The sequence below is a fragment of the Hibiscus syriacus genome, unplaced genomic scaffold, assembly GCF_006381635.1.
Source record: "Hibiscus syriacus cultivar Baekdansim isolate YM2019G1 unplaced genomic scaffold, ASM638163v2 tig00111659_pilon, whole genome shotgun sequence".
Lineage (NCBI taxonomy): Eukaryota > Viridiplantae > Streptophyta > Magnoliopsida > Malvales > Malvaceae > Hibiscus > Hibiscus syriacus.
The window spans coordinates 1,678,694-1,750,782 of NW_024063149.1; the positions used below are offsets into that span (position 1 = coordinate 1,678,694).

General features: G+C 33.4%; 5 protein-coding genes across 6 annotated transcripts in view; 2 read left to right on the forward strand and 3 right to left on the reverse strand.

Moving 5' to 3' along the window:
- Positions 1-8,251: 8,251 nt before the first annotated feature.
- LOC120166982 (UPF0426 protein At1g28150, chloroplastic-like) lies at positions 8,252-11,376 on the forward strand. Its single transcript, XM_039176130.1, has 3 exons — positions 8,252-8,314; positions 8,401-8,523; positions 11,155-11,376. The coding sequence occupies exons 1-3, from the start codon at positions 8,273-8,275 to the stop codon at positions 11,332-11,334; spliced, it is 345 nt and encodes a 114-aa protein (XP_039032061.1). The 5' UTR covers positions 8,252-8,272; the 3' UTR covers positions 11,335-11,376.
- A 27,387-nt stretch (positions 11,377-38,763) lies between these two features.
- LOC120167028 (probable alpha,alpha-trehalose-phosphate synthase [UDP-forming] 9) lies at positions 38,764-43,645 on the forward strand. The gene is made up of 4 exons (XM_039176159.1): positions 38,764-39,084; positions 40,734-42,777; positions 42,947-43,220; positions 43,304-43,645. Exons 2-4 carry the CDS (start codon positions 40,790-40,792, stop codon positions 43,643-43,645), a joined length of 2,604 nt encoding a protein of 867 aa, XP_039032090.1. The 5' UTR covers positions 38,764-39,084; positions 40,734-40,789.
- Positions 43,646-45,217: 1,572 nt separating this feature from the next.
- Positions 45,218-47,695, reverse strand: LOC120167034 (ubiquitin-conjugating enzyme E2 4-like). Its single transcript, XM_039176163.1, has 6 exons — positions 47,624-47,695; positions 46,798-46,877; positions 46,071-46,185; positions 45,831-45,883; positions 45,598-45,726; positions 45,218-45,457 (listed from the first exon to the last, which is right to left on the reverse strand). Exons 1-6 carry the CDS (start codon positions 47,665-47,667, stop codon positions 45,378-45,380), a joined length of 501 nt encoding a protein of 166 aa, XP_039032094.1. The 5' UTR covers positions 47,668-47,695; the 3' UTR covers positions 45,218-45,377.
- A 3,909-nt stretch (positions 47,696-51,604) lies between these two features.
- LOC120167029 (betaine aldehyde dehydrogenase 2, mitochondrial-like) lies at positions 51,605-52,370 on the reverse strand. Its single transcript, XM_039176160.1, has 4 exons — positions 52,277-52,370; positions 52,090-52,211; positions 51,886-51,992; positions 51,605-51,807 (listed from the first exon to the last, which is right to left on the reverse strand). Exons 1-4 carry the CDS (start codon positions 52,368-52,370, stop codon positions 51,717-51,719), a joined length of 414 nt encoding a protein of 137 aa, XP_039032091.1. The 3' UTR covers positions 51,605-51,716.
- A 13,357-nt stretch (positions 52,371-65,727) lies between these two features.
- LOC120166989 overlaps positions 65,728-72,089 on the reverse strand; it is a 17,126-nt gene continuing 10,764 nt past the window's right edge. The window contains exons 3-6 of one of the 2 annotated variants that reach the window (XM_039176135.1): positions 69,851-69,853; positions 67,734-67,907; positions 67,465-67,607; positions 65,728-66,069 (exon numbers count right to left, since the gene is read on the reverse strand). In XM_039176135.1, coding sequence (XP_039032066.1) covers positions 65,889-66,069; positions 67,465-67,607; positions 67,734-67,841 — 432 coding nt within the window. In that variant the 5' untranslated portion in view covers positions 67,842-67,907; positions 69,851-69,853 and the 3' untranslated portion in view covers positions 65,728-65,888. Of the gene's footprint in view, positions 66,070-66,146; positions 66,227-67,464; positions 67,608-67,733; positions 67,908-69,850; positions 69,854-72,089 lie in introns of those variants that run through there. The other variant, XR_005519993.1, reaches the window with a different exon arrangement.

The window sequence follows — 72,089 nt, forward strand, 5'->3', positions numbered from 1 at the left end:
TTCGCGAGCTACTCGAAAAAAAATGTTATATTATAATTTAGGATTTTTTTAAAATTACATTATTAAAAATAAATTATTGATAATTATAAAATTTTAAAAATATATTTTTAAATGTAATATAAGATTTTTGTAGGTTCAAATTCTAGTTTGAGTTCGAGCTTGAATTGAGCTCAAAAATCGAGATTCAATCGAGCTCGAGTCTCGAGCTTCAATCGAGCTGGAGTCTCGAGCCTCAATCGAGCTCTTGGATTTTTTTTGAGTTCGAGCATTTTCGAGTTCGAGTCGAGTTTCAATATTATATTTCGAGTTCGAGCTGAGCTTGATAATTTTTAACTTGCGAGTTTTCGAGTCGAGTCTAATTTTAAATTTTTCGAGTTCGAGTCGGCTCATTTACAGCCCTAGGCTCACTCCTAAATATACCTCTAACTCTTGAGTTGAATATTAATATACACGAGGTGTTTGGTTCACTAAATGTTAGATTATATTTGGGAATAACATTATTGAAATGTAACATTACTATGATAATATTGTATTATCTTATTTGATTTGTTTAGCAGAAATGTGAAATTATAGTATTTTATTGAAATAATATAAGATTATTTGAATGTATATTTTATCAAATTATCCCTGTACTATATGTTTTTTAAGTTAAACTTTAATAATTAAATTATAAATATTTGAATGAAAAATCATAGAAATATTTTTTATCGTTATACTATCTTACTTTTAAAAAACACATTTAAATATATAATTAGTATATTAAACTTATATTTTTAAATAATTTTCAAAAGTATTATATTTATATTAAATATAATACAATATGAAAAAAATAATATTATTATCTCGAGTAGACAAAGATATTATTTTCTAATGTATAGGATCTATGTTTTAATAATTTAAAGCTAGATATAATTTTAAATAATCACATTTTTACACTAATATTATTTTTCACCTCATAAAATTACAAATAATTAATATATTGAATATTAAAAATAAAAAATAATTTTAAATACTCATATTTGTTAATATTTTATTAAATTAAACTCTTTATATATTATTATTATGTTTATAATTTTCAATAAAGTACAAAAAATAAGAATCGAGACAGATCATTATAAAAATAAATCATTAGTCTACGGGTATTTGTAGCACTAAGTTTTGATATAACAATTAAGGCAAAATATATTTTTGGACTTGAATTGAATTCATTCAAAGATTTCAAAAATAATTCAAAGTCCATTTAAATTGGAATTGAGCACAAAATACAAAGAAGTATTGATACTGTTCTTTACAGTATCTATACCACATGAACGATACCGATATTGTTCTTATGGTATCAATACCATAGGCAAAGGTAGTTCTGATACCATCAAGGTAGTATCGATACTACCATGAAGGGTCAGATTCCAAAATACAAAAATGGTATCGATACCATGAAAGGGTATCGATACCATAATGCAAAGTAATACTGATGCCCTTAAGACATTATCAATACTACAAGGCTCCAACGGCTAGCAACGACTAGTTAATTTGAACTTAACAAAGGTAGTATTGATACCCCATAATGGAGTACTGATACTTGTAGTTTTGGACAACCTTATTTTGCATAAAATTAGTCCCCAACAGCTCCAAAACATCCCCAACGGATAGATACAACTTCAAACTCATTTCAAGCTATAAAAACAAGTTGAGGACACTTGAAGAAGTAAGAGAATGCCTATCCAAGCAATCAAACACAAGAGAAGAGTTTTTCAATCTTATTTCATATTTCTCTTGTAAATATTTTTGTTCTTTTAAGCATAATTCTTGTAAACACCTACCTTAGAGAGGTTTTCTTGTTTACATTTCCTTTCATTATAAAGAGGTTTCAGTTCTAGCTAAGCTTGCTAAAAGCTAGGGAAAGGTTCTAGTTTAGCCCGTGAAAAACTAGGGAGTTTGTAAAGGTTATCTCTTTGTCCTTGAAGAAAAAAGAACAAATTAGTGAATTTTTTAGAAAATCCTTAGTGAGGAGCTAAGGTAGTGGATGTAGACTTGGTTGAGAAGTCGAACCATTATAAATCACTGTGGAAAATTTCTATATTTCATTCTTCTTACTCCCTAAACACAAGAACCGACTCAACCCCTCTTGGTAAACATTTTCGGTTGTCGATTCGAGCTTCCGCAAATCCCAACAATTGGTATCAGATCTTGAGTCATTAGAAGGTTTAACAATCTTAAGACGACCCTTGAAGAAGCTCTGCTAATTCCCAACGCAACCGACAAATAGATGGCTTCAACCTCCGATGCCTATTACATTGAAGATTCACTCATTCAAGATTCACAATCGGTAAACAAGCCACCCTTCTTCAATGGAGCAAATTATGCTTATTGGAAGAAAAATATGTTGTTCTTTATTCAAGCCAACGATCTATGAGCTTGGAACTCAATCATGAAGGGTTACTCCACTCCACTCGATGAGTTCAATGATTGGAGTAATGAAGAGAAGAAAAAGTTCCAGCTTAATGTTAAGACTATGCATATTCTCTTTTGTGCTTTAGGCCCAGATGAATATGGAAGAATATCCTCGTGTTCCAATGCCAAGGAGATTTGGGATAAGCTCCAAGTTACTCATGAAGGAACTGACGAAGTGAGGGAAACAAAGATAAGTCTTTTCAACCATAGCTATGATAACTTCAAAATAGAACCCGATGAAGATATCAAAACTATGACGGATAGATTTTCTGTGATTGTCAATGGTCTCAGGGGATTTGGAGAAGTAATCCCTAATAAGAAGCTTGTTATGAACATGATGTATTCTCTTTAAAAGTCTTGGAAATCGAAGAAGACAACCATTATCGAAGCTAGAGACCTAAAGTCTCTCACTCTCGACGAGCAAATTGGTTCCCTTTTCACTCATGAGTTGATGGTGAAGGAAGATGAAGAATGTGAAGAAAAGAAAAACAAAAAAGAAGAATGAGGTAGGCATTGCCTTCAAATCCACCAATGAAAGCTATCAAGATTCAAGTGATGAGGTGGATGAAGACGCTGATGAAGAAGAAGAGATGGCCAAGCTCTTCAAAGAATTCAAGAGATTCATGTCTTCCAATAAAGTGAAGCATGAATCAACCAAAAAGAAGAGTCCCCAGGTATGCTTCAATTATCAAAGAACGGGGCATGTCAAGTATGATTGTCCCCTTCTAACTTAAATGAATTAAATTCATATTCTTTTGATGAGTTACAAGATACTTATAATGTGTTGTATTTGGGATTTAAGACCATGAATTCCAAATATAAGAAATTAATTTCAAAACTTAAAAATGAAAATAATTTGGTTTTGAATGCAAAAATTGATTTTGAAAAACAAAATGAAATTTTGCAAAATGATTTAGAGCTTTCAAAAGTCAAAATAAATGATTTAGAAAAAGAAAATTTTGATTTAAAAGTTAAGCTTGAAAGCTTAACGAAAGAAAAATAATTAATTTCTAAAAACAACTCATTATGTTTAAAAATGGCAAAATGCCCACATTGTCATTTTCATGGTCATTTGAAACATATTTGTCCTATAAAGAAAATAAAATCTTTTAAAATTAGACAAGTATGGGTTTCTAAGGGAACAAAGGACATTGAAACTAACGTCCAAGGATCCAAAGCAATTTGGATACCAATTGAAATAAATGTCTTTTGTAAGTATGTGGGAGTAATGATGATGATGATGAAAGTGAAGATATTAAAATGCTATAGCCACACGTTCAAAAAGAAATGGGTAACCTCTAAGCTTAATGCTTTTGATTTTGGTTAATTGGTTACTCATTTGGATTTATGCATGCATGAGTCTTTGGTTTTAAATGATTATGTTTTGTTTATCATCTTATGTATGTTAAAAAGATGTTATGATGAATATTTTAAAATTTTAATGATTTTTTTATAATTTTTAGTTCATCATAATGAATTTTGGTCAAAATTGATTAAATGCAAATGATATCTCTTTAACAATCGATATCAATTTTTCAAATGTTTTAATTTTATAACTTTTAAATTTTGACCTAGATTTGAATGTTTATGCATGTGGTTTAAATGAAAATGATATATCTGTAACATCCTCAATATTGAGTTAGTGACCAAAGTATGAATCTTTAAAATTCAATGACCAGATTAAAGAAATTGAAAAGTTAAGGAAGTAATTGAAAGATGGTGTAGGATAATTTAGCAAATGAAGGATAAAGGAAGGGGTAATTGGGTCATTGAACAAGTGGTGATGATTGAATAATTAAATAATAATTAAATGGGTATTATAATACCCATGTGGATAATGAGTAAGAAACAAATGTTTCCAGATAACTCTTATATCTTCTTTCTTCATCTTCTTCTTCTCCAACGTGAAGCATCCCAAGCCAAGGTAAGTTGATTTCTTTTGGTTAATCCTTAAGATTAAAGTATGGTTTTGGTTAAGGAATACTTAGGAAACATGATGGAGATGAAGAAGGTCATAAAAACTCAAAGATTTGTAAGTTATGATGGATTAAAAATAAGAAGTGGAAAAGTGAAAATTTGAATAAAAGGGTTTAAATGAATTTGGAGGTTGAATTTGACTTGTCATCTATGAGAATAAGAAGTTATAAGTGTTAGAAGTAAGTTTGGATAACATGAAAAATTTGGTATGATTCTTGGTTTTAAGAATTTGGATGAGTATGGGAGATAATAAGATGTTGAGATGATAGAAGTTAATTAAAATGGTTGTAGATGAGTTTAGTGGTATGAAAGGAGTTTTGTATGAGGAAATTTAGTGAATAGTTGATGAATTTTCGGGTGAAAAAGTTTGTTCTGTGTAGAGTGCATCGATACACTATGAATGGGTTCCGATGCACTAAGACAAATTTTGAAGATGTATCGATGCATTAAGGGGTGCATCGATGCATGGAAATTTCGAAGTTATTTTGGGTATCGATGCACCCATAATGCATCGGTACACTCCTAAAAGAAATTAGGAATATGAGTTTATTAAATTCGTTTAAGTTAATAGCATCGAAGTATAAGGTTTAGTCTTCTGATAATCATCTTGAAAATTATATTTATGTAGATATTGAGCCTAAACGAGTTCCGGAACAAGTGACAAGTAAGATTGATCGAGGGAAGGACAAAGAGATATAGGTGAGTGCATATTATAAGTATGGTACGATGGAATAAGACTTGTGATAAGTCTAATTCCTAGGTTGATTTTCATAGTACAATAGTTATGAACATGCATACATGATAATTATTATGATACATGCATAAGATATATATGTTCATATGAAATGATAAATGATATATGTATATAGCTTTCAAATGCACATGTGATATGATAAATGATATGAGCTATGTGATCACAAGAGAAAGGACATGAGTACATGAACATATGAAACATAAGAATAATGCCCATGGTATACGATATAAGAGCTGTAGGTATAGTTGGCATGCCAAGAGTCGAGGGTTCTACGTGGTCCTTCGGGATATATATGTATCCTTTAGAACATTTACAGGGTCTTTTGAGACAGATTTGATCCACTGGAATATGTATATGGTTCTTAAGGAGTGGTCTTTCGGGACAAATATAGTACATAGGTCCTTCGGGACAAAATTCATATGCCCCTAGTGGGACCCCATACAAGCTTTGGTGACAGCAATAGTGAACAACCTCAATGTACTCGAATACCTTGAGTTCTCAAAAATGTACATGGGCCTATAAAAGGTTATCAAAGGTAATTGCATTATTATAGTTATATGTTACCATATTGTTATTGTTTACATTGAATTACATATGACATGATTAAATGGATAGATTGCATGTTCATATTCATAAGGAATGTATTATTATTATATTTATATGTCTCACTAAGTCTATGAATTAGCGTGTAAGCGATTTACACGTAGGTACTGAGAAGCAGGATGATCAAAGCTAAGCTTAACAGAACAACATATCTCCACTTGAAGGTCAGATCAGAAGTAGATTAAGTAGTATGTCTTATTATGTGAAAATAGGTTGGCATGTAAACAAAGTCGATAAATTAAGTATTTATACTCTGATCGAGTTTTGTAATGTTTTAAACTTATTTATGTAAATGTAAATGCATAGTAATGAACGGTTAAATTTTTTTACGAGTTTTATGTACGATTTACGAAAGTTAGTGTAGCAGTGCATCGATACACAATTTATATTCAAAAATTTTCACTGTTCATACCGCATAGAATATTATTGTATTTTCTTAAAATGAGTTCAAATGTTTTGTTATCTTGTAAGAACATCGTTTTAAAAAGTCAATGTGACATATCAGACTCGTATTCGGGTCGAATACAGGTTGGGGTGTTACAATATCTCTAACAATTGATATCAATTTTTTTCAAATGAATAACATTTTTGGAAAACTCTATGCATATGTACTTAATTTCAACAATTGGTATTGCATAAAGCATTTTAGACTTGGATATATTGAATTTCTTGTGCTACTAACATGTTTGTTATTCTTTGTTGAAATTCAATTTTGTTTAAGTGTCAAACTTTTAAAGTCAAATTTTGTTTGAAATACACTTAATGAGGGGGAGCTTTGATTTTTCAAATGATTTTTTAAATGTCAAATTTATCACTTACTCTCCAATGTTATTTTAAAACTTTAAAGATTGAATTGTTTTTTATATAACAAAAAGAGGGAGAAGTATGATTTGAAAATTTTAATTTCTTAATGAAAAAGGAGGAGCTGAACATTTTTCATATATTTTCCAACAATTGGTATCTTTTTCATTAAACATTTTATTAAGGCGGAGTTTTGTCATAAACAATTTTTCAAATATTTTGTTATATCAAAAAGGGGGAGATTGTATAACTAAGTTTTGATATAACAATTAAGGCAAAATGTTTTTGGACTTGAATTGAATTTATTCAAAGTTTTTCAAAGATTTCAAAAATAATTCAAAGTCCGTTTAAATTGGAATTGAGCACAAAATACAAATAAGTACCGATACTGTTCTTTTCAATATCAATACCACATGAACAGTGCTGATATTGTTCTTATGGTATCGATATCATAGGCAAAGGTAGTACCAATACCATCAAGGTAGTATTGATACTACCATGAAGGTTCAAATTCCAGAATACAAAAATAATATCAATACCATGAAAGGGTATCGATACCATAATGCAAAGTTGTATTGATACCCTTAGGACAGTATCGATACTACACGACTCCAACGGCTAGCAACAGCTGGTTAATTTGAACTTAACAAGGAAGTACCGATACGCTATAGTGGAGTATCGATACTTCTAGTTCTGGACAACCTTATTTTGTAGAAAATTAATCCCCAACGGCTAGATACGACTTCAAACTTATTTCAAGCTATAAAAACAAGCTGAGGACACTTGAAGAAATAAGAGAACACCTATCCAAGCAATCAAACACAAGAGAAGAGTTTTTCAATCTTATTTCATCTTTCTCTTGTAAATATTTTTGTTCTTGTAGGCTTAATTCTTGTAAACACCTACCTTAGAGATGTTTTATTGTTTACATTCCCTTTCATTGTAAAGAGGTTTTGGTTCTAGCTTGGCCTGCTAAAAGCTAGGGAAAGGTTCTAATTTAGCACGTGAAAAAACTAGGGAGTTTGTAAAGGTTATCTTTTTGTCCTTAAAAAGAAAGAACAAACTAGTTAATTTTTTAAAAAATCCTTGGTGAGGAGCTAAGGTAGTGGATGTAGACTTAGTTGAGAAGTCGAACCACTATAAATCGATGTGCAAATTTTCTATCTTTCATTCTCCTTACTCCCTAAACACAAGAACCGACTCAACCCCTCTTAATAAACATTTTCGGTTGTCGATTCGAGCTTCCGCAAATCACTACAGTATTTTTTTCCAAAGTAGTGGAAATTGTCAAATGCTTAAAAAATTTGAAGATAATAACATTCTTACCATTTTAACAAAAAATATTATTATTGGGAAAATATTATTATCATGAAAATCTTTTCCATGAACCAAACGTGGAAATGCAATTATAGAAAAAATTATTCTATTTAGTGTGATATTTTTTGATACACCCCTTAAAATTGTCAAAATTTAAATAATGATTTAATTATAATAAAAATAGTTTATGAATAATTTTTTAATTTTATTTTTATTTTTATTTTTATTTTTATTTTTATTTTTAATTTTATTTTTAAGAAACACAATGTTTGTTTATAGAATTACATGTTGGATTTAGAATAATTAAGAAATCGAATATATATAATTGAAAAAACGCCAGAAGCACACAGAACATACGAGATAAAGAAAATGGGAGTGGTGTGTGTAGTCAACTATTGCTCGTCTGCCCTGGTACTCCAATTACCTCACATATACTTCCATTCTCATTTCCTTTCTCTTTCTGTATGCTATAATCATATATTTTGTTTTTTTGGCAGTGGACTTGGAAGAAACGTTCCTGCTTTTATTCGAATCGTAATGCAAATTTGCCCCAGCAGAGGGTTGTTAAAGCCTTCTTCTTCGATCCCAATCAAGTGCCCATCCTCAATCAAGCCGTTAAGGTCCGCTCAACATTCTTTTTTTTTTTTTGACGTTTTTGATTGCCCAATAATTTCTTTTGTTTAAGGTGCATCGGACTGGTGTGTTCTTGTCCTTTCTCCATGTTTGAATTTTGACCTGATCTTGGGTTCTACGTCTACACCAGGATATAATTATAATGGATTTTGAGGCTTTGAAACTCCTAAAGAACCAACTTAGTTTGCTGCTTTCCTTTCGTCGAGTTTAGGATGGATGGAGCGGTGCTGGGTGCGATGGCATCCTGAAAATTTCAAATTCTTATATAGTTTAAGAATTTTGTTTATATTTTTAATTGATTATCTAATTCCGCTCTCCTAAAATTTTGTAATTCCCTGAACCTTGATTTTTAATTTAACTTCCTAAGTTCGCACTTATGACATAAAATTGTGTCTTATCGTGGTCGAGTTAGATAATAAATTGGCTTTAGAGGGATATCCATCCTAGGATGCCAGTCTTTTAGAACAATTATTTGAGAACTAAAACATAGTTCTGTTTAGGTGGTTTTAAGGGTCAGGTTGTAGGAGCCAGAGGACCTAGTTCTGATTTAAAGTAGACTGTTCGATTATTTGCAGTTTGTTAGGCGTGTGAGTTTATCAGTCCATTGTAAAACCTCGTCTATAAATCTCAGCAGAGATCACATTTTCCTTCTACTTTGGTTCCCATTAATGAAGAATTGAAGTTCGTGCCGTGATCCTCCTATTTGCTTCCTACCAAACAAGAGAAAACTTGGCCTTTTTTCTTTGACATTTTCCTTATACCATTGTCTTTTACGAAATGAGTGTGAATCATGTTTAACTTTGAAAAGATGGTCAGCTTTTTATGGCAATTTAATCAAGGGTACTTAAGCTTCATTAAACAGAAGCCGACTTTCAAACTGTGTTTGGAACAGCCAAGATGCATTATGGTGATTTTGCTATGATCTCATTTACTTTTGTTGTGACTCATTATATTTGACTATGTAGTGTAGTTCATAATAAGTTTCAATTGTCTAACAAACGACCTGAATACATTTGTTCTGACTTTGAGGTGAAAAATAACAGGAAGCAACTATACCATGTAGGCTAGTACTCCTAGATATGGAGAGTATTAAAATCTGAAAATGAAAACTTATTGGGAAATTCTTAAATAATCCTTAGAAGGTTTCTTTAAAGGAGAAAGAGTTTTTGTTTACATTTAGGCTATAAAGAACAGTTTCATTGGAGTAGCTACTTGTGTCTGGCCCATGGATAAGGGATAGAGCATATTCCAATGGTAATAACCAACAGTCAGCTTTATGCTTTCTAGCCTTTATGTAGTAATGGATAACCTTGGTTGGCACAGGTTGGATATTGTAGCCTGGTATATGCTATTCCACTTGTTGATAATATATACAGGTGCATGAGAACAAAAGGGAGCTCAACACCTATTTTGTCTGTTTAAAACATTGTGGAATGTAACTGTGCTAAAAACCAGTATGAGAGAGTTAGTAAGACATTGTTAGTAATTTCAGTATCTTGGTGCAGTTAGCCAAAAGTTTATGGAAAGTTATCTAATTGTTTCCCACAGTATCCAAGTGTTGAAAATATGGTCCAACTATCACAAAGTTCAATTTTCAGACATAAACATGGGGGTATGACTAGGGGTGAGTATTCGATCAAGTCGAGTCAAAATATTTCAAGTTAGTCGAGTTGACTAGTCCTATTTAATAATTCGAACTTTATTTGAATTTTTTTCATGTTGAGCCGAGTTGTTCGAGTTTCTATTTAAATTTAATTGTAAATATTTATAATGTAGGGTACTATTTTATTCCAATTTAAACGGTTTTCTATAACCATATACGATATACATATATAATATATAGTTGAGGACTCGACTCAAACTTGAAAACCAATCTACTGATTACTAAAAGTTCTGAGTTATTTGAGTTCTATTTTATAACTTAAATTTGAAAAATTTCCGAGATGAGTTGAGTTTATAAAAGTACGAGTTGTGAGTAAATTCGAATCGAGTTTTTTAGTGTTGAGTCAAAAAATTCGGTTTTTTTTAGTTGAGTCGAGTTTTGTTCACCCCTAGGTACGACACTCTTCAAATGCATGGGAAACTTAAAAAAATTTTGGAGATACCCGTATTAGATACATGTGCTCATACAACACTTGCGTACAAATCTGAGTAAGATAGGTTAGCCAGGAGCAGGATGTAAGTAAGTTACAATCATGGCCTAAAAGATTTCTTAGAATAGTAATTGGTTGGTTTAAATATGCAATAATCTAGGTTTATGCTTTTCTGGCAAATCTGCAATAATCTGTGTAAGGGGTTTTGCAGATTTTTTTTTCTCAAGTAGGGTGATGAAGATGCACTTCCCCAAATAAGAAAGCTGGAAGATGTGTTTTCCGTACGTCTTTCGCTGAAGATGCCGGGTAGTCTAAGCATCTTCCCAAAACACTGTAGCATTCACCCTATTTTGAAGAACAAAATCTGCACCACTCCCAAAAAAGTGGGGGAATCATTTTTTTCCAATGCCCTATTCAAGAAAATTTGCTCTGCTTTGCTATTTCTGACATGTCTTTCAGTTGGAGATGCTAAATTGGGTGCATCTTTGAAACATACGGTGTTAATGACGTATTTTCGGTGTTTAGGAGCCAGTAGCCTTCATGGGAGGGATGTTTGCTGGGATTTTAAGGCTTGATTTGAATGAAGATCCATTGAAGGAATGGGTTGCTAGAACTGTGGAAGCCTCTAAGATCAGTGACGATGAGATTTCTTCTGAAGGATCCCTAGAGGAAGAAGACGCCCCACAACAAATCGAGATTGAATGAACCTAAATACCATGTTTCTTCTTTTATTGAAATTCTTGTAATATTTCTTGTTGATGGAACACTTTAAAGAACTCATGGGAAAGATGGGTGTGAAGCTTATTAGAAAACTGGTTACTTTTAGGTATACTTGGTTCATGGAATTTAAGATTACTTTTTGGAAATAAAATTATTAGAATGTGCTATTACTCTTAGAATGTTATATTATCTTGTTTCATTTATTTAGCTAGAATGAAATATTACAGTGTTTGGTTAAAGGAATATAAGATTACTTGGGGTTGTTTGATAAAATAAAATAATTAAGCGTTGAATGATTCAATGGTCTGAATGATTTAAAGGCTCTGTATGAATTGGCTCTGAATGTGAAATATTGTTTGATAATGGTTTTGAATGTACGATTTGAATTATGAATATTTTCATTTTTACCTTCATAATGATTTATTATATTATAAGATATGATTGTTTAATAAGACATGTGAAAAAATAGGTTTTATGGTAAAATATCGGGTGTTTAATGATTCAGAATGTACTTTAATGCCGAATCATTCAGCAGTGTTTTGTTATTTCATTCAGCATAGTCTTCATTCAGAGGTGAGAATCAAACACGCTGAATGTTGAACGGTTCAGCATTCAATACTGAATGGTTCCATTCAGTAGTAAACAAACGGCCCCTTAGATGTATATAATTTACCAAATTATTTATGTGATATATGTTTTTTTCCAACAAGTTAAAATTTTATATTAAATTATAAATATTTGAATCATAATCCATAGAAATATTTTAATTAATACATTATTTAGTTTTTGAGAAAAATATATTCAACATATAACTAATACAATTAGTTTATCAACTTAGATTTTTAAATAATTTTCATAAATATCATGTTTATTTATATAAAATATAATATAATAAAAAAAATAATATTGCAGCCTCGAGTGAACAAAGAAATTAATTTTTCAATATATAAGATCCATTTTTTAATAACTCAAAGATAGATGATATTCTAAATAATTATATTTTTACAATAATATCATTTTTACATCGTAAAATTATAGATGGTTAATATATTAAATATTAAAAATATAAATAATTTTAATTACTCAAAATAATTCTAATAAATATCATATTTATTTATATAAAATATAATATAATATAAAAATAATAGTGGGCTCGAAAAGACAAATATATTACTTTTCAATGCCTAAGATATATTTTTTAATTACTCAAAGATAGATATTATTTAAATAATTATATTTTTTACAATAATATCATTTTCTGCCTCATAAATTTATAAATGATTAATATATTAAATATTAAAAATATAAAATAATTTTAATTATTTAAATTTATTAACATTTTATTGTATCATATTTTTTATATATAATTACTACTATGTATAATTTTGAGTAAAGCATGGAGAATAAAAATTGAGAAAAATCCATATGAAATATTTTTTTTTGAAAATATCTATATGAAATAAATTCATTATTTCAGGGTATTCTTGTCTAATATGATGAAAATTGTATAATATCTAAGAATTTGAAGGTAAGGATATTCTTAATATTTTAACTAAAAAATGTTATTATTGATAATAAGTTATTACCTAATAATAATTTTTTTGTGTGAATTAAAAATGTTACTATTTATCATGATATTTTTATAAAGCAAATGCCCTCTTGAAGGTAGGATTTTTGGGGCTTACAATATTTTTATAATAGAGAAAATAACCTCAGTGACCAAAAATCGAAATGTTTTATCTTTTAACAAGTTCTTCTAAAATCTCAAATGTCAATGAATCCAAGAAATAAAACTATATTCATATAGAGACTTTAGATGACATAATAATTTTTATATAAATTATTTGCTCGTCGTAATCAAATGTATTGTCAATATGTTTAGATTACCAATTGGCTTAATTCAAAAATAAGTGCATAAACTTTACCTTGAAAAATGATTTGGTGTCTAAAGTTTCCTCAGTTATATTTTTAGGTGTCCAGCGTTATATTTTTATTTTTTTATTTTTTAATAATAAAAATATTATTTTTCAATGAAAAAAAAAACTTAATTTGTTTACAAAAGAACCCCCAAACTTTTAATGAAATTATAAAAAAAATTAAATATCTCATTTCAACCCCGTTACCATGGTGGAACACCAGAGGAGCACCGACAGAGCGACGAAGAGGATGGGTTTTGAGAGGAACTGGATGTGGTTCGAATGGTGGTGACGGCGTGGCATATGGACGTCGAGATCGGTCGAAATCGATGAAAAATAGCGACGGTGGCTTAAAATCTGACGAAACTCCGAACGTTTCTCCACGGCAAACGGCAATAGCTTACGACAAAAGGTCACCGAGGTTTTCATAGGAGGTCGACGCCGGTGGCGGTTATGGTCACTGCTGGCCGACCGACGACCTATTGCAAGGGGAAGGAGAAGGGGGCACTGTTCCTTTTTTTAATACAAAAAATATTTTTTATTTTAAATAAATTCTCAAAATTACCAGAACTTGAGATGTGTCACTTAACATCAATTAACAGTGATTTTTAACAGCGGGCACCTAAATATATAACTTTAAAAACATTAGGCACCTATTTTTAGTGAAAAATTCTTTGGGCACTAAAACATTTTTTAGGCAAAGTTCAAACACTTATTTTTGTATTAAGCCTTACCAATTATAAAAAAAGTTATCTTTTGAATATAAAACTCTTTTATATTTCGTCTTTCTTTCATATTTCAATATAGGCAAGTGATGTCTTAATATTAAAATTCGTTATTGATTTTCATATGAATAAAACTAAGTCAATATTTATGTTTGTTTTTGGAATGGTTGACTTGATCATCGGTTTTTTAATTAAGTGTACATGATTCTTTACGTTATTGGTTCGTTCGATTTAAGTCATTTAACCATTAACTCATTAACGAAATTCTGAGTTAGTAATTAAAAAATTAAAAAATCTAAAATCTCACATGTCTCTTCCTCCTCCACTTAAGCTTCAACCTCAAACCACCATCAGCTCAAACAAATCTTTCATAGAAGCTATGGTGCCCATGGTGACCAGCAATGTAATTTATCCATTCATTTAGATCCTAAAAGTCTTAGATAAAACTCTGACATTTGCTTTAAAAGCTTTTGTTAATCTGCTAGTTACTGTTACAATCAAGTTGTTGGTTGTGATTTTTCCAAAATTAAAATGTTTACACAATGAACACAACAAACATGTACATATCTTTCTTAAATCATCCCCTTCATGTTCTATCAGTAGAATATCACGTTCTTCACCTTCTCTTTCAAGGTCGGTAAAGGCTGAAGCGATTGTAACATCCTAAACTCGATTGGGCCTAAAGTGTCACATTGGGCTGCCAAGATAATCCATGATTTTCAAAACCTTTTTCATTTCATTTTGTTGTGATTTTGCGGATGATCGAATCAATAATCGAAAGGGTTCGCCAAGAGGGGTTGGATTGGTTTTTGTGTTTAGGGAGTAAGGAGATTGAAAGATAGAAAATTGCACTGCGATTTATAGTGGTTCGACTTCTCAACCAAGTTTACATCCACTACCTTAGCTCCTCACCAAGGATTTTCCAAAAAATTCACTAATTTGTTCTTTCTTTAAGAGATAACCTTTACAACTCCCTAGTTTTTACGGGATAAACTAGAACCTTTCCCATAGCTTTTACACGGGCTAAGCTAGAACCAAAACCCCTTTACAATGAAAGGAAAATGTAAACAAGAAAACCTCTCTAAGATGGGTGTTTACAAGATTGAGCTCACAAGAACAAATATTTACAAGAGAAAGATGAAATAAGAATGAAAAGCTCTTCTCTTTTGTTTGATTGCTTGGATAGTTGTTCTCCTACTTCTTCAAGTGTCCTCAGCTTGTATTTATAGCTTGGAATGAGTTTGAAGTCGTATATAGCCGTTGGGGATGTTTTGGAGCCGTTTGGGGATTATTTTTCTACAATAATAGGGTGCCCATAACAGGGTGAATTGGTACACTATCAAGGTGCATCGGTACCCCTTCATTAAATTCAAATAAACTAGTTGTTACTAGTCGTTGCAGCCAAGGTGCATAGATGCACTGCATGGTGCATCGGTACACTAATTGCATTCGGTTTTGAGCAGTCACAGGTGCATGGATGCACTATTTGATGCATCGATGCACAGTGTATGGATACACTGCAGAGTGCATGGATACAACACATTAAGCACTCACCCTTTAATTTTTGAATTATTTTTGAATCCTTTTTAAAACTTTGAATAAATTCAATTTCCAAAAACATTTTTTTGTTATATCGAAAAAATTCAACAATCTGATATAACAAAACATTTGAAAAATTATTTTTGGAAAAACTCCCCCTGTATAATGAAAAAGATATCAATTGTTAACAAAATGATATTAATTGTTAAAAAGATATCAATTGTTACCAATTGTTAAGCTTTCCCCTTTTCATTAAGAAATTGAATTTTTTAAACAAAAACTTCTCCCTCTTTTTGTTATATAAAAAATAATTCAACCTTTAAAGTTCAAAATAACTTTGAAGAGTAAGTGATAAATTTGACATTTAAAATTTATTTGAAAAATCAAAAGCTCCCCCTCAATAAGTGCATTCCAAACAAAATTTAGCTTTAAGAACTCGACACTCAAACAAAATTGAATTTCAACAAAGAATAACAAACATGTTAGTAGTACATGAAATTCAATATATCCAAGTCTAAAATACTTTATGCAATATCAATAGTTGAAATTAAGTACATATGCATAAAGTTTTATAAAAATGTTATGCATTTGAAAAAAAAATTGATATCAATTGTTAGAGAGATATCATTTTCATTTAAACCACATGCATAAACATTTTAATTTAGGTCAAAATTTATAAAATCAAAGTATTTGAAAAGTTGATATCAATTATTAGAGAGATATCATTTGCATTTCAAACCAATTTTGACCAAAAATTTATTATGATGAACCAAAAATTTTGAAAAATCATTAAAACTTTAAAATTTTCATCATAAAACATTTTTAACATACATGAGATTAAAACAATAATGTATAATCATTTAAAAACAAAACTCATGCATGCTTAAAATCAAATGAGCAACCAAATAACTAAAATTAAAAACATTAACCTTAGAGGTTACCCATTCCTTTTCATGTGTGGCTAGAGCATCTTGAATATCATCACTATCATCACCATTGCTCCCACATACCTACAAGAGACATTTAAGTAGATTTTGGTATCCAAATTGCTTTGGATCCTTGAACGTTAGTTTAAATGCCCCTTGTTCCTTTCGGAACCCATACTTGTGTAATTTTAAAATGTTTTCCTTTCTTTAAAGGACAAGTATGTTCCTTATGACCATGAAAAAGACAATGTGAGCATTTTGTCATTTTTAAACATAATAAGTTATTTTTAGAAATTAATTCTTTTTCTTTTGTTAAACTTTCAAGCTTAACTTCTAACTCAAAATATTTCTTTTCTAAATCATTTATTTTGATTTTTGAAAGCTCTAAATCATTTTTCAAAATTTCATTTTGATTTTCAAAATCAACTCTAGCTTTCAAAATTGATTTATTTTCAATTTTGAGTTTTGAAATTAATTTCGTATATTTGGAATTCATGGTCTCAAATCTCAAATACAACTTATTGGTTCTTCTTTCTTGTTTCCATGGATTTCCTCGAGCTTATTCCAAAGCTCCTTGACACTTGAACACGAAGAAACTCCTTCATAGATTTCAGGACCAAATGCACAAAACACCATGTGTATGGCCTTGGTATTTTGTTGAGTTTTCTTCCGTTCTTGGTCACTCCACTTCTTCTCCTTCTTCTTTGGAGAAGAGTATCCGCTCTCGATCATCTCCCATGCATCAAGATCATTGTCTTGGATAAATAACTTCATTAATTTCTTCCAATGACAATAGTTGGCTCCATTGAAGTATGGAGGCTTGTCGATTGGTAGGGAGGCTTGTTGGTTGGTAGGGAGGCTTGTCGGTTGAAACGAGCCTGAGGTGGAAATCATCTTCTCGGTTATGTCGGGAATTGGTAGAGTGTCTTCTAGGATCGTCTCAAGGTTGTTAAACCTTCTAACGAGTTAGGCTATGATACCAATTGTTGGGATTTTACGGACGCTCGAATCAACAACCGAAAATGTTCGCCAAGAGAGGTTGGATCGGTTTTTTTGTTTAGTGAGTAAGGAGATTAAAAGATAGAAAATTGCACTGTGATTTATAGTGGTTCGACTTCTCAACCAAGTCTACATCCACTACCTTAGCTCCTCACCAAGGATTTTCCAACAAATTCACTAATTTGTTCTTTCTTTTTACAGGACAAAGAGATAACCTTTACAATTCCCTAGTTTTTACGGGATAAACTAGAACATTTCCCCTAGCTTTTACACAGGCTAAGCTAGAACCAAAATTCCTATATAATGAAAGGAAAATGTAAACAAGAAAACCTCTCTAAGGTGGGTGTTTACAAGATTGAGCTCACAAGAACAAATATTTACAAGAGAAAGATGAAATAAGAATGAAAAGCTTTTCTCTTGTGTTTGATTGCTTGGATAGTTGTTATCCTACTTCTTCAAGTGTCCTCAGCTTGTATTTATAGCTTAGAATGAGTTTGAAGTCGTATATAGCCGTTGGAGATGTTTTGGAGCCGTTTGGGGATTCTTTTTCAACAATAATAGGCTTCTCATAACATGGTGAATTGGTACACTATCAAGGTGCATCGGTACCCCTTCATGTATTCAAATAAACTAGTCGTTACTAGTCGTTGTAGCCAGGGTGCATGGATGCACTACATGGTGCATGGATGCACTGTGCATCGATACACTTGTGGTGCATCGGTACACTAATTGTATTCGGTGTTTGAGCAGTCACATGTGCATGGATGCATTATTTGATGCATCGATGCACAGTGTATAGATATACTGTAGAGTGCAGGGATACACTACAGGGTGTATGGATACACTTTGACACCCTTTAGCATTTTTTCTCAAATCCGAATTTAATGGACTTTGAATTGTTTTTGAAACCTTTTTAAAACTTTGAATAAATTTAATTTAAGTCTAAAAACATTTTGCCTTTAAATTTGTTATATCGAAACATAATTCAACACATTTCAAAACATACTATTTGGTACCAAAATAACATATAAAATAGTTATAAAAACACTTTTATAAAATTGGACCTCCGTGGCACATTGTTTAAAAGCCAAAATAATAATAATAATAATAATGGTCTTATGAATACATGTGTCCACTAAAGCTACAATGCAGTACTCTAGAAGAGGTGTTGGAAGTCTTGAGGACGATGCTCCATAAACGGCTCAAGCTACTGACCTACAAACAAAAAACATCCGAAAGTTGAGCTTACAAAGCCCAGTAGTATAATCGCTAATCTAGAGCAGCATTATGAGTTTCATAAACACAAGCACGCTAAACACATGGTACTAAGCAGTAGGTACATGTATGATTTTAATCAAGTGATACATACTTAAGGGTTAACTGTTCTACTACTGAAGTAGGAGTCTCATGCTTCCCTTATCCTCTACAAAGGGGCTCGCCATGAGTACACCTTTATTGGGTCTCTAGCCACACTAACTGTAACTACTGTACATCCTCTAAATGTGTCATTGACTTTGTTGTACATTATCTAAATGCAACATTGACTAGTACTTAGTCTCACATAGCCATCAAATACTAGTTAACTGAGGGAACCCGATGCCACATAGCATTGATGATATTCCCATTAAACTACTGAATGATCTCCTGGTCTCACATAGCCATCAGATAGATCATGGAGGGGGAACCCGGTGTCACATAGCATCAGTATAATTCTCACTCAACTGAAGCATTGGCTCGGTCTCATATAGTCGTCAAGCCAAGCTTGGTGGACCTCTGTTATACTGGACTGATGCAACTACACATGCATATCTAAGGGCCTAAAGGCCATACAACACTGACATTGTTAATCCACTCCTCATGAGTGCTCGGGCCTCGCGCCTTAGTTAGTCACTAAAGTGCCTCGTGCACTGACTTAAACATATCCAACTATTCTATACAAATAAGATGATTGTCATATACACACAAATACATAAGGGTTCCCATAGGCCAAACATCTAAATTAATGTCCTATAATGGCAGTCAAGGTAGCTCAGCTACTCAGTAACATAAGTTATCACAATCAAGTGAGACCAACCCTCACTAGCTACTATCTCGTTCATTATCTCATCTAGAACATTATGCAAATGTTCATTAGTCTTGTATTGTTGTTTGTTATAAACTGCTTTATTCTAGTCGTTTGTTACTTAAGTGCATTTTAATCATTTATGTATCTAGAAAAGTATCTATGTGTTCTGTAATTTTACGATGATTACTGTGTTTGCTGATCACTTCCTGTAACACTAGCCTGATACTTGACTCGGGTTCATTAATGAGTAACAACACTCTAATCACTCTTATCATACTTCTCCCCAATACCCTTTAAAGTGGAGGGATGACCTATAAATTCTCGGTTCACTGGTGTTCTCGAAGCACACATTTTTTCTATTATTAAATCTAACTTACTTATCGTACTGCTTGCTGGTACATCTTATGCAATGATCCTTATTCGCAACTATTCGATATGTGTTCGATTGAAGATACTTTGACATATTATATTTAGTATGTTTACGTCAATTGTAACTCATTCCTACGAGTTTTTTAGGCTCTCTAGGTCCCTTGTGTCCCTCACTGACTAAGTTCCCTTATTATGGATCATCCTTAGCTCTTACAGGCCTTAAAAATGTCAAATCTAATTATCCAAAATGAGTAGTATCGATACTCTACTTACAGTATCGATACCCTAGGGTCAAGTATTGATACCCCTGTGAGTATTGGTACCAAAAAAATGCTTATGTTGTTGAACATTTAGCCCATTATCGATACTATATACCCCGAGTATCGATACTATAGGGGCAATATCGATACTCTCCTCAACAATATCGACACTCCTAGCTATTTTCCTAAAATTTGTCCTAATTCATCTAGCATTGATATTGTTCATCCAGTATCGATACTTAAACCCAAAAATATCTTATTTAAGTTGAGAAAACACTCAAAAAACATTTTAAAGGTCTTGATTTAGTTCATAATCATGTGCTAAATCTTTAGGGAGTTACTTAGGGTCTTAAAGTTAATTAAAAAGACATCATTTACATCTAAAATGTCATTTAATCATGAACTCAAGTATAAACTTTAAAATGATCAGATACACAAATCTTAGCAATTCTTCATATTTATTAAAGCCTTAACACTCCAAAAGATTAGAAATACACTACCTTTATGATAGAAACACGACATGAAGCTCTTTGCTTAGCTATACCCCATTTCTCTGAGTCTTAGATGAAAACCCCACTTTCTCTTAGTTATAAAGAACCTAATGCTTTGAGACATCAAAACAAGTTTGTTGGAAAGATTGAAATTGAATTGAAGCTTAAAAGAAACATGAAAAGTCTCAGTAAACTTATCCTTAGCTATTGCATTTAGTGTTTCTCATATTTTTCAAATGGGTAAAATTGTACACTTAGTCCCCTATCATCTTCTACTATGCAAAAATTCCCCTTTTATGGCTAATTGGGCCCAACTCTAACCCAATGAAGTATAACTTGGACCTACTACTTAAATTATGAACTCTACGAGATATACATATCTCTCGGATAAACTCAAAACCACTAACCCAAAATTTAGGGTGTTACAACTCTCCCCTCCTTGAAAGAAATTTCGCCCTCAAAATTTACTTGGATCGAATAACAACCTATCATTTAGTCACACACTTAGGAGCTTTGAAGTACCTAAACTCACAAATCAATCTATGTCTCTTTTTCCTATATGGTGTTATCTGCGTTGAACCATAAGAGAAGACCTTCAAGAGGAACGAAGCCAAGGAATCACATTCTTACTGAATGATATTGTATGCTCGAAATGTTTCACAAGGAAAAGGCTACTCCACTATTCAACTGTCATCGTTAAATCCTTTATTATTTAGATTTACTCAATCGAGTTAACATATTGTATCATCTTATAAATCTCCTTTACTTACTAAGCTTAGGTAACTCGTCATTCTACATGTCAAGATCTTATAACACTCATAAAAAAGGTCTCGACGTTGACTATCAAATATATGATGATAATTTTTGATTTCATAATGTCGATCTCTATGTTATGTTGCGTAACTATGATTCAATACTCATCCATGCAACTTGATTATTTCTCATTTTTCTTATGGTTTACGTACGCTCTACTCATCAGATCGTGCATCCAAGGTACTCACAATTGAAAATTAGCCACTTGTCTAACGAAACTAGTAACATATGGATTTCCTGGGGAGCACACCTCACAAAGCGAAAATATCATGCAACCACACTCTGGCTTAAGGATCATGAGACTCTATGTCTTGCACTCACTATCGGTTACCACCATTAAGCTATCCGATGACGACTAACACTAGTCAAACAACACTTAATGTACTTTGTTTTCTTTAATCTAATACATTAAAATCCACAATACTACACAATGTTGCATATTGTTGTATTGTATAGAGCTTGCGCTCATATATCAATACGAAGACATCAAGGATGAGGCTTGACTCACCTAGCTAAATCATTTACTGTACCACGAGACTTGTAACTCATTATCTTACCATTATTATCGTTCAGGTAGTGCGTTTGGTTCGCGAAATGTAATATCACCTTTGGAAATAAGATTACTAGAATATAATATTACTCTGAAAATGTTGCATTACCTTATTTGGTTTGTTTAACATGAATGTAAGATTATTGTGTTTGGTTAGAGGAATATAAGATTATTTGGATGCATGTTTTACCAAATTATCCTTGTGATATATGTTCTTTTAAAAGTTAAACTTTGATATTAAATTATAAATATTTGAATAAAAATTTATAAAAATATTTTCATTGTTACACTATCCAAGTTTAAAGAAAAAAAATTACATTTAACATATAGTTAATATAATTAGTATATCAAATTTATATTTTTTTAATAATTTTTATAAGTATCATATTTAATTATATAAAATATAATATAATATAAAAAATAATATTATGGTATCAAATAAATAAATATATTGTTTTCGATGTATAAGATATATTTTTAATAACTTAAAATTAAACATTATTTTAAATAATTATATTTTTTTACAATAATAGCATTTTCACATTGTAAAATTATAAAATGATTAATATAAAAATATTTGAAATAATTTTAACTACTCAAATTTATTGTTATTTTACTAAATCAAACTATATGTATATTATTATTAAGATTATAGTTTTGAGTAAAACATAAAAAATAAGAACTGAGAAGGGTCCATATGAAAAGAATTCATTAGTTTAGGGGTTTTCCTGTCCAAAGTGGTGGGAATTGTTTGATACATAAGAATTTGGAGGTAATGACATTCCTACAATTTTAACCAAAAAATGCTACTATTGGTAATAAGTTATTACCTGATAATGATTTTTTTTCGCAAACTAAATGTAAGAGTACAATTCCGGACAAGATTATTCCCATTGGTAATAATATTTTCTGTGAACCAAACGTCCCTTAGTACTTATGGTGGAATTCCGGAATTGCTGCATCGGAACACACACCTTGCTAACTTACTCCTTACGAGTACTTGAGGCATCTGTGCCCAGTTAGTAACTGAAGTGCCTTGGCACTAGCTTACACATATCCTGATATTTCTGGCAAACAAGGTGCTCTCTATACTGGCAAAAGTAACTTGGGTATGCTTAACACTCTTCTTATCTCCAATACTGAACTTGAGATTGCTAAATTTCTGAGAGTTGGTCACACGAACCCTCTACTGGCAATATAAATATATCATTAAAGTCTCATACCTAAGTTTGAATATCCACATGAAAATTCTCCTAGGGAACACACAAGGGTGGAAGATTCTGCGGCTCAACATTTTCTTAGAGTTGACCTTCAACTAAACAAAGAACAATCACATATTCTCTCATCTCTGGGCCCATAATCCTGAGGTCAAAGCAACACTTATGCTAACAACTTCCTTTAGGTTGATTACCAAGCCTGACCCAAGGTCTCAAAGAATAGCTAAAGTAACCTTATATATTCCATTAATACCCACAGACTAGGCACTTGTATACTCCTGCTCGGATCTTCTACACGGATACTTCTCCTATCTATTCCACTTGACACCACAAAAGAATGCACGCACTTACGCCTACTGAAGCAACATGAAAAACCGAGATAGCTGAAAACATACCTAACATGAGGTTGTTTGTTATAGATTGGATTTAATCTGTTGCGAAGTTATTCTTATCCCAGAGAACATGATAATAAGCGGGATAACTTGTCTCTTATCGATTTTCAATTTTGATTTAAAAACATATTAAGACACGAAGTGCTGGTAGACTTGAAGTAGTATGCCAACCAAAATCCATAAACCTTATGTTGATGTACCAATCTCTAATTCGAAACAATTAAAGCACAAAATCTAATATTGGATTCCACACTTGGATTCCGGTATGGCTACACATATAGTAGTCTAACTCTGTCGAATGAGAGATCTTGGAATCCACTACAGTAAAAGAAGAATAAGAAGAGTTGGGAGAAGAAGGATGAAGAAGAAGGATGAAGAAGAAGAGTTTGAAGAAGAAGGATAAAAAGGCGGATGAGGAGGAAGAAGAAGAGTTTGCATTGGTATTTTTTAAAAAAAAAACCTTAATTGCCACATAACACTTTCATTAAGGGTTAATGAGAATTAACGGTTGATGGACTTAAACCGAACGAACAGATAACGTAAAGGACCAAGCACATTTAATTAAAAAATCAATGACCAAAGTCGGTCAGACAAAAAACAAAAAGGACTATTGACATAGTTCACCTGTTATTTTAGTTTATATTTATTTTCAAACATTATAACTTTCAATGTTCTATTTTGAGATTAAAATAACTTTTTTGAACTGAAAATTAGTAATTAGTTAATGACTCCAATATTAAATTGGCATGCCATGTGTAAGTTATGGTGTGATATAATATCATGTGTCATTATTTGATTGATTTAAAATTGAAAAATATGCACGAATTAAACTATTTTAATGGTTAAAAGGATGGTTGTTATTCCTAGTGATCTCATGCTCGAGCACAAAAAATTACAAGGATGATGAGCTTTCATTTTCAAATAATTAAAAATCTTTAGAATATACATTACCTTCTAATCAATCATAAATTAATAAAAAATTTAAAAATTATAATTTTGGAAAGATTTTTTACCATATCTAAACGGTTATATGTTTGACAACAAAATCAATTTACAAACTTAAAAGATGATATTATCATTTGTAAAATAGTAGAACAATTTAGACAATATTATTTATGATAATAAAATATTATTAATTTAATTACATCAGTGTGAGTTCTTTTGTCTTCAAATTTACATGTTCTCTCTATATTTGTTTAAAAGAAAATACTTACTTATAGTGGTGTAAGTTAATACAACGCACAATAAAAAAGGACACATCTACTACATTCAACTTAAATCTGAAGGGGATAGTGTTGCACGCCTTGCGAGAATGTACATCTACTCAGGAATCGCTTGTATTGGTTGGCTTTCAAGGTACGATCCTATCTAGTCAAACCACAACTCTTTTACTCTGGTTGGAAGTTGCGATATCTGCACTTGATATGGAAGGTTTTGCAGGGTTCATAAATCTACTTTAGAGTATTTGTAACGGTCGTGATACAAAGATCCATGACGACAAAGTACAACTGTCTTGGATCTTAGTTCTTAATGCTCTGACATTGCACCAGGAGTTCTTAGCAGCCAGGAAGCAAGCTATAGGGCAGACGTTTCGCGTGTCTCCCAGTCTGGTGCGCTTGATGCAAGGATTGGTTAATCAATGGTTTTCCCCCACTTCAGGTTATGTCAAAATTAACGTTGATGGGGCGTTCAACCCTCAGTGAAGGTTGGCGGCCATTGGCGCTATAGAATGAGACTCCACTGAGTTACAACCTGACCCGATTTTTTAAAATAAAATTCGAATTTGATTCGATTCGATTCGATCCGACCCGAAATAATAATAAAATATTATTTTTTTTAATAAAATAGTGATTTAATTGAATAAATTAATATATAGAGGGGTATTATATAATTATTTTTAAATATATAAGGTAAAATTATATTTTTTAGGTTGAGTCGAGTAGGGTATTTTTTACCCTAAACCCGAATCTGACCCGACCCGATCATCATCCTTAAAAAACTCGATCTGAACCCATTTTTTTAAAAAAAAAATTCTGACTTGACTGATCGGGTCGGGTCAGATCGAAATCCGTCGGGTTCGAGTCTCATGCTCATCCCTAGGCATAACCTCGAGATGAGGAGGACTTTGGGGACGAATGATGGGCACTTATTAAATTAGGGGTGAAATTCGACTTAGTTAAAAAGAATCGAATCGAGTTATTTGAATTTATATTTAAATTTAATTTTAAACATTTTTTATACTATGGTATTAATTAATTAATTCTAATTTAAACAACTTTTATAATTATATATATATATATAAGAAACTCGATTCTCGATTTGAACTTAAAAGTTAATCTATTATTTATTAAAAATTTGAGTTATCCGAATCTTATTTTATAGGATTTAATTTCTCTATTAAGTGACACATGTCATATTCTTGGTAATTTTAGTAATTTTATTTTAAAAAACTTAAAAATATTGTTTTAGAAACGCCAAAATTTTAAAAGCTTAAAAAAACCCACAAAAAATTAAAATTTTAATTCCAATCCTTAAAGCAGTGCTAACTGCTACAGTCTTGACCCACCCATTGTCGATGAAACCCATTATTTACCACCCATCCCCTCACTAGTACGAGACCACCAGCCGCCATCATCCATTAGGGATGTCTAAAGAAAGACAACCTAAGATAAGGCTAAGGAAAGACACAACTGAAAATACTAATTTTGTTTTAACATTTTCGGTTGAGCGCTACCTAAAATGTTAATCTTTTTAATGTTTCTGATTGTAACCATAAATGTTATGGAGAAAGTAACATTGTCGGTTGCAACTGGAAACGTTAAAATATTAACATATTAGATAATAAAATTAACATTTTAGGCAGCGTTCTACCGAAAATATTAAAAAAAATATTAGCATCACCATTATCGGTCACCAGCCTTTGAAACTACTCCATCGTTGCATCCTCTCACCACTACCAAATCCTAATATTTGAAGGAGATAGTGTTGCACGCCTTGCGAGAATGTCCATCTACTCAGGAATCGCTTGTATTGGTTGGCTTTCAAGGTACGATCCTATCTAGTCAAACCACTACTCTTTTACTTTGGTTGGAAATTACGATATCTGCATTTGATATAGAAGGTTTTGCAGGGTTCATAGTTTTGCTTTGGAATATTTGTAACGATCGTAATACAAAGATCCATGATGACAAAAGTACAACTATCTTGGATCTTAGTTCTTAATGCTCGGACGTTGCACCAAGAGTTCTTAGCTGTAAGAAAGCAAGCTATAGGGCGGACGTTTCGCGTGTCTCCCAGCCCAGTGCGCTTGATGCAAGGATTGGTTCAACCCTCAGTGAAGGTTGACGGCCATTGGTGCTATAGCACGGGACTCCGTTGGGTTACCACTGGGCAGTATGACTTTATCGTCATCCATTTGCACTGAAGTTGGTCTTGTAGAGATCTATGCCATGATTGTCGGTTTACAGTTTGCTCAAGAGAACAATTGGTACCAAGTTGTATTTGAAACTAATTCAGCAATAGTGGCTAATAAACTGTCTTCTGATGTGGCATATTTGCCCATCCTAGGGTTTCATCTTGGTGAAGCTCGATCCATCTTGCAAAACAACATATCTTTCTCAGTTGTTTTTATTTCACGTATTTGTAACTAGGTGGCCCATGAGTTAGCCTCCTGGGCACTTAGATCAAGAATGTATTGTTCTTCGATTCGGTTTGTTCCGAGGTTATTGTTTTTGTTGTAACACATGACATTGATCCCGCTAATATATTTCGTGGGCGTTAGTTTCCTCTTGTTGGCTCTAGAAGGGATTTTTAATGAAGCATTTAAAAAAAAAAAACTTAAATCCGAAGAAAAACAGATAAAAAAAAACTTAAAATCCGAAGATATTGAAAGTAAAGGTTATATCAACATTCAGTCAATAGGTAAAACTTGTTTACATTGAATTATATTTATTCACATAAAATCTTGAGATTTAGAGTAAAATTGGGAAAAATCGAAGGAAAAAAAATCAGAAACACCTATTATTTGTGTTGGGATTGAAGGAGAAAAAAAAATTACAAAAGATACAGAGAATAGATGAAGAATGGATTTTGTGTCCATTTCAATTCTCAAATAAATAGTTTTTCTTGCAAATAAAATAATTATATAAAAATCAAACAAAACTAATTACAATTAAATAGAAAGAGATGTATGATTATGCAAAGAGAAAAATGATGAATTTCGGCTCAAAGTGAATTATTAAAGGCAAAGTAATTAAAAACAAATAAAATATAAATGTTTATTCTTATAAACGTTAAAGACAAATTTATGAAAGATAGCTCTCAAATGATCTCAGATTAATCTATCATAATTTATTTAATTTTCATATTCTTTAGACCTACTTAATATTTTTGTCTACTAAAAATAGTTTATAAATGATTTCGTGTTAATCTAATATTTTATTCAGTTTTATAGATTATATTTACAATAATTTCATATTTTTACAAAAAAAAAATGTGCTCGTGATGACATGAAAAGAAAAACATATCATATCACATCATCTAAAATATTGACCATCGATTGACCGTCTAAAAATGCATTCTTTGAATAAAATTGAAACATTAAAACATAGACCGTAAGGACTCAATTGAATGAAAAGCCAATTGCTGAGGACGTTTTTGTCATTATGCTAAGTTGAATTATAAGGCTCCTGGTATTGGTGTGAAACGTTGAACAATGATGTAGACTCAGAAAAGGTTAGACTGCATTAAATATCATTGTCCCCCTTCATTTTATCCACATCGGACTCCGTGACTAACGAAAAACCCCCTTTTTCGTCCAAATTACATCTCTGCCACTGTTGTTTTAAATAAAAATAAAATAATCAAGATTATTTTAAACAAAAATGAAAGGATAAACTACAATGGAGATCCCATTTGTTTTCAGTTCGTCTTATTTTTCCATCAATTTTCAAAAAGTTATATTTTAGTCACTTTTGTTTTCGATCGGTCTTTTTTTTTATCTTTATAACGTTAACTCTATTGGGGGAAATGGATTTTTAGAAATTTTGAGATATTTTCCAATGGGTAAAAGAGAAATTTCTAATCATAAAATTATAGTTTTATATTTTACTCTATCAAATATTTACAAGTATATATCATATGCTCAAAATAATCAAGTGATGAATGAAAAAATTGATGTTCAAAATAAGCTACTTGTGAACTTTGCTAAGAAAACTAAAAAGCCTCACATTTGAAGGATACTAAATATGAAAAGTGTTTATATATATATCAATCGATTTAGTGTTGAAAAATGTACAAGATAAAATTATGCCTTGCATGCAGGAATAATTAGGGATGGGCATGGGTCGGGTTTCGGCCCCGACCTGATCTGAAAATTTTATATCCTTCATCCAATCTGACCCTACCTGAAAATATATACTGTCCACCTGACCCGATTTTTTTAGATAAAATCTGAACTCGATCCGACTCGACCCGAAATAATAAAAAATATTATTTTTATTCAATAAAAATAATATTTAATTGAAAAAAAATAATATATAGAGGGGTATTATTGTAATTATTCTTAAATATATAGTGTAAAAATTATATTTTTTGGGTTAGATCGGGTCGAGTATTTTTCACCCTAAACCCAAATCCAACCCAACCCGAATATCATCTTTAGAAAACCTGACTCGATCGATCGGATTGGGTCGAAACTCGTCGGATTCAAGTCTCATGCCCATCTCTAGGCATAACCTCAAGATGAGGAGGACTTTGGGGATGAATGATGGGCACTTATTAAATTAGGGGTGAAAATTCGGCTTAGTTAAAAAGAATCGAATCGAGTTGTTTGACTTTATATTTAAATTTAATTTTAAACATTTATAATACTATGATATTAATTCATTCTAATTTAAACAACTTTTATATATAGAGAGATATGATAAACTCGATTTGAACTTAAAAGTTAATCTATTATTTATTAAAAAATTTGGGTTATCCAAATCTTATTTTATAGGATTAAATTTCTTCATTAAGTGACACGTGTCATATTCTTTGTAATTTTAGAAACTTTATTTTAAAAAAACTTAAAAATATTGTTTTAGAAACGCCAAAATTTTAAAAGCTTAAAAAAACCCACAAAAAATTAAAATTTTAATTCCAATCCTTAAAGCAGTGCTAACTGCTGCAGTCTTGACCCACCCATTGTCGATGAAACCCATTATTTACCACCCATCCACTCACTAGTACGAGACCACCAGCCGCCATCATCCATTAGGGATGTCTAAAGAAAGACAACCTAAGATAAGGCTAAGGAAAGGCACAACTGAAAATATTAATTTTGTTTTAACATTTTCGGTTGAGCGCTACCTAAAATGTTAATCTTTTTAATGTTTCTGATTGTAACCATAAATGTTATGGAGAAAGTAACATTGTCGGTTGTAACTGGAAACGTTAAAATATTAACATATTAGATAATAAAATTAACATTTTAGGCAGCGTTCTACCGAAAATATTAAAAAAAATATTAGCATCACCATTATCGGTCACGAGCCTTTGAAACTACTCCATCGTTGCATCCTCTCACCACTACCAAATCCTAATATTTGAAGGAGATAGTGTTGCACGCCTTGCGAGAATGTCCATCTACTCAGGAATCGCTTGTATTGGTTGGCTTTCAAGGTACGATCCTATCTAGTCAAACCACTACTCTTTTACTTTGGTTGGAAATTACGATATCTGCATTGATATAGAAGGTTTTGCAGGGTTCATAGTTTTGCTTTGGAATATTGTAACGATCGTAATACAAAGATCCATGATGACAAAAGTACAACTATCTTGGATCTTAGTTCTTAATGCTCGGACGTTGCACCAAGAGTTCTTAGCTGCAAGAAAGCAAGCTATAGGGCGGACGTTTCGCGTGTCTCCCAGCCCAGTGCGCTTGATGCAAGGATTGGTTCAACCCTCAGTGAAGGTTGACGGCCATTGGTGCTATAGCACGGGACTCCGTTGGGTTACCACTGGGCAGTATGACTTTATCGTCATCCATTTGCACTGAAGTTGGTCTTGTAGAGATCTATGCCATGATTGTCGGTTTACAGTTTGCTCAAGAGAACAATTGGTACCAAGTTGTATTTGAAACTAATTCAGCAATAGTGGCTAATAAACTGTCTTCTGATGTGGCAGATTTGCCCATCCTAGGGTTTCATCTTGGTGAAGCTCGATCCATCTTGCAAAACAACATATCTTTCTCAGTTGTTTTTATTTCACGTATTTGTAACTAGGTGGCCCATGAGTTAGCCTCCTGGGCACTTAGATCAGGAATGTATTGTTCTTCGATTCTGTTTGTTCCGAGGTTATTGTTTTTGTTGTAACACATGACATTGATCCCGCTAATATATTTCGTGGGCATTAGTTTTCTCTTGTTAGTTCTATAAGGGGTTTTTAATGAAGCCTTTTTTTTAAAAAAAAAAAACTTAAATCCAAAGAAAAACAGATGAAAAAAAACTTAAAATCCGAAGATATTGAAAGTAAAGGTTATATCAACATTCAGTCAATAGGTAAAACTTGTTTACATTGAATTATATTTTTTCACATAAAATCTTGAGATTTAGAGTAAAATTGGGAAAAATCGAAGGAAAAAAATCAGAAACACCTATTATTTGTGTTGGGATTGAAGGAGAAAAATAAAAAAAAATTACAAAAGATACAGAGAATAGATGAAGAATGGATTTTGTGTCCATTTCAATTCTCAAATAAATAGTTTTTCTTGCAAATAAAATAATTATATAAAAATCAAACAAAACTAATTACAATTAAATAGAAAGAGATGTATGATTATGCAAAGCGAAAAATGATGAATTTCGGCTCAAAGTGAATTATTAAAGGCAAAGTAATTAAAAACAAATAAAATATAAATGTTTATTCTTATAAACGTTAAAGACAAATTTATGAAAGATAGCTCTCAAATGATCTCAGATTAATCTATCATAATTTATTTAATTTTCATATTCTTTAGACCTACTTAACATTTTTGTCTACTAAAATAGTTTATAAATGATTTCGTGTTAATCTAATATTTTATTCAGTTTTATATTATATTTACAATAATTTCATATTTTTACAAAAAAAAATGTGTTCGTGATGACATGAAAAGAAAAACATATCATATCACATCATCTAAAATATTGACCATCGATTGACAGTCTAAAAATGCATTCTTTGAATAAAATTGAAACATTAAAACATAGACCGTAAGGACTCAATTGAATGAAAAGCCAATTGCTGAGGAAGTTTTTGTCATTATGCTAAGTTGAATTATAAAGCTCCTGGTATTGGTGTGAAACGTTGAACAATGATGTAGACTCAGAAAAGGTGAGACTGCATTAAATATCATTGTCCCCCTTCATTTTATCCACATCGGACTCCGTGACTAACGAAAAACCCCCTTTTTCGTCCAAATTACATCTCTGCCACTGTTGTTTTAAATAAAAATAAAATAATCAAGATTATTTTAAACAAAAATGAAAGGATAAACTACAATGGAGATCCCATTTGTTTTCAGTCCGTCTTATTTTTCCATCAATTTTCAAAAAGTTATATTTTAGTCACTTTTGTTTTCGATCGGTCTTTTTTTTTTATCTTTATAATGTTAACTCTATTGGGGGAAATTTTTAGAAATTTTGAGATATTTTCCAATGGGTAAAAGAGAAATTTCTAATCTTAAAATTATAGTTTTATATTTTACTCTATCAAATATTTACAAGTATATATCATATGCTCAAAATGATCAAGTGATGAATGAAAAAATTGATGTTCAAAATAAGCTACTTGTGAACTATGCTAAGAAAAATAAAAAGCCTCACATTTGAAGGATACTAAATATGAAAAGTGTTTATATATATCAATCGATTTAGTGTTGAAAAATGTACAAGATAAAATTATGCCTTGCATGCAGGAATAACTAGGGATGGGCATGGGTCGGGTTTTGGCCCCGACCTGATCCGAAAATTTTATATCCTTCATCCAACCCGACCCAACCCGAAAATATATACTGTCCACCTGACCCGATTTTTTTAGATAGAATCTGAACTCGATCCGACTCGACCCGAAATAATAAAAAATATTATTTTTATTCAATAAAAATAGTGATTTAATTGAAAAAAATAATATATAGAGGGGTATTATTGTAATTATTCTTAAATATATAGGGTAAAAATTATATTTTTTGGGTCAGATCGGGTCGAGTATTTTTCACCCTAAACTCAAATCCAACCCAACCCCCGAATATCATCTTTAGAAAACCTGACTCGATCGATCGGGTTAGATCGAAACTCGTCGGGTTCAAGTCCCATGCCCATCCCTAGGCATAACCTCGAGATGAGGAGGACTTTGGGGATGAATGATGGGCACTTATTAAATTAGGGGTGAAAATCCGGCTTATTTAAAAAGAATCGAATGGAGTTGTTTGAATTTATATTTAAATTTAATTTTAAACATTTATAATACTATGATATTAATTAATTTTAATTTAAACAGCTTTTATATATATAGAGAGATATGATAAACTCGATTTGAACTTAAAAATTAATCTATTATTTTTTTAAAAATTTGGGTTATCCAAATCTTATTTTATAGGATTAAATTTTTTCATTAAGTGACACATGTCATATTCTTTGTAATTTTAGAAAATTTATTTTTTTAAAAAAAAAACTTAAAAATATTGTTTTAGAAACGCCAAAATTTTTAAAATCTTAAAAAATCGTCAAAAATTAAAATTTTAATTTCAATCCTTAAACCAATGCTGACTGCTACCGTTTGTCATCGTTGGTGAACACCCACCCATTGTGGGTGAAACCCATTATTGACCACCCATCCCCTCATTAGTATGAGACCACCAGCCGCCATCACCCATTGGAGATTTCTAAGGAAAGACAGTATAATATAAGGCTAAGGAAAGACGCAACCGGAAATGTTAATTTTATTTTAACATTTATGGTAAAACGCTACCTAAAATGTTAATTTCGTTTACCTAAAATGTTAATCTTTTTAATGGAAAAAGTAACATTTCCGGTTACAACCGAAAACGTTAAAAGATTAACATATTAGGTAACGGAATTAATATTTTAGATAACGCTTTATCAAAAATATTAAAAAATTATTAATATCACCGTTATTGGTCACCAGCCTTTGAAACTATTCCATCGTCGCATCCTCTCACCACTACCAAATCCTAATATTGAGATGCGTAAAATCTCAAGGAAAAAATCCACACTTTTGCATAACCTTGCAAGTTCAAATTGGCAAGGTAATTTTTTAGCTTTTTATTACAAATTTTTAGTTTCTTTTTACTGCTTTTATTTTTTTATGTTCTGAAAGTTTTTTAAGCTCGGAGAAAGTAAAAAAAAAAATTATTTGAAGCAAACTTTATTTTTTACTTCATTATTTACTTAAATGGGACAAAAATGTTGCAAAATTGAATCAAATATTTCAAGAATCATTTTTTTAAATCGAATCCAGTTTTGTTAAGTTGTACGTGTAAGGGAACCAAAAACTAACTTTTTACTTGAATCGTATATTTAAGGCATAGGAAAATTCTATAGTGAATATTGCCCACCGAAACATATCACTAAAGCTACACACCTAAACACATCATTAACTAAATTAAAATAGGATAAATTACAATGATCACCAAACTATGATAAAAATATTTTTTTTCCGTCATTCAACTTTTTAAAAGTGATAAGATAAACATTGAACTTTAGATTTTATTTAAAATATAAGCAATGATCATTAACTATCATTAAGGGATGATATGTCATTTTAAATTAATAAAAAAAAATCTTTTTTGTCCCTCAATTGTGACTAAAAGTTTCTTTTAATATATATTTTCAATATTTTAAGTAAGAATCTCAAAAAAATATTTTTTCAAAAAAATATATTGAATTTTAAAATTGATTTTTGAAATTATAAATACAATATTAAATTATATTTAAACTTATTAAAAAAATAGCTAAATGATTGAATCATATTGCTGAACAAAAAATAATATCGCTTTCTAAATTTTACAAATGTAATCATAACTAAATAAAAATTATTTATAAAATAATTTTATGAATTAAAAGAATTATAAATTTATAATTTTAATTTTTTTTTGAATTTTATATTTTTTTAAAAAAATTTAGAATTATACATAGAAATGTTGAAAATTTTATAAAAATGAAACTTTATTTATAATTGAGGAGACAAATGAGGTTATTTATTAATTTAATATGTCACTTCACCTCTTTAATGACAGTTAAAATTTTCGTATCTATTTTATAAAAAATTTAAAATTTAGTATCAATTATATAACTTTTGAAAGATTAATAACTAAATGATTATTTTAATATAGTTTAGTGATTATTTACAAATTTTATCTTACAAAATTAGTGGATTAATTATAGAGCTATCATTGAATCTTTTTTAGTTTCTATTTAATAAAAATAATTTAATTAATAATATATTTTAATATATTATATTAAAGGTGTATTTTGATATGCGACATGAACGGAAAATTTATCGTAAGACATAATACGAGTTGAATGCAAATTTTGACATAAGGGTAGAACGGTAAAAGAAAGGAAAATACTGGGCGTCGCGTCTTATCCAAAAACAGAAATAGAGAAGAAATGGAGGCCAGCGGAAATGGGAATAGCGTGGTCGAGCAGCCGCGTGGCTTGTCGGTTCACGCGCCCCATTCCTACCTGCTTAATCATGTTATAACTTACCTTTACCTATGCTATGGCTCCTATTTGTAATAAGTTTGACGTCATTGTGTTTCATAATAATTAGAGTTAATTTCACGTGAGGTTCCTAAATCATGACCATTATTCTAATTTGGTCCTTCAACTCTAAAAATATTCTACACCAGTTCTCAAATTATGATCACATTTTAAATTGATCCCTAAACTTTAAAGCATTCTATATCAATCCTCAAATTACTAGTCTCATTCCAAGTTGATCCTTGTATTAACTTGTCGTTAAAAAATTAATGATGATATTAGCGTGACATTCTTTTATTATTTTTCAATGCTAATGAAGCATTACCTTATAGTGACGCATCGTTATCACTGTTAACTTTTTAATAATAGGTGATCAAAATAGAACCAATACATTAATTATCAATTTAGGTATGATTTAAAAAAATAATTTAGTGACCAAAATAAAAATTAAGTAATAAATGAGGGATTAAATAGATAATTTACCTTGAATTTTATACAAAAGTACAAACTTCAAAATAAACTCACTTAAAATTTATCTTTATAGCTAATTAAGATCTTGAAATATAATTTATTTTTGACTGATAAAATTAACCCTCAATCATTATATAAATGGTCACTTTGATTTTTATTTTTTCTTTATAACATTTTAACTCCTAGCGTTTCAACTTTTCTATCATAAACCTTAGTTGGATGAAGATACTTAGTTGATTAAAGATCAATGTATGTTATTGACGATTTATTTTTACATGTGTTTAATTATTGATGTGGCATGTCATCAAAGTGATGACATGAATGTGCCGTGTCATCAATTAAATATATGTAAAAATATCACGTCAATAATATATATTGATCATTAATTAATTAATTGTTTCCATCCAACATGAGCTATTATGACTAATTTTATCCGTATGCTTATTTTTTTAGTGATATTATTTAGGATTAAGATGATTCAAGATTAATATTTGGACTATTGAGTTTATCAATGTTAGAATCTGAGACAAAAGTTAAGATCAAACATCCATGGATTAAATTGTTTTATATATTAAAAGAACAGTATTTTTTTAATATTTAAATCTAAAAATTAAGAGAGAATTTTTTAATTAATATTTAAATTAAAAAAACACACATAAAATACTATTATATTAAAAATTTTATGAAGGACAAAAGTAATTGTTGACCATAATTCATTGCGGTGACATTTAGTTGAAATTTATTGTTGAAAAAGAAAAACGCAAATAATGCCGCGTTTATATTATTTTTATGGATAAAATATTTTAAATTTTATATATTAATAATTGATTTTAAGTAGATTTTAAAATAATTAGATATTCATATTATTTTGTTGATTTTTTATGTCACATCTCAATTATTTTATAATTTTTTATAGTGACCGAATTAATTTTAACTCAAAATTTATAAATTTAAATAACCTATTTATCAACAAGTAATATTCCAAAAACATTAATATATTTTATTAACTTTATTATGTTTTTATAAATTTGAGGTGAATAAACGATAATATATGTTCAAAGATTCTCGGTCATTAATGTATCTAACATATGTGATGTTCGAATATAAAACTTTAAGAAATTACAATAAATTTAAACATGATTTATAAAATTAATTTTTTTCAACAATAATATTATAGCCCAAAATATATACAACACAAAGAAAAGAAAAATGATTGTTATTACTTATTACTATTATAGGTAATGGGTTCGAACGTAAGTGCTATAACAATGTATTTAAGCAGTCATTATCAAATGATTAAATTTTTTTAGAACATATATTATCACTTGTAATTATTTTATATTAATAAAAAATGGCAAAATTGTAATAAAAGTAGAAGAAAAGGGGTATAAGAAGGAAGAGGAACCGGAAGGACTATAACGTAAGACCAAACCAGACTTATAATCTAACTGTATATGCTTTCTTTCTAAATCTTTGTTTTTCTTTTGACTTGTGTACATTTTTTCAGCTTCCATTGTTGAATGGAACCATCACCAAACCGAAACCCTTCAAATCAATTATTCCTTCTATTTTCTTGTTGGGGTTTCACTCGATTTTCAACTCTTCAAAATTCTTTCACAGATCTCACCAGTTTTGAGCCTAATTCTCCTTCAAAACTCTTTCATGTGTTATCAACTTCTTTTATTATGTAAGTTTTATCTGATCTATCCACATTGTTGTCGAGATGGGTTCTTTTCTCTTCTTTCCTTTTTACTGTCTTCCCTTTCTTTTCATTGCATTGTGTTTGGTTGCTTGGAAAGTTTCAAGGGAAGCAATGGGAAAATGGGGTTCTGAGATTTTTTTTAGTTTTGCATGGTTTAGAATATTTCCTTTAGTTTTCCCTCATAGAAAAAAGGATTCGTCTTTATTGCAGGGGAAGTGCTCTACATTGCCACTGAAGAGTTTGATAAAATCACTGTTAATCAGGGCTGGACATTCTGCAAGGGTAACATTCATTATCACTCTGCCTTTTTTCCCATCTTTTTGTACAGTCATATGTGTATTGAGTAAAATGTGTTTTAGTAGTATCTTTCTATCTTTATGTATACATTGGAACTCTAAGATCTTGATGGTAAGGAGCAAACTTTTAACTTTCTTGTGTATTTGAGTTTTCTTTCGTTTCTATTTTAGTGGAGCCATTATCTGCACTGATGAACATGTTTCCATATGTTCAGGGAGGTTAGTTGGATGCTAGGCAAATTTCATTCCTTCTGTTTCTGCTTGTTTCTCTAGTATAAGTTTTGAGCTATTTATGATCGATCCCATAGCTATTGTCTTCGGTTCTTAATTTAATAAACCATTGATGATCACTAGAAAAAAATTCCATAAGTTTAGGGAGCTTAGTTGGATGTTTGGCAGTTTTCATTCCTTCTGTTTCTGCTTGTTTCTCTAGTATAAGTTTTGAGTTATTTATAATCGAGTCCATAGTTATCGTTTTTGCCTTCGATTCTCAATTTGATAAATCATTGATGATCACTAGAAAGAATTTCCTTATAGGCAATTGTGTTAGTCTTTTTGATTAAATCCAGTTTTTAATACAATTAAAGAAAATCAATGAAGATAAGTTTACTAATAAGTAAAATATCATGAAAACCAAGAACAGTTTTCATTGCAGTTAATTTCTTGAGGAACAAGATAAAGTGAGGTGACCCCATGAATAGTCATATATGCTCTTCTTTTCTACTGTCTTTTGCCTTCTGTCTATGATAATTTGATAGATCAGCTGATGAATAGGAGTCAATGCTTTCCTGGCAATGTCATGAAACTTGTATTAGAAGGAAAATACTTTTCCCCCCAAAAACTGTCTTCTTTCATTTTTCATTATTGTGTTTTTTTTTCTAAGAAGGTTTTAGTTTCTTTGCAGAAGATATCATAATATTTGATAAAGATGAAGTGAATGATATGGTAAAGTTTGGAGAGTTTAGTTCATTTATCATTTAATCATCTTGTCCATACTCGGAAAACGGCTAAGTGGCTTAATGATCTTGCGGGAATCAAACAAGTTAAACGGACACGTTTTTAGTACTTTACTCAAAAGGAAATTAATTTGATTCCCCAATGGGTTAAAAGAAGATTTGTCACATTAAATTTCCTTAATAGAGTCTATCTGGACAATTAATTTGAACAAATCAAGGCGAATGCTACTTGCATATAAAAGGCTATGTAGGGTATACATCAATGGGCAGGTTTTGTTGAAAGCGTGGCGGCGAACAAAACTAGGTATGTCGATTTTTTTTAGTGTGCATTTTCCCTCTTACGTTCAATATGTTCCATGTCTGTTTTTTACTTCTCTTTTTAGGTATCCTTTTCCTCTTCTTTCATGAGTATATCATAGCATGAATGCATGTATTTCTTCTTGTATGAGTAAGATGTCCCGTTTATTGGTTCAAACTAAAACCGGTTGTCTAAGTTGGAACTGGTGGTCGAATTTTTGAGGGGATAGTTTCATTCTGTTTGAGTGATGATTAGCCATTAGATATTTTTGAAATCTCTTTGTATTATTTTCCTATGGTTAATTTCCTTCAACATGATGTAAATCACTATTTTCTCTGTCCTGTTTTGTTTCCCCGCAACTTAATTGACATTAGGAAATGCATATCCTGATTATTTTAGTGAAATAATGGTGTAATTTTTATTTGGATGAGTTTAGTTTGTTTTCTTTTCATTCTCAGACTTTTCAGTTTTTCACTTATAGATACATGTTAAGACATCCAACCTCAAATCAATTGGTAAAGATGAAAGGGCTCAACTTAATATAAAACCATAGGAAACCTAGTCCTTAACTGATGTGAGATAACATCACTCGACACTCTCCCTCAAATGTAACTAACAGGGCCTATATGTAGATAACTTCCTTGAGGGTCGCCAACCTCATATATAGATAGGTAGAAGAACAAAGTAACATATTTTGGGCTCTATACCATTTATGCAACTGTGGTCTTATATTAAACTTGAGTTCCTCCGCCTATAACAATTTGTTTTAAGTTTCAATGATTTAAAATGATATTATAGTCACAGGTTATCTTTTTTTTTTTTTTATAAGAATAGTCACAGGTTATCTTATGTTGTTGTTCTTACCTAACCCCAAGTGAGGTTGACGACTCCCAATGAGGTTGTCCATGTGTGAGCCTTGTGAGCTACACTTGATATGGAATACTAAGTTGTGTTATCTCACATTTTTTTTATCAGGTTTCCTTTAGGAAACAACATAAAACAGTTTGGGCTCTAATACCATGGTAAAGCATCATGAAAGTGCTCATAAGAATCCAATACTTAATAGATTTAGGATAAAACCACCTAATGGTACCTTTTTTTCTTCCTCTTTTGAAGTAGTTTGACATATGTGCAATGTTAAATATATACTTTTTCGAGATAAAAGAATGAATTTTGATATTTATAGTTGACTTGCAGTTAGTGATAATGCCAATAATCATCCAAAAAAAGAAAAGAAAAAGAACTTTGAGGGTTTCCATACATGAAGTAATCCCCATTTTCTGAGAATCTATGGTCTTTCTCCCTTATTTTGATTTCATTTTCAACTAGTTTGATCATAGGTCTTCTTGGTATTAGGATGTTAGGCAGGGAAAATGCTCTGATGACATAAAAGGATGTGCAACAACTAGAACCACATGAGTTAATAGCACACTTTAAAATTTTGTATAACATCTTAATCATATGTTTTACAAACTTTTATATTTGATTTTTGACTAAGATTTGAATGGCATCTTCGATACTTCTGTGGACTTTCGTAGTTTCTTTTTTTTAATAGGCAATCTTATATTCAACAAAGTGATGGATGTTCTTTTCCAATTTCTAGCAGGTATTTGGTTCCTTATAATTCAACATCCTTCTCAAAATCTCTTCCGTAGGAAGGATTTCAGTTCATTAGTCATCAACAGCGAGAAATAAGAGTGTTGAGGGAGATATGGTATCAAGATCTTGCAAAAGCTTGTTGGACTTGGCAACTGGCGACATGTTTAATTCGGCGCAATCTCCTAGAAGAATACCTCGGGTTATGACTGTTCCTGGAACTGTCTCTGAGATAGGGGGTGGCAAAATAAATGATGGAGATTTTGATGCTCTCTCTTTTGAATGCCGTGAAAAGAAAATTATTGTGGCAAATTTTCTTCCTTTACAAGCTCAAAAAGATATGAGATCTGGTCGATGGTCGTTCAGCTTTGATGAGGATTCTCTTCTCTTACAAATGAAGGATGGCTTCTTGTCTGATACTGATGTTGTCTACGTGGGGTCCTTGAAGGTTGATGTAGATTCAAGTGAACAAGATGAAGTTTCTGGGAGATTGTTAGAGGAGTTTAATTGTGTGCCCACATTTCTTCCTCCTGACCTTCAGAAAAAGTTCTACCATGGGTTTTGTAAGCACTATTTGTGGTCCCTTTTCCATTATATGCTACCCATGTGCCCAGACTATGGTAACCGTTTTGACAGGTTGCTTTGGCAAGCTTATCTTTCTGCTAATAAGATATTTGTACAAAAGATCATGGAGGTAATCAATCCAGAAGTGGATTATGTATGGGTACATGATTATCACCTTATGGTTCTTCCAACATTTTTGAGGAAACGTCTCCCTCGAGTTAAGCTTGGATTTTTCCTTCACAGCCCATTCCCTTCCTCAGAAATATACCAGTCACTGCCAGTCAGGGATGAAATTTTAAAAGCACTGCTTAATGCAGACTTGATCGGTTTTCAAACATTTGATTATGCTCGCCACTTTCTTTCTTGCTGCTGCAGATTGCTTGGTCTTGACTATGAATCCAAGAGAGGACACATTGGACTTGAGTATTTTGGTCGCACAGTCTATATAAAAATTTTGCCTGTTGGGATTCACATGGGGCAACTCCAATCTGCACTGAATCACCCATCTTCTTCTACCAGGGTCAAAGAAATTTTTCAGCAGTTTGAGGGGAAAAAGCTTATCGTTGGTGTTGATGACATGGATATATTTAAAGGCATTAACCTAAAGGTATTAGCTATGGAACAGCTCTTACAACAGCATACAGGGTTGCGAGGCAAAGTAGTCCTGGTTCAAATTTTAAATCCTGCAAGAAGCACTGGGAAAGATGTTCAAGAAGCAAAAAGGGAAATATACAAGAGTACTCAAAGGACAAATGATGCTTTTGGTTTCCCCGGATATGAACCAGTGGTTCTGATTGATCGCCATGTCCCTTTCTATGAGAAAACCGCTTATTATGCTTTCGCAGAATGTTGTATTGTAAATGCAGTGAGGGATGGAATGAACCTAGTTCCATACAAGTACATTGTCTGTAGACAGGGGACATCCATAATGGATGCAGCTTTGCAAATTGCCACTGGATCTCCTCGTATGAGCACGCTTGTTGTATCAGAGTTTATAGGTTGTTCACCATCCTTAAGTGGGGCAATCAGGGTTAATCCTTGGGATATTGATGCTGTAGCTGATGCATTAAACATGGCCATCACCATGCCTGATGTTGAGAAACAACAGCGGCATGAGAAGCACTATCGCTATGTTAGTTCTCATGATGTTGCTTATTGGGCCCGGAGTTTTATGCAAGATTTGGAGGGGGCATGCAGAGAGCATTACAGCAAAAATTGCTGGGGTATTGGTTTTGGACTGAGTTTCAGGATATTGTCCCTTTCTCCAAGTTTTAGACAGCTTTCCATAGAACACATCGTCTCTGCTCATGGAAGGACATGCAGAAGAGCCATATTTTTGGATTATGATGGGACAGTGGTGCCCCATTCTTCAATTACTAAAACCCCCAGTCCTGAAGTTATATTGGTCCTGAACAATCTATGCTGTGACCCCAAGAACACTGTCTTTATAGTTAGTGGTAGGGGGCAAAACTCCCTGAGTGACTGGTTTGCTCAATGTGAGAATATAGGTATGGCAGCTGAGCATGGATACTTCATAAGGTACATTTCAGTTATACATTTGAAATCGAGCTTTGATAGTTGGATGGATTGTTGCATTAGTGGATCAGCAGGCAGAGATCTAAATGACAGTGTATCCTCTATGAAAGATTCTGTTGTATGATACATTATGGTGCAGGCTTTTTCTTGATGTTTTTTTAACCCCTTGTAGGTGGAGTAGGACGTCCGAGTGGGAAACCATTCCTGTTGCTGTGGACTTCGGTTGGAAAAGAATTGCTGAACCAGTAATGAAATCGTATACAGAGGCAACTGATGGCTCATATATAGAATCCAAGGAGAGTGCCTTAGTATGGCACCATCAGGATGCTGACCCTGATTTTGGATCTTGTCAAGCGAAGGAACTACTGGATCATCTTGAAAGTGTCCTTGCCAATGAGCCTGTAGCGGTTAAAAGGGGCCGTCAAATAGTTGAAGTGAAGCCACAGGTATACATACATTTTAAGTGCTTTGTTATTGACCCTAATTTTCTTTCATGCCTAGGCTTAACATTAACCGTTTGATGTGCCAGGGAGTTACTAAAGGCTTTGTTACAGAGAAAATTCTTTCCACCATGACAAGTAACGGGAAACCTCCGGATTTTATCTTGTGCATCGGTGATGATAGATCGGACGAAGACATGTTTGAAAGTATATCAATATCATCTCTCCCTGTTCCTACGGAAATTTTTGCTTGCACTGTTGGTCAGAAACCAAGCAAAGCTAGTTATTATCTCGATGATACTATTGATGTATTGAGGTTACTTAAAAGTTTGGCTGCTGCTTCAAGCTCAACAACACCAACAAACGACACAGTTATATCATCTCAACCTGTTCCTCCAGAAATTGAAGTTTCATTCGAAAGTTTTGCTTGAAAAATGATGTATTTGGTTATGCTTTGGATTAGACTGGTTTGGGTTAAAGAATAGAATCATGGGGGCTTATGGCCGTGCACAGTTATAATACAGAAATGGAAACACAATGAACTTGTAGGTGACCAGTTCAGTTTGATAGGTGGGAGGTGTTGGTTGATTTAAATAGTTTCGGATGCTGACTCGATACTTATCAGGATAAATGCATTGTCATAGGTAGTCTTACTGACATAAGGGCATCATTTACTTCTGATTTAGTTTAGCATTGTTTCTGAAAAGTGCGGTGGAAAAGTGCTTTTGTTTGTGGACAAACATCTACAGGTTTTAATCAACGCAGAAAATGATTTGCAATTGCCGTTTCTTGCAAATTTCCCTTTTTTCGTTTGATTTTCTTATTGTGGCATTAAGAAACCTGAGCAAGGCAGAGGACAGCCGTTAAATATCTTCGGAACAACTCAACAAACTCGTATGCCTTGTAGTTGTATTCTCGAGAGGGGAGAGCATAAGTTGGTTAAAACTGAGTACCCCCCTCGAGCCGAATCGATCCCATTAGCTTGGATCGGCTTCCCCGTTAAAAGTTTCAGCAGAATCACCCCAGAACCGTAGATGTCAGCTTTGAAGCTCCCATAGGCACCATTGCTGAAATTGTTGGATTGAAGATCGAATGATGGTTCTTGAGTTTGGCACCCTAAACCTACCCGGACAACCAGAAATTCCAGAGATATCAGGAATCTCTCCAGACAAGTTATTGTCGGTTATATCGAATCTTTTTAAGTTAGTCAACTGTTTCAGAGACTCAGGAAGGTGACCAGATATTTGGTTACCACTTAAATAAAGGTGTCAAATGCTTGCAATTGCCCATCTCTTCCTATATCGATACAACAACTGTTCTGGTTTAGGACAAGCACGGAAAGGGAACTTGCCCTGCAGGCAGAACCAATATGAAGAACACCAGGGAGATTGAACTCATCAAGAACAACTTTCTTGAAGGATTTTGACTGCGATTCACAGGATACACCGATCCATTTGTCTTTGCAGGGGTTTCAACTCATGTTCCAACCCCAACTTTGATCTCTCTACATTTCCATCTGCAAGTTTGTCCATGAATGCCACAAGTGATGGCTTCACTTGCAAATCTTCCGAACTCGGGACATGGAAGAAGAAAAAGAACAAAACTGGTAGTATAGAGATCGAAACATGGTTTATTCTTGATGAACAAGGAAAGGGTAAATGAGCAGGGTAATCTGGTTCTGCTTGTTTAGGAAGAATAGAAAAAAGTGGTATACTTTATCACACATTGATGGTAGGACAAACAGAAAAGAACAAGGTGGGAACTGTTGCATTGCCCAAATTTCAAAAGAGAATTTCTCATATCTTCTAGTACATGATCTACTGGGAAATACAATACAAACTATGCAGAACATCAAATAACTAAAGTTGACATCATCCTTTAACCCCCACTCCATCAAGAGACTTAGTGTGGCACCCCATCCCAAATTATCAAAAAGGAAAAAAAGAAAAATATTATGTTGAATAAATAGAAGTGTTGTAATGCATCAATGGCAGGCCCTGGTATTATGAGAATTCATTTATCACTTCTAATTTTCTATGCTGAGGAGAGCGATGAATGGCTTTCATCCAGACTTTAATTCATAGAAACCATGACCTCCAAAGGTATTTTATGGATCAGCATGCCCAGCAATTTCATCATCACTGGACCCGGTTTCTTCATCTGTTACATTTTCATCATCATCGGTCTCCTCATCAGCTGTTGCTTTAGTGATATTTCTTTCTTTGCAAAACGCTCACAGAATTCTGTTAAAAGATAACATCGCTCAGCCCAGAGAAATGAATATTCGTTGTGCAACCGCCCTATCTTTCTTACCCAGAACAAAAGTCTCATGCTAAGCATAACCATAAAGTTACCACCTATCACGAAGTTTTAAAATCTTTACCTTTAACTTTTTGATCATATTGTTTTCGATCCTTCATCATCAATGATGCTGCGTCCCCATTTAGGGGGTCTGAAGGGTTTGGATAAAGCAAGAGCTGCGGAAGAAAAACTTCGAAAATGTTTAAAAGATCTGCGACAGGATGAAAACCGCACACAAGGGGATTCATCAATCAAGAAGATGAATAATGCTGAATGTCACATACTAGTAACCAATAGAAGTCAAATGATGCTCACCAAACATTGGACTCCAGGATTGGTTAATAACATCCAAGCATACAGAACCAGACCTGAAATTAATCCAACATAGAAAAATTCGATTGAAAAACAACTATCATTTAGAAATCAAAAATACAAATCTTTACCAGAATTATTGCCTATTAAAAATCAATATACATGAGGATCTTAAGTAGTTTAATCACCATTTGCATGACATTGCAATCCATAAGATCAAGTTAGAAATTAAAAATTGCTCACGTTTCATCAACATTTGGGTGAAATATCTTATTCAAGAATCTAATAGAAGGAGACTTGTATGGATAAGCATCTGGAAGCTCAACCCGGATTTTCCAAACTCTGCCTTCATACAGACCTATAAGCATTGAAGTCGAAGAGGTTAAGGATATTAAAGAAAGAATCAAGGACTTCCCCAAAATGTGTTCAAACTTCTCATTTTCTTAAAGTATCCATGTTTGACACCCATGACACATGCATATCTAGACATGAATATGGGGATATGGTCTTTCAAGGACCCTCCAAATACACGAAAACCGAATGTATCTGCATCAGCACATGCCATATCTGACACTTTGACCCGAGTCCAACTAATATGGCTTCCGAAGGAAACAATGGGTACAGGTTAGACCCGACGATAAAAGAAAACAAATAAAACTCTGCAAGCAAAAAAAAAATCGAAATCAAATGCATTCCATGTAGAAGGAAAAGAGTGAGGGAGAGAACGATGTGTATAGGTGTGCTAAAGTGGTTTGCCCCTTATTGCATAACAATTTAATCAATTTAACCATCTGTTCCCAAATTGATAAGGATATATAATGCTATGGAACAATCTCTACAGAAGTCAACTGACTACTGTAAGACTAGTGCTGCCAGGTAGTAATTACATGAACGTACAAATACTGTCAAGATGGGTCATATCAGATACATAACTGTAGAACCTATATTGAACAGATTAGTATAATCATACTTTCTTTGGGACCATGAAATTCGACATTGAATTCGTTGAGTCCTTCATTTATTGTTTCCACATTATAGTCGCTCATCATCCTGGATAAAATTAGGTGAGAAATGGAAAAGAGATAGAAAACTCATTAGCATCTCGGACTAAAAGTCCAAAATTTCAGAAACAATTGCCACATTCAATAAAGCTTTCACAAATTGAAGAGGGAAAATTTGTAACATCATACAAGTAAAGTAGAAACAGAAACAGATCTCTCTGTTCATTGATGACCGTGATACAGTAGAATAACATGTGTACTAATGAATAATGTCCATTAAGATTAACAACCCTGATTAGGTTACAGCCCTCTCATGCTCACAACTTAAAGCCAAAAAATGAATGATTCATAAGACTGTTAAAATGAATATACACCAATTTCAGCATTGTGCAGTATGACAATCTATTTATTAACCTATTTCACACACAGTCCATCAATCTCATCATCTGATAATAAATGTTTCAAAAATTCAATTGGTATTATTACCATCTTCGCTTAAAACATCTAATCATGATGCTACCATGTTAGCCATATGGTTCGAAACATCTCAAATCACTGGTTATTTGATTAAGTTAACTGGTTTATTTCCTCAGCGAGACTAACCCCTAGCCCCTCCTAACGTAGTTCTAAAGAACGGTGCACAAAAACACCTTGAGAAAACCCCATTACTTCATTGAGGCAAAACAATTGCAGACTGTCTTCAAAAACATTAAAAGATAAGGAGATTAAATCATTTGAACCAAAGACAGCACTGAACAGTGAACACAGAGATGTAAACATGTAAGAAAAGCTTACAACTTCATTACATCCATTTCCCGCCTCTTGCTTGGGGAAGACATTTTATCCAATAATTAAATGCCAAATTACCTGCCAAAATGACGACGGTGCAATTATTTTTTTTTTCATTTTTCCAAAATAAAATTTAAGAAATGAACTTCACATTTTAACACTCATATTTCCAAGAATCTCCTATATGTAAAACTGTTCAGGACAAACTCATTTGATATGAATAAAAAAACTGAATTGTGTAATAAACCTCAGATTTTATGTAATGCAACCAAAAAATATGTTGATGTGCATAAAAGGGAATGTAAATATTTATAGAATTAAAATCAACCAAATAGATCAATTCATTGTTAGTGCAGACTACATATCAAAGATAACTTTCCTTAGTGGTTGAATGTAGGATAGTCAGTTTGGATGTTTGAAGTATTCTACATAACTGAAGGATTCCATAAATCAACAAAAGTACATTGATTCCTTCACTTTATTAGCAATGCTTAGAAAGACCCGCTAATGCCTTAAACAGAAATAGAGAAAGAAACGGTCCAGATATTTTTATTGCTCGATGCATCTGTTGATTTGGCCATTTCTAAATAATGCAGGATCTCAACCTCTAGAATATGACTCATTTAATTCACTTATTCTTAATCCTCCTACTATTTCAGAAATAAGTAATCCAAAACATCCTTAAATCAATATAAAAGCTCAAAGATTGCCATGACATGAAGACCTTTACTTTGAATGAGGCAATAACTTCAGGAGCAAGCACTAAAGTTCAATGCCCATGCAAACATTTAATAGTAACGAATGGAAGTCGGTAAGACCAAGTAATAGTATAATTCATAAAGAACATAAACAAATGAAAGAAATGTCTATGAAAACCTTTCAAACTAATCTCAATTCCCAAAAGATGAATTTGTCTTAGCACGCTCTCTTAACAAGAAAATCCCCACCTAGATTACCATTAAAATATGCAAGTTCTCATTTCATGATATATAAAACCAAAAGAATCTAAAGTTGTTACTGAATGTTCCTAATTAGAACAACAACTTCATAGCACTTTAGCTACTTTGATTGACATTTGACCCTGAACCAAAGTTGGAAGGTTGAGAAATTTAAGCAAGCCTGTTCATGCACGTCACATGCTCGTATCTTCAATGAGCAATCCCTACGAACATAGCCTAAGGCCGCACGATTGCTCACCGTAATATGAGCATATGACACACGCACTAGCTAGATGCTAAGATCCAATCTTAGGACCTTTCATATCCTTCTGGGAAAAAAAGCCAAAATCAAATGGTCTAATAGAAGACTCAATCCTATAATTCAACCCCTAATAATTCCATAGATAGTAACACTGATGCATATATAGTTCACAAAAATTCACAACTTTAGCACTGACAAAATAAAGGAAAGTCAAAAATTTCAAAAGACTGCCTGCTGCTTAAGACCAACCCAAACGGTTAAAAAACATAAAGCAGATTAGATCCATCTCAAGCATCAATACCTTTACTATTCTTCTAGCATTGATTCATAAACAATATACAATCCAAAAATGAATTATAATTAACATAAAAAATACGGATTATTAGCATAAAAGTGATAAAAATGGCTTAACTCGTACAATATTTCACTTGAAACAATTTAAGCATTAACCCTTACTTCACAGATATGCATTGGAAGACCAAAAAATAGTAATCTCTCTGATCCTTTTATAAAGAGAAATCTGAAATGAAACCACCTTCCCAATGGTTGTTTCTTAATGCATTGAAACCAAATACAAGGACAGAGGAAATTAAGCATTAAAGGGAAAACATACAACCAAATTCATCAAATTTTAATAGTTTTATTTTCTTAAAATCCTAAGAACGAAATCAATCTAATATCTAGAGCCAAATGGGTATCCAAGAAACAAACGACCAGCAAAATAATATGATGATCGATCACTTGAAGGAATAAACGGGAAGAACCCAGGAAAATGAAACCAGGGGGCCTTACGTTTTAGCAAAGGTATGAGATTTTTATAAAAATTTGAGGAAGAAGGTTCGGTTAAACGATAATCGATCGTCTTATAAATAGAGTTTCCTGAGAAACAAACAGATGTAAACGAAGAACAAAAACAGAGGAAAACGAAAATGGTTTTCTATAGGAAATAAAAAAGTCATGTTTTCATATGCACGTGTTGGAATTGCGTGGCATGCCTAGTCTTGCGCTTTATTAATTAAGGTAAATTAAGTATTTAGTACCTAAACTATCAGTTTTTATAAATTTTAACACATAAACCTTCAATATTTTTAAAATCATACATAATATTTAGTTTTTGTTTCATTTTAATACCTCACAGTTAAAAAATAATTGCATTTAGTATATAAACTATCAATTTTGATCCGTTTTAATACATGAAATTTCAATTTCAATTTTTTTTTCAAAAATTAACATTAAATTTTAAACGTGATACTAAAATGAATCATTTTTCTTCATACAACAAAGGTTTTTAAAGAGCTGGAGAGCACTGTTTCACCGATGGCTTTTGAACATATTTCTAACTCACCGGTTGGAGCGCAGCCAGCGAGATTAATGCAGTCATTTTCACCTGCAAGTAGCGACCGACGTAGAATCTTATGTTAAGAGAAGTGAATTTCTAAAATTTTAAGAGGATGTCAACGTCTAAAATTCTAGGAGACGAATTACCAAGAAAATATTTAAAATATATAATAATTTTACCCCGTCCACTCCCATCTCAAGCCATTCCCGTCAGCAAGTCACGGAAAAGGTATGTTTGTCATCTTCCATACACTTTATGTATAGGTTTTGGTGGAACTATAAAATGTCAAGCCCTCCTCGGTAGTAAGGCTTAGAACTCTGTTCAAGAGATTCCTGATTCGGTTCTCCTCTCCTTCAAATGAATTAATTAGATGTCGAAATGTCTCATCGTTTTGAGGGTTTTTACCAAAAACAAATATGCATTTTCGGTGACCACAATAAGAAAGAAATAATAGGTCGATGATCATAAACATCGTCTCTCACAACGAATGTAACATTTCCCTCTCCCTTTATCTAAAAAACGTTGGTACATCTCGATTCGGACTTTAAATCATTTCTTTTTTCAATAGTGAGATGATTAGAACGTATAGTATGTTCAAAAGATTCCCAATACAATGAACGCTTAAACACCCTCACAAATATCGTGCTCAAACCGAAGACTTCCCGGGATAACAGACTTGGTTGGTGCAGGGAGAACTCTGATTTTGAAAATCAAGCCAGCAGTAAAAAAAAATGGTTGGCTTATCTCATAAAAGAGCCTTCATATATGATTGGCTGTCAGAAACGAAAGGGTTCCATAATTAAATTACGAAGGTTATTTCATATGAAATCGTTTGTCGAATCAATACGTTTTTTAATTCTCATTTCCTTGCTTCTTGAACGCGTTTAAGAATTTAGAAGAATATCTTTGTCATAAAGAAAATGTTAGTAACTATTAGCATTAATAAGTTGAAGGTCTTTAAAGAAATAGAGCATTAGAGTGTGATTCATGTTCTAAAAACGACAATTTTAACCGATAATAACTAACAAGCTACAAGTTTTGGGAAGGAATAGAGTATCAGAATAACAATCCTTCAAAGGAAAGTGCCTATTCATATTCTAATAAATATCCAAGACTCATTTTCTACTTCTGTCAACATTCCTACCTTCCTCATTATTTAATGCCTAAACTATTACTTTTATTCTTATTTGGTACCCAAACTCTCTTTTTCTTTTTCAAAACTATACTCAACATTAGTTCAGGTTTTATTTTAGTACACAACATTAAAAGCTCAATGGTAATATCAACATGTCACCATAAGATAATGTCACATCATTATCGAAAAATAAAAAATGTCACATTAGTAATTATGTTAGTTTTTTAACGGCGGGATATCAAACTAAACATTAGATATGGTTTGAAGAAAAAAAATTAAGTTTAAGTACCAAAACGAAACAAAAGTAATAATATGGATACTAAACGTGTAGTTTACCCTTAAAAATTTTAAATCATACACATCACAAAGTACTACTTCCTCTTTTCTCCTTCTTCAATGGTTTATTGGAATTGCACAGAGACTTCTCACAGCTTCGATGGAGAGCTATACCACCCCCACGGTTCATCTGATATATACTGCGTAACCTGCTTCACGCTCACGTAATTCTCCAGTCCCCTGTCAAAGACCCAACAATCAAACCCTGTTTCTTTAGAGGCACTGTTTTACTATTATTTGGATGATCAGGGTGCGTACCATTCGCCGGGTTCGCGACCAAAGCCGCTGCGTTTGTTGCCACCCCATGGAGCTTGACAGAAGCATGGCTGTGAACAATTGATCCACACAATGCCGGCTTGGAGTTGCTGCAAAACAGGGAGGGGAGATATAAACCAATTGATGCACCCTTAAGGTGCTGCATACCTAGCAGAAAACTTCAACTACCGACCGAGTAACACTCACCTTTCTAATACGATCACACCTTTCCAGGTCATTTGATATCACGGCAGCTCCCAAACCATAACTGGACCAGACAAGAAGGGAAGAGAAGAAACCATAAAACACCCCAAAAGAAAGCAGAGATACTTCACAAGATTAATCAGACAAATTAGCAATTTACTGCACTCAACAAGAGAATTCCGGAACTTACCGGTGTCATTTGCCAGTTCTAGGGCTTCATCTTCGCTATTAAATGTTTTAACACAAAGAACGGGTCCGAAAACCTCCTCTCTCCAGATTTGCATGGAAGTTGTCACATCGGTTATTATAGTTGGTTCAACAAAAAACCCTTCTTTAAATGCTGCCAAATATTTCTCGAATATAAGAAGTGGACTTTTGGACAGAAGCAGAGCTAATAATGAGAAGCAGCAAATACATCAGGACGAACTCCACCACTCAAAATAGTAGCACCTTCACTCTTGGCGGTTGAGATGAATTTCAGTATTTTCTCATACTGCATAAAATGAAGAAAAATTTAAGCAACTACAGATCGTGAAAATATAGGTATTAGTATGCCTAACAATCCACTTTCAGTAACATTGTCTGCCAAATCAACCAAATTTACAAATTCAGTACCTATAACTCAACACGATACCTATCAAGAGAACCATAGAGACACTGAAGAACGAAAAATATCAAGGTGGATTAACAAAAAACCATTAATCAGACGAAATGAACGGTGGAGGAATTTAACATCTCTGACCGGCCCTGTTCCCAATCCGATAGAAGGAAAAGGAAAAACGGAAAATGATACATATTGCAAAAACAGAACCCTTGCCTGTCCACCGCTAACAACAGGGCCAAGCCTGCATCCTTCTTCAAGGGGATCAGAAATTTTGATGTTTTTGGTCCACTTCACAAGCCTGTCCAGAAATTCTTTTGCAATGTTTTCCTGAGACATTTGAACACTCATTTTCACAATGAGAAGAGGGAACCAAGAAGACAAGGGAGAGCGACTAGGATAGACTTCTGATTAAATAAAATACCATAAAAGATCTGTTATATGAGATGTCAGCTGGCAGGTCAATTGGGAAGAGAGTTTCAGTGGGGGTCGCAAGGTATAAGAAGGATAGGAGGAGAGAATTAGAAGGAAAAAATTTTTAGAGGGAAGGAAACAAGTCAATTTTTTTTTTTTTGATAAGAATGACAGGCCTCCTTAAAAACCTCCTTCTTGATCAAAGAAGGAGGAAAAGAGTGCCTTAGAAACTTTATTACTCCTCCGAAATTACATAAGATTTAACGTAGACACCATACTGAAAAAACACAACAGACTAAGCTACTCAACATAACCGAAAACCTAAACTCAAACGATAAAACGCACTGGAAACGACTAAACATCAACCAATTCCCATCTTTGCTAAACTATCAGCCTCCCCATTACACACCCTTGGAATCAGTCTAATAGAGTGCACCCTGTCCGTGATAAAAGATGAAATCTCTTTAACTAATGGGAGGATAAAAACTGGGGCCATAGCTGGTGTATGGACCCATTCCACAGCCGACTTACAGTCACTTTCCACAATCAACCTTCCAACCTTAACCCAACAAGAAGACATATAGATTTCAATGCCTCTCTTAATAGCCTTTAACTCAGCAACCGGCGGGGGACCCTGACCTACATTTTCTGAAAAAGTCAGAAGGGAGTTGCTATTCCAATCTCTCAAATACCTCCTATACCTCCATTTGAGCCATCAAGTCTAACAGCTCCATCGACATTCATCTTCAAAAAATCCATAGGGGGTGGAATCCAGCGAGAAACCTGAAAATTGTAAATGTTGAGAGCTTTAATACCATCTGCAAGAGATGGATCACCAATCAGCACATCCTCCTGAATAGGACACTTAGGATACTTGGCTAGAAACCATTTAGATAACCTGAATCTAGCAATAAAAAACAGAGACATCCTATCCAAGGGGGAACCATCGAACACCATTGCATTCCTAGCTTTCCATATCGACCAAAATACTACTCCCGGGATAAATTTCCAAATCAACGATTTCCCCCTCAGCTCACCCCAAGAACATAGCAAAGAAGGTGGATCCTTTGGAAGGACTAAGGCTATTTCCCAATAGCTTGCTATCTTGTTCCAAAGTTCCCAAACAACATCACATGAAATAAATAAATGCTGAACTGATTCCACCTGTTTTTTACAAAACGGACATAAAATTTCATCCCCTAGCTGCAAACCTCTTTTCACCAACTCCTCTCTCACTGCCACTTTCTGATGAGCTAGCTGCCACAGGAAGACTTCAACACGAGGAGGAGATAAACCCTGCCACACCCCTTTTACCCATAAATCGGACTCCCCAGACACCTTGCCGAGTTCCTTTCTACAAGATTTCACTGAAAACAGTCCATCCCCACTTGCAGACCAAGAAAGAAAGTCTTCAACTGAATCAGTCAGTTTAAAGTCCTTCAGTTTTGTCATTAAATCCAGCCACTGATCCAACTCCCAGTCACACAAATTCCTTCTGGTATCGATGTTCCACACCCAACCGTTCGAATCTGAACTTCCAAACTCAGCGACCATACCCCATTTATTTGTTGACAACGCATACATTCTAGGGAAAAGATATTTTAAAGGAGACTCATCAGCCCATGAATCCGTCCAAAATGCAATAGACTTTCCATTTCCCAGTTTCAACTTGGAGTTAGATCTGATACGTTCACCCTCCGAGTCGTTCTTCAAGAAATTGTTGGCAATCCCTCTCCAAATCCAAGAAGATTTGGGCGAAAAAAACCTTACAAATAGACATGGAATTACTACTTACCTTGTGCCTGCAACATAACACACTTTTCCACAAAGTATTTTTTTCATTGGCGAACTTCCACACCCATTTTCCCAAAGAGCCCGATTAGATATGTTCACATCAAGAACACCAAGGCCACCACAATTTAGAGGCGTGCAGACTGATTTCCAATTAACCCAGTGTATCTTCCTTTTGTCCTCATTATCCCCCCATAGGAAACTGGCCATTAAAGAATTAAGCTTCTTACCAATTTTACAAGGCATTCTAAAAAGAGATAAGAAGAATATTGGTAGGGATGTTAACACCGACTTTAATAAAACTGTCCTGCCCGCCAATGAGAGACAATTAGCTTTCCAGCCGGCTAGTTTGGAACTAAATTCTTGAAAACTGGATCCCATAAGGCTTCTGAGTTTTTCTTAGCACCTAGAGGAAGTCCCAAGTAATCTGTTGGAAGAGAATCAATAGAGCAGCCCACCGAAGATGCCCATTCTGATAAAACTTCCTCTTCCACATTAATACCAAATAGCTTACTCTTAGCTAGATTAAGATGCAACCCTGTCATAACACTAAAAATCCTCAATACTCTCTTGACATTTTTAATCTGGGAGAGAGATGCTTGACAGAAGATGATCAAGTCATCTGCAAATTGTAGATGTGTCAATCGAACAGAATTTTCAGATTCCCCAATAACAAAGCCTTGAAACAGACCCCTGTCCACTGCTTTAGATATCATCAAATTAAGCAGCTCACCTACAATGTTAAACAGTAGCGGTGATAAACTGCACCCTTGCCTAAGTCCTTTGGCCATGTGGAACTCTTCCGATGGAGACCCGTTTACGAGAACTGAGATTGAAGCTGTTGAAATACACTGAGATATCCACGACAACCATCTCTTACCAAAACCCATCTCTGACATTATTCTAATTAAAATTGGCCATTCCACGGAATCATAAGCCCTACGAAAATCTACTTTGAAGGCAACCCCTTTTAACCCTTTTTTCCTCCAGTAATCAATCCCTTCGTTTGCTATAAAGCACAATCCAGCAACTGTCTCCCTGGTATAAACGCAAACTGAGAGTGACTAATAATATCACCAACACAACAACTCAGTCTCTCGAAAGAACTTTAGAAAGTATCTTGTATAAGCTGCCTACAAGGCTGATTGGTCTAAATTCCTCTACACTGTCCGGATTAAGCTTCTTCGGAATAAGTGTGATAAAAGCATGGTTTATACCGTGCTCCCATTTCCTTCCAAAATAGAAATCTTCAAAAAATTTCAACACGTGCTCCTTTAAAATCGGCCAGCAGTTTTTAAAGAAACCCATGGTGAAACCATCTGGTCCTGGAGCTTTAGAGCTGTCTGATGAGACTATAGCTTGCCAAATTTCCTGTTCTAAGAAGTGCTCTTCAAGCTTCTTAGACTGATCCCCTGATAGCTTAGCAAAATCCAGTAGTAAATCCTCCGTTTCCAATGTTGAATTGGAATTATAGGCTGCCTTGAAAAATTCTGAAATATGTACCTTTAATTGTTGAGGATCTGAAACCACACTCCCATTTATCTTCAAGCTTAAGATTTCATTTCTTTTGCTTCTGTTCAGAGCAGACAGATGAAAAAACCTTGTGTTCCTATCCCCCTCCTTGATCCATCTTGCCCTTGACTTCTGAAACCAGATGCTTTCTTCTGTCCTATACAACCTCCATAGATTTGTCCTACACAGCCTCAACTGATCCCACTCCTGCTTCGAAAGAATTCCACCTTGAGCTTTAAGATCCAATTCATTAATTTTCCTCTCTAAATCAGAAATCGACTCAGGGATCCCAGTAAATTTACTGCTGGACCAATTTCTGATTGAATTTTTAGTACCTTTTAAGATACTGAAAATACCCCTTTTATTATTTCTCCCCTCATAGCAAGCATTGAAGATTTAACCAATTCCTCAAATCCTTCCTCCTCTAGTAAATAATTAAAAAACCTGAATGGTTTCGGTCCCCAATTAACAGCTTTGTCCTCTAATGAGACAGGATTATGATCAGATAGGGATTTAGGCAAGAGACTTTGCACTACATTTGGAAAACATGACAGAAACGTCCCAGAGATTAAGAACCTGTCTAGTCTTTCCCAAGTCGAGTCTTCTCTATTATTGCACCAAGTATACCTTCCTCCCACCAACGGTAGATCAATTAAATGTGATTGCTGTAAGAAGTTTCTAAATAAATCAATAGAATGCCAGTTTTGTGATTTTCCCATCTTCTCGTCCGGATCAAGATACACATTAAAATCTCCCCCAATACACACTAACATATTTGAGCCGAAACAAACTCCAACAATTCCCTGAAAAAATCTTCCTTTTCTGCTTCAATTGATGGACCGTATACATTGATAATCAGACACTCTTCACTTGAATTTCTGAACTTCCCAAAGACTGCTATGAATCTGCCATTAAGATGGGTGTTCGAAACTTCAAAATCATTTTCATTCCACATAATCATCAATCCACCAGCAGATCCCACTGCTGGCGCAACAATCCCTCCTCTAAGGAATCTCCCCCCTATCCTTCTTCTAAGAGCCAAAGAAACAGATTCTAGTTTTGTTTCTTGAATTAGAATCAAGTTCGGCTTATTCTTCTTCACCAAATTAGCTACCACTCTTGACTTTTCCTTTTTTCCAAGACCCCTTACATTCCAAGAAATAATGTTGACATTTATCATATCAAGAAGATCTACACCAAATCCTTATAGCTAGTCTCCAGAGAAATAGAGACTAAACCCCTGACTTCCCCTGTTCCCTACTCTCAGCCGAACCCTCTTCAAGGTTGATAATTTTGTCCAAAAAGCCTTCTTCCCATCTTTGAAAGAAATTCCTAGAACTTTACATACTTCCCATGTAACCATCGCTTCCTCAACCGCCTTCGAGAACTGAGGAGTAAAAACTAAAGGAGAATTAACCATATCAACTGCTTCCCTTGTTAAAACTCTTCTCTCCCTTCTTTTAGACCTTTCTGACCCTACAGCAGAGAAAGGAACTACTGCCAAGACCTCCGAAGAACTATTACAATTAGTTGGTGCCACATAAGGGTTCTGATCATCAGCTGCACCATTAAAATCACTTCCCTTCCACCTTCCATATTTATTGAAGGAGGCTGCAAATCCTTTCTCACCGGAATACCTTTGTGTTTATTCTCAAACCAGTTAATTCTCACCCTCGACCTGGTATAATGTCTTTTATAGCTGGCCATTCTCCTCCTCTCTATGGGCAAACTTTTGGGCCAAAATGTTCTTCTATGCTGGAACAACGATCTGTCTCTATCCCTAATCAGTTCAGTTCCAACCCCCCTACAATCGTCCTTTTCCAAGACTACTACTTCCTCTAACAGATCCTTATTTGGCTTATTTGAGATCCCTTCAGATTGAGACTGTACTCTATTGAACCCACCCTCAATCGAAATATGTTTGTAACCTGACAAATCAGTATTCGAATTCTGCATTTTTGAGTCTACCAAAACAGAATGCTGAAACTCTCCTTGAACCTCCATCCTACTTAATTTAACATCATGCCCCCCTGGAATTAGATTATTAGCTGGTGAATCATACTCCCTGTTAGATTGTGAAGACCCAGCAGGCAACAAATTTGGATTTAAGTCTGCCGAGACATTAGCCCAATTCTGCACCTTTATTTTATCTGAATCAGATTGCTGCTGAGAACCTGCAAATTCCACCCGAGACTCCAAACGGTTACCATATCCCAGTTTTAATAAATTAACAGCTGGCCCAGAAGGTACTATTCTGTAGATATTTGTATTGGACTCACTTGAGCCCTCTAAATGGGCTTCTTCAAATTCATTAATAGAGACATTCCTTAGACCAAGGCCCCTATAGTCCTCTTTAAAATTCAAATCTTCTGCAGAAAAACCTGACACCTTAGCACCACTAGGTTGACTTTCTCCTTCCTGCAGTATTAAATGTTTACTTCCACTGCCTCTGCCACTGTTGTGCAGACATCACCTACCAACCATCTGTCTACTGTGTCCCTAGAATTCTCAGCTGGCAATTGTGGCTACCTACTCCACCTGAACTCCGGACTTCTTCTCTTCCGATGAAGAATCAACTCTAGACACACCATCTCCGGCCACCTGAAGAATTTCTGCAAAAAAACTCTCCTGTTTATAACTGACCGATCCCACACTATCTTAACCTTATACGATCTCCCATATGCACCCAAGGTAACAGAATCCTGTATATCATAAGGACTCGCCACCCTCAACAAAGCTCTTGCCACCGCCAAATCCTCTCTTCTGATCGTGGACTCATGAATACACACCAATTTCCCCACCTTGAGACCAGCTTTTCCAAAAAAGATCCATTACAACATAGTAAAGGGATTCCATGCAACTCCACTGAACAGAAAGCCATCGGGACTCCATCTACACTCATAAGTGGATCAAGCCAGTCGAACCAAAGTGACACTTCATCCCTTCTGTTTTTCCACGCCTCCTCGAACTCTTCCTTCGACCCAAAGGTTATAATGCAAGAGTTCCAGGTATAACCCCATTTAGTTCCCTTGACCTTGATCCCTTTACTAGCCAACCCCTTCACTACTGTCCCCAGATCAAAATGGGATTTAATGATCCCAGTTATTGATCTTTTCACCCAATCATATTCGTCTGGGGGAATATGCATTTCCCACAAATTCCTCACCCCTACTTCCTTGTCTTTATGGCCTTCCCAAATCACTTTAGACGCCGGACCTTCTCTCCTTCCATCCAAAGACGCTAACGCCTCCTTGTAAGATCTCTCATCTCTCAGTCGGCTATAAGATTCTGGTCCAGCTCTTCTACTCCGATGCGTATCCTTTTCCCACTTATCAACTTCCTTACTGTCGTTACTTCTAACAGCCTGCTTTAGTCTCTTCTTCTGGTACTTAGCAACTCCTACTGATATTTTCTTACCATCAATCCAGATACCATTAATTTTTGCTATCGCCCTCAACAACCCATCCTCATTAGCAAACTGGACGAAAGCAAACGTATAATTTCTATAATTCGGCTTGTTGGAATTATTCGGAATGTAGACACGAACAACACTCCCCTGTTGATGAAAAATTTCCTTAAGAGTTTTCCTAGTTACCCTTTTACTCAGATTGTCAACGAAAACCGTCCACTCCTCACCGGAAAACTGACCAACTGAAAACCTCTCTCTCTCTCCCACTTTATGTATGGAATATGCACATTCCTACTGAAGATTCACACTGGGTGAAGAATGCTTTAACAGGGGTTATCAAGTATCCCTTTAAGCCCGAAACGTTGAGAGAGGCTATGCAGAATGAGGGATTCGAGGTTAAAATTGAAAGTTGGGGTTATGTTCGGAATGATTGTATTGTTATGTTCAACTCTAATGAAGAGTTCGTAAAGGCATGGTCGAATTGCCGAGAGAAGTTGTCTTCCTGGTTTCATTGGTTATCTCCGTTGTTGAATGAGGAAGGTGTTCCTTTGGCGTATTGCATGGTGGAGTTGGTCGGATTACCTTTTCTGTGCTGGTCTGAACCTTTCTTGGAGAAACTTGCAGGTACGTGGGGGGAGTTCGTTAGTATCATGGAGGAGACTAGAAAGTGAGTGGTCCTCTCTGCAGCGAGATTATTGTTAAGGGTAGCTAGTCCTTTTGACATACCCGAATTTACAAATGTAGGGTCTTATGGTAGATCCTTTAAAGTTCAAATTAATTCGGGATTGAAGTGTACAAATTTTTCAGTTGCAATAGAGGAAGAGATGCAGAAGTTCTCAGATGATGGTTACGGTGTTGCTCTTTCGAAGGAGGAAGAAGATGGAAGTTCAGAGAAGGAAGAAGTCAATAGGGAAAAATCAGAAGAGGAAGTTCGGTCAAGGAGGGCACGTGGCTTCAGCAAACACAAGATAGTGGGAGGTTTGAAAGTGATGGGGAACTTTCTTTGAAAAAGAAATCATACACGGAACTCAATACTAATGGGGTGTCTGATAAATTTGAATTTGAACTAACCCTATAAGGGATTATGCAGGCCTTGGGCTGCGAGGGGAAGGGATCATATTCTTTCAGCCCAATATGATTCTAATTGGGATTCTTATTCCCCAGTCACTAAATTAATTCCTGCTGGGCGGGCAGTAAATTTCAAGCGGGTGGGCAAGTTAAGTCTGTTAATCTCCCGTCTCCCAATGATTCAGGTGAGAAGGATAGAAGCAAGTTAGTTGAGGAGGAATTGGCGGGAGTCCTTGAAGCTGAAGTTTCTGTTCCGGGTGAGATAGAAGAAGAAAGGTGCTGCAGGAGGAGAAGTCTGGAATTAATGAGAAGGTTTCTAAACGTTGGAAACTGGGATTTCCTGTTCCAGTTGGTTTGACAGTTAGATGTGATCATGAAGGAAGAAAGGGTTTTGGCCGCTATGCTAGAGTCTATAGAAGGAAAAGAGTTAGACGAATTAGGTCACGTTCCAGTAAAATGGCTGAGGTCATTAGTTCAGAGGTTATTCCAACTCTAGATCAGAATTTTCAGAAGGCGAAAATTTCCAGCATCTTTCTTCGGATAATAGAGGAAATGGTCAGGAAGAATTTTTCAATGGTTCTGTTGATAATCAGAATACTTTTTTGGCCATTACTGAGGGTCTGGAAGGGTTCCTTTTTCTGTTTCAGGGAAAGGAAGAAGTAATAGAAGGGAAAGAAGAGTTCTTACCAGGGAAGCTGTAGACTTGGTCAATATTTCCACTGTCTTTTCACCCCAATTCTCAAAGTGGTGGAGGAAGCAATGGCCACTTGGGAAGTTTGTCAGTTATTAGGTTTTTCTTTCAAGGAGGGGAAGAAGACTTTCATTGATAAAATCTAAGTCTTCAGAAGGGTGCGGAGGCTGTAAAGGAAGGTTGATATGCAGGTTTGGTGGGTAAGGGTAAGGTGTTTTGGGAGTGTAGTCTTCTCATGAATAAATTAAGTATTTTTTCGTGGAACATTAGAGGGTTAGGTAGGAGGGAAAAGTCAGTAGCAGTAGCAAAACAAGTGAAGAAGTTAAAACCGATTATGATTTTTATTCAAGAATCTAAATTGGAGCAATGTCATGTTTCGATTTTAAGGAGGATAGGAGGTAATTTGTTAAAGGGTGTGTTGGTATCTCCAGCTCAGGGGTCTAAGGGTGGGTTGATTAGCATGTGGAATGAAAATGTGTTCAAGGTCACTGTGCAACATGTTCATAGTAGATTTTTGGCATTAGTGGGGAATTTTGAACTGTCAAAAGGAGTTTGTTTTTATTAATGTTTATGGTCCTGCTATTGAGTCTGAAAAGGAGGAATTCTATGGGGAACTGCTGAATTTTGTTGTTTCGTTGAATTTGCCATTGTGTATAGGGGGAGATTTTAATGCGTACTTAGAAACGGATGAAAAACATGGGAGATCACAAAATTGGCATGCAATAAATATTCTTAGATCTTTCGTACAGCAAGCTAATCTTATTGACTTGCCCATGTCAGGAGGATCTTTCACTTGGTGTAGTAATAGAGAATTGGCTACTTGGGTTAGATTAGATCGGTTCCTTATTTGTGGAAGATTTCTTGACAGTTTTCCTCAGATTTCGCAAAGCCTTTTACCGCAATCAATTCAGATCATCATCCTGTATTGCTGGAAGATTTCTGCCTTAATTGGGGCCCTAAACCTTTTAGGTTATCAATTATCTTTAGAGGACCAAGGTTTTGATGAATTGGTTACAGATTTTGTGGCAGTAGAGAAGAAGAAGGTAAATAGTGGTGGTATTTTCAGGTTGTTACAAGCTGCAAAAAAGAAGATAAGAAGATGGTCAGGCAGTAGTCATTTAGGGCTGGCAGAATCTATCTTGTCTCTTGAAATGAAGAATTTTGACATGGATTAAAGTCGCAAGGAGGTAGGTTGTCTTCGGTGGAGAGGGGTCAGTGGTTGAATTAAGGAAGGAGTTATGGAGGTTGCTAAGGATAGAGGAGAGTATTGGTGCCAAAAATCAAGAATAGATGGCTCAAAGAAGGTGACAAAAACACGAGGTTCTTTCACCTTAGTGCTATGAAACGGAATAGAGTCAATTCTATCCATTCACTGAAAGTAGAAGGGGTATTAGTCTCGGATCCAAGAAAATTAAGAGGCAGTGTGTTTAATTACTTCAAGACTGCTTTTTCTAATATTTCAGCCTTGGAGGTAGAGGGCCTAAATTTTGATTTTCTTAAGTTAACAGCAACCCAATGTGCTTTTTTGGAGGAGGAATTTTCAGAGCAAGAAGTGTGGCATGCAATTTCGTCTTCTGATAGTTCAAAGCTCCTGGTCCAGATGGTTTTACCTTGGGTTTTACAAGAAATATTGGAAAGATCTCAAGGAGCAGATTATGGAGTTTTTTTCAGATTTCTATTATGGGAAGGATTGGTCTCATGGAGTAAATCATGCCTTTATTACCTTGATCCCTAAGAAATGTAATCCAGAATGTATTGAAGATTATAGACCTATTAGTCTTGTGGGCAGCCTATATAAAATTCTCTCTAAAGTCCTTTCAAAGAGACTGATATCTTGTGTCAAGGATATTATCAGCCCTACACAGTTTGCTTTTATTCCGGGTAGGCAATTGATGGACTGTGTTTGTTTAGCTAATGAAGGTATCGATTTCTGGAGGAAACAAGGGCTTCAAGGGGTTGTTTTTAAAGTGGATTTCAGCAGAGCATATGATACATTTGAATGGAAAATTCTTCTAAGGTTAATGAAAGAAATGGCTTTTGGTGAGAGGTGGTGCTCTTGGATTAACCAGTGTATTTCGACTGCTTCAATATCGGTTTTAGTGAACGGGTCTCCTAAAGAAGAGTTTCCCATTGCAAAAGGTTTAAGGCAAGGGTGTAGCCTTTCTCCTTTGTTGTTTAATGTGGTTGGGGAACTTCTTCAATTGATGTTGTCTAAAGCAGTGGATTCGGGTCTCTTTCAAGGGTTCTCTTTTGGCAAGAATCATTACTCATTTTCGTTGTCCCATCTTCAGTTTGCAGATGATTTAATTATTTTCTGCCAAGCTTCTATTACCCAGATTAAGAATGTTAGTAGAGTTTTGAGGATTTTTAGCTTGATGTTGGGGCTGCATATTAATTTAGCGAAGAGCAAACTTTTTGGTATTAATGTGGAGAATGATATCCTTGAAGAATGGGCTAGGTCCGTTGGGGGCGTCAAAGAATACAGAGAAGTTGTGGGATCCGGTGATTGACAGCTTTTACGAAGAAGTTGGCAGGATGGAAAGCTGCTTCGTTATCTATGGCTGGCCGATTGGTGCTAATCAAGTCTGTTTTATCATCTCTCCCTACTTTTTTCCTATCTATTTTTAAGTTGCCCTCTATTGTCTGTCATCGGTTAAATTCCTTGATGTCGAATTTTTTATGGGGATGAGGGGCCGAAAAGAAGAGAATGCATTGGGTGAGGTGGGATACTATCTGCAGGCCGTTGAGTGGAGGAGGCATGGGTGTGCTGATTTGAATCTAACAAATCGAGCGCTGCTGGGAAAGTGGGTATGGAAATTTGCTAATGATAAAAATTCGATGTGGAAGAATTTCTTATGTAGCAAACACAATGTGAGTTGTCATTCCATGGATATTTCTAAGGTCCTTTCTCCAAAAGACTCTTGGATATGGAGGGGAATTTTGAATAATTTTATTAAGGAAGATGCTATTGGTGGTTGTCTTCGATCTCATGCTAAGCTTCAAATTGGTAATGGCAAATCAATTTCCTTTTGGAGCGATTCATGGATTGGGGAGTTGCCTTTGAAACTACTTTTCCCTAGGATATTTGCACTTTCTACAAATAAATTGGGTACTGTGGTGGATTTCGGTAGCTTTGATTCGAATGGATGGGGATGGAATATTCAGACTAGAAGGAGTCTTTGTGATTGGGAGATTGAGCAGTTGGCAGAGTTACTGGATAGGCTGAAAAACATTAATCTTTTGGAGCATTTGGAGGATTGTTTGTTGTGGATAGTTCGGGTGAGGGTCTGTTTTCAGTTAAAGCTTGTAGGAGAGTTCTTTCTCCTTCTCTTGATGATTCTTTTCAATGGAATAAGTGTGTTTGGCAGGGTTTAGTTCCCCTAGAGTGGAGACTTTCCTCTGGCAATTATCTCACCAAAAAGTAGCAGTGAGAGTGGAACTGTTTTTTTTTATAGAAGATTAGGCCTCATTAAAAACCCCTTTTTCAACCTTCATATTATAAAGTAACATGAAGGACAAGGAAAGGAGGAAAAGAGTGCCTAGAATTTTAGATGAAACAAAGTACAACAAAGGCAGACCCTAAACATCTGCAAACACCACCAGAAATTACATAAAACTTAAACACAACAGCTAAACATAGGAAATAAAATTATCTACTCCTCAATACAAGCAGACAGAAACCATTACATCACCCTATCCCATCCTTAGCTAATTTGTCAGCACTTATTTATTTCTTGTCATGTTTCTTGGGATTTGTGGACTAAGCTTTTAGGGTACTAGGGTATTCAGTTAGCTATTCCACAAGACCCTCCAAGTCTGCTCAGTTCGTGGGCTGTTTTGAGGCCTAATTCTGCTATTTGAAAGTTTATTCCAGGGGCTGTTTTTAGGTCAATTTGGAAAATGAGAAATGAGGTAATTTTTGAAGAAGGAAAACTAGACAGAATTTTACTGTTTTTCACTATCCGTTTAAGGTTAGCCAAATGGTTCTGAGTACAATGAATTGATAAGAAGCTTTATAGCATCAAATATGGCAATCAAGCCTGTGAATGCATCTAACTTAAGTTGTAACTAGGATAACAGTCATGCAATGATGCAATTACCACAAAAGGTAAAATTAACAAAGAGGCCTAGTTTGATGTATGTTCGTGCATATGTAAAGTGCACCAAAGAAAAAGAATAGTGCAATGCACACAAAATAGCTTTGATATATTGGACAAGAATAGGGAAAGGCGAATGATAAGATCTATAGATCTATACTTTTATTGATGTCACTGAGCAGAGCAGTATGATAATATTCAGAATTAGTTATACTTCAATTACAAAAAGCACAACAAAATAAGAAGATAGTACCATGGAGTAATCAATCCAACAACCCCAATTGGTTCCTTAAGCACATAACTCTTAAATATCTCCATAGGAAGAGAGACGGGAGCCTTTTGCTTTGCATCTAACCCTTCAGCAAGGTCTGCATAGCTCAAAACATCCAGCAACATTCTCCTGAATAAAATGAATAAGCAGGTAAGAAATACACCAAATACTGAATCATAATCCTTCATCAGTGTGACAAGCATAACATGTCCCAAACTGCTTCATCAAGTGGTTTCCCACAATCCATTGCTTCAAGCTTATCCAACTCAGTTTTTCTTTCTGTTATCTGGACCACTCAAATAAACTCAACACCTTAAAACAATACAGCCAATTTAAAGATAAGCATTAAAAGAATTTAAGAGAGCACCAAGGAATCATTATAAGGCCACCTATGGATTGGAGGAAATAAGACACAAACAAGAGATATCAGATTGGCAGCTTTCGCTTGTTTCATTTTCATATAACCAGACATGCCTCAACGGCATGGATGGCTTTGTTCAACAAGCTACCTAGAAGTAGACTCAGCATATAACACTTGGAATCAGTGAATTATCAATCTATTAGGCAGAGGAAACCAGTTAGCCATATTTTTTCATGTTTGTATTCTAGGTTACTATGGGAGAAAGTATTGCAAGCGGCTTTTACTATGTAAAATGTTGTTGCAGAGAGTTGCAATGGGCAGTGGGCACAGACAAGATAGGAGGAAAACTGTCATTTCCGTTATTCTATTTTTAGCATGGATAGCTTACATCTATTACCAAAGGAAGTCTTAGTTATTTTCGGTTCTATTGTATTCACAATCAGATTCTGTTCATAGGTATCAAGATATAGCAGGGAACTATGTTAACAGGGAGTCATTTCATGCTTGGGTCTAAATGATTCAAACTTCATTATAGCTGCTATTTTGCAAGTTAAGCATAACTACAGCGTATTCTCACTTCGCGGGTTCAAAATATGGAATTACTGATAATATTGTACACCTGAGTAGGGGTGAGCAAAACTCGACTCGGAAAACCTAATTTTTTGACTCGACTTGACTCAAACAAATTTCAAATAAAGTTTGAATAATAAAATAAGACTCAAATAACTCGAAATTTTTAGTAATTAATAGATTGGTTTTCATGTTCAAGTTAAGTCCCTCAACTATGATATATGTTTATTGCAAATGAAAAAATATGAAGAAATATATACACGTGTAAGGTTATAGAAATCTGTTTAAATTGGAATCAATTAGTAACATACAATAACATTATAAATATTTACAATTAAATTTAAACAGAAACCCGGACAACTCTGACTCAAAAAATTTCGAATAAAATTTGCCTTATAAAATAGGATTGTTAACTTCACTAGGTCAAATTTTTTTTTGACTCCATCAAATATTTGCTCACCCCTACACCTGAGCCTCCATCAAGGGACCATATTCTCAGAAAGTATAAATTGCAAAGTAAAATGATGAAGCCTCAAAAAGAATGAAGATCCCGGACCATCCTACACAAGTAATTAAGTTAATAGCATGTTTACCTAAGCAGCGATGGCACGTAAATACTCGGCACGAACAGAGCCAGAAGCTGAAGCCCAGTCCTTGCCTTTGTTTCCAGAAAGGGCTCTCCGAGCAATGGCAACCGCAAGGTCCACATCTTCAGATGTAGCTGCCGGAATATCACCTGGAAAAACAAAGCTCGAAAATTTCAAACATTTAAAAACCTTTTTCCGCTAAACATCACGAATTTTTAAACCTAAAAAGATCGTTCCAACAAACATAAAAACAAATAGAAGATAAAAGAGTTGACCGATGATCTGTTCAGCGGAAGGGTTGATGACTGGGATTCGCTTCTTGAGAACGGACTCTCTCCACTCGCCTCGATGAATAACCGTCGACTCGGGACTTGGACCGCCATATTAACTCAGTAATTTCCTTGTCTAGTTTCACTCTGGATCTCAAACTTAAAGCAGTGTGGAAGAAGCTTTCTGGTTTATTTTGGAGGTTTAGGCAACTATTATAGAGTATATGCATCTGATCTCAATATCTGATCTTCTATTATTATAATAAATATTTTATATTTTCATAGTTTTATACCTCGATTTTATGAGATAACTTAAGATAATGGTACAGGTCTCCAAACTATTAATCTCATTTTTAAATTAACTCTTAAATTTTAGGGTAAATTATACAAATGGTCTCCGACTATATGATATTAATTTATTGAGTTTTTACTATTAAAAATTACAAAATGATCATCTAAATATAGAGTGTATTTTTGTTGAGTCCCTCAACTATTAAAAGTTACAAAATGGTCACCAAACTATTTATTATGTTCCAAACTCATCCTTTTTCATTCAAAAATTGATGGTATTCTGAGTTGAATGTTAATATGTTGAATGTGATATGATAAAATCTGATCCTAGAATCTTAAATGATTATCATATCTCAATCATCATGTTAATTTCCAGCTTAGACAACAACCATTTTTTAACGAAAAATGATGAGTTTGAAACATAATGAATAATCAGGTGACCATTTTGTAACTTTTAATAGTCGAATGACTTAACAAAACAATATTTTATAATCAAATGATCATTTTGTAACTTTTAATAGTCGAGGGACTTAATAAAACAACATTCTATAGTCGGGAGACCATTAGTGTAATTTACCCTAAATTTATAGTGATTTTATCAACTCCTAAATGATCATTGTTATTCTATTTTAATCATTTTATTATTAGATCATTAATTTTACTAGTTAAAAGAATTATTTTATTTTCGAATATCATAGAAATTGAACACATGAACTTCTAAAATTTTTAAGACCTTTAAAAACAAATTAAGATTTTAATAGTAGAGTCATGCTAATTAACATAATCAACAATTAGTTGGTCTAGTGAGATAAGACATTAGATTCATTAAACAAGGTCAAAGGTTCGAATCATGATGTTTGCGAAGGGAGCAAATTGGGTTGGAAGGGTTGTCCTCGCCTTTACAGTATCTAATTGGATAGTCGACTAATAAACCAGATACTAATGATTATACCCAAAAATGATAAGTTAATGTAATAATCAAAATAGATTGATATTAATAGCTTGAGGATTAATATATATTTTAAAATTTATAAATTAATTTAAAATAAGAGTTGTAGTTTAGAAATGGATAAAACATTTTAAAGTTATGATCAGTTTAAAATATGAATCATAGTTTGGAGATCTCTTGTATAATTAACTTTGATTCCATCCATGGAGAGTTAAATTTGTATAGTATAGTACATCATAGGTTTCTAAGCTATATTATATTCACTTTAGTTATAAAATAATTATTAAGTTTATCAAATTCTTATTAAATGATTATTATAGTATAATAATAATAAAGTTAGATAAATTTACTAATTATTTTGTAACCGTTTAACAATATTTAATGGTAATTATATAACGTTGTTTTAATAACATTTTAACATTTAGGGTAAAGTATAAATGGTCCCTTGATTAAAGAATATTACTTTATTAAGTCTTTCAACTATTAAAAGTTACAAAATAGTCCTCTGACTATATGGAGTTTTTTTGAGTCCCTTGACTATTAAAGTCACAAAATGGTAACCTGCCAATTCATTATGTTCCTAACTCGTCCTTTTCAGTTAAAAAATTAACGACAGTCTGAGATGTACGATAACTGTTGACTAAGATGTGATAAAATATGATCTCATAATCTCAAAAACTATCATATCTCGATCAATAGTTAATTTTTTAACGAAAAATGACGAGTTTGGAACATAATGAATAGTCAAGTGACCATTTTGTAACTTTTAATAGTTGAGGAGCTCAATAAAGCAACTCCCTATAATTAAAGGACTATTTTATAACTTTTAGTAGTCAATGAACTTAATAAAGTAGTATTCTATAGTAAAATGACCATTTGTCACAAGCTAGACTAGAGGGGGGGGCATGACCCCCAAAAATTGAACAATTATAATTTAGACCCTTAAATTTTCAAAAAAAAAAAAATTGGCCTCCCTAAAACTTTTAGAAATTTAGATTAAATTTAATTTTTTTAATTTTTTTAATTAAATACCTCCCATAATTTTAAAAATTCTCATTAAGCCTCTAAAAAATTCACAAATTTTAATTAGACCCTAATTTTTTTAGGGGAAAAAACTAAACCTTCAAAAATTTTAAACATCTAATTTTTTAAAGTTTGAGTTAACTCTCTCAAAACTCTATCACCAAATTCCGCCACTGACTAAGATAATTATTTAATCATAATTTAAAAAACTCTAATATATTTTGCTTATTCCTTTAATATTTTAAATATCTATTTTATCATTCATATTTAATATTTGTAATAATCTCTTTTAATATATCATTTTCTAAATTCTTACCAAAAAAAGTAATGTATGTGACTAAATATATAATATATACTAAGTCGCACCTAATCTAACCACGATTAATTTTTTTATACAATGCGTCAGTCTTTTTGCTTTGGAATTATATGCCTAACACGAAAGAATGTCTACATATGATGATTTTGTGAATATTTAAACATTATGGATTTAAATAATATTTACAATAAAGTTAGAATTGATATAAATATTAATATCCATATCTTAATTTATTTTATTTTGTTTAAAAATTATTATTAGTTAGAAGAGTACCAATTTCGAATCTTGAATAAAGATATCAGTTTCAATTAACTATTAAGATAATAGATATATAAACAATTTTAAAATAATATTAATCATTATACTGAAAATGTTGTCTAAATATTTAACTAAGTATTGACAAAAAAGTTTCATAAATTACTTTTTCAATGGTTTTAATTTCAATACTTTTATAATTTCTTTATTTTATAGTTACTATATATTCTATAATTTTCTTAATTAAGTATTTTAATTTTTTTCTTTTTGATAAACTTATATTTGTTTTGATTGACTCTAGTTCTGTGCATTCACATATAAGTACTAAGTAATGAAAGAAAGAATTATTCTATTGGAGATGATTTCTACTGATGTAGTGATGATTAATCCTCTAGAACAGAGTATGACGGTTAGTTAAGAGTATCGAAATTGCCTGTTGAAGATACAAGAAATTGAGTTTTGGTCAACTTGATAGAGTTTTTTTGTGTGTGAGAATTTGAGTTGTTATAAAGGTAAATCCCTTATCCAAGATCATTTTTGTTGTTTTGGCTAAAAAATTATTGCTATAAGATTTGGCAAATTTTCTTAGCGAAGTTGGTGGATACTTGATTATTCTTTAATTGAGTGAGAAAATATTACGAATGTCAGAGAGTATCTGTATTCGGATGTTTTTTCAGTTAATAATAATATACATAATCAAATAGTATCACACCATTTTATTCTAGCATTATTACATAAAATATCACAATTCAAGAGTCATTTTCAACAAAACAGAAGTAGTAAGCCACTTTTTCTCAATAAACCATAAATCATAACCATTAATTCAACATAGTTATTTACAACAAAACAGAAGGAATAAGCTATAAATACAATAAACCATAAGTCCTTCAATATTAAAATGCCTATAATCTTAACCCATAAACACCAAAAGAGTACTACACAAATCATCCAAGAAATTAACATCTCACTAAGGCACAAAATTTTTATTTCTTAAGTTTATGAGCATGTTCAACAGTTGAAATTAAGTCTTTCTGGATCGAATTTAACTCAAACTTAGTTCTTCAACTTGAAAACAGTCATCACATCGATTCACTTTCTTTTACTCTTCATTTGATTTTCGAAGATCGAAAATTAGGAATTTTACTCTTTCAGACATATCTTCATCATACCAATTTAAAAACTTACAATATGAATTCTTGAAATTAGGACAACTAAAGAACCTTCTCCATGCATTTTTTTCTTTTTCAAATTGTCTACATAGGACATTTCAAACCATATCTACAATACACAATATTACCATCATACTCCCAAGAAAATGAAGAATGGACATTGCTCCGACTGGTTTCAATAGAGGATCTCACCGAATTTGTCATACTAATGAGAAATTTATGGAAAAAAAAATTTAAGGAGATAAAAGACCCACAAAAACTAATGAGATGTTATTTCTCAAACAAACTTACATGAATCTTATGATGCCCAGCAACGATGCAAGACCAAAGGTTTGATTTGTCTTCAAAAATCATTGAAT

Bases quoted from the DNA above. Each gene is read 5' to 3' on its own strand.
- LOC120166982 (XM_039176130.1), top strand. From the start codon at position 8,273: ATGGGAGTGGTGTGTGTAGTCAACTATTGCTCGTCTGCCCTG. The intron at 8,315-8,400 runs GTACTCCAATTA...TTTTTTTGGCAG, and splicing joins ACTATTGCTCGTCTGCCCTG to TGGACTTGGAAGAAACGTTC. The intron at 8,524-11,154 runs GTCCGCTCAACA...TTCGGTGTTTAG, and splicing joins TCCTCAATCAAGCCGTTAAG to GAGCCAGTAGCCTTCATGGG.
- LOC120167028 (XM_039176159.1), top strand. From the start codon at position 40,790: ATGGTATCAAGATCTTGCAAAAGCTTGTTGGACTTGGCAACTGGCGAC. The intron at 42,778-42,946 runs GTACATTTCAGT...AACCCCTTGTAG, and splicing joins GAGCATGGATACTTCATAAG to GTGGAGTAGGACGTCCGAGT. The intron at 43,221-43,303 runs GTATACATACAT...TTGATGTGCCAG, and splicing joins TAGTTGAAGTGAAGCCACAG to GGAGTTACTAAAGGCTTTGT.
- LOC120167034 (XM_039176163.1), bottom strand. From the start codon at position 47,667: ATGTCTTCCCCAAGCAAGAGGCGGGAAATGGATGTAATGAAGTT. The intron at 46,186-46,797 runs GTATGATTATAC...CAATGCTTATAG, and splicing joins ATTTCATGGTCCCAAAGAAA to GTCTGTATGAAGGCAGAGTT. The intron at 45,727-45,830 runs GTGAGCATCATT...ATCCTGTCGCAG, and splicing joins ATCCTGGAGTCCAATGTTTG to ATCTTTTAAACATTTTCGAA.
- LOC120167029 (XM_039176160.1), bottom strand. From the start codon at position 52,370: ATGCAAATCTGGAGAGAGGAGGTTTTCGGACCCGTTCTTTGTGTTAAA. The intron at 52,212-52,276 runs GTAAGTTCCGGA...AATCTTGTGAAG, and splicing joins AGAACTGGCAAATGACACCG to TATCTCTGCTTTCTTTTGGG. The intron at 51,808-51,885 runs GTACGCACCCTG...GGTCTTTGACAG, and splicing joins GGTCGCGAACCCGGCGAATG to GGGACTGGAGAATTACGTGA.